A 68,035-nucleotide genomic window follows, 5' to 3' on the forward strand; every position below is an offset into this window, starting at 1 on the left:
GTGTTTTTTAATAAACTAATATTAAAAAAAGAAAGAAGTGTTGTTGCTTCTCTGTTCTCCAATTACCGCGCGTTGGCTCTTATGCTATCTTCTTTTTAATTTTTCAATTATTTTAATTACTCTAAGCCGCCTTTCGCACTATGTTCGGAGTTCGTTACTCCGTACATAGGTCTCATTCGGTTTACACGACGTGTCTACAACTCGCAGCAGCCGTAAGGGTAAGAGAGGAAGAGAGATTCGAGTATTTTGGTGCGCTCTCGCTCTGACGCGTTGAAATTCGCCCGGGTCGCGCGATCTCCGAGCGATCTATTGTATATCAGCTGCTTCTTCAGTTTTTCTGTTCGTTATTTTCGCGAAAAGCTGGCGGCAGATTTCGTTCCGGACCAGAGTCTTGCGACGGCCACTTCGGAGTTCGCACATCAAGTTCTCGCATCGAGTTCTTTGCCTGCAATGCTTACTAGCTTGCCCGCATCTCGAAATTCTCGCTATTAGATTCAAGTGTACTACTCATTGTGCAACGTTTTTCTTTTTTTGTACATTTCGTAGCGTGTTTTTTTTTTGTATTTTTTTGGTGACGTGTCGGCTCGCGGTGCAAATCTGTACGGCGGTACGCGCTCGCGCTCGTCCTCCGGCTTCGCGACAAAGTTTCCGCGAATTCGGGCAAGATCTCCGATCCGATAGAGCGTTCGCCAAACGCTCGGCAAGATTTCCGTCGCGGCGAATTGAGCTGACAATTTGGAGGATAAGAAGATTTCCGCTCGACGCCATTACCGCCAACGGAAACTATGACCTTCACCGCGTATCCATTGTTTTTAAGCTACACGTCAACCGTCATTGTGTTATCGGTCAAAATAAACGGAAGATTCCGTAAAACTCAGTGTGTTTCTTCTTAGGACCTTCTTCCGCTTCCATCTGTCCTACAGCGAATCCGCGGATTCGCATAACGCACATTTCGCGCTCAGCGCTGAGCGGTTCCGGCGTTCGCTCGAGTTTCGCGTCGCAATTTTGCGAGCGCACTCGCAAACATATTGCTGATCCTTCGAGCCGAATCGTGAGTGTGTGTGTGGGACATTGTGATCTCGACCTTGACATTTCAGCGCCGCACCATGAGCGACGTTCTCTCAAAACAAATGCTTTTGCAGCGCTCAATCGAGTGAGCGCTTAAGAACTTTAAGAAGGTGGGAAAAGCAAATCTCATTGCGGCAAAAATCCGCACTCGGACCGCTGCCCTCAAGGACAACTGGATGTAATATAGGACGGGCATGTCCTTCTTCTCAAATCCGTGTCAGCAGCATCCCGATCTACGATGGACTATTTCAAGGAAAACTATTATGAGGCTATCGAGGAGATTTACTAGACGATCTGGGAGCACATGACTGAATGCCTCGAGGAATTGGAACTTGTCGTGAGCCACAATCTATCTTTCGACACAAGTATCGTGCGTTCAGACGCGTCCGCACTTTCTCCTTCGCACCTCCCACAGATCAAATTACTGCCGTTCGACGGGAATTATTCCGATTGGGAGAACTTTCGCGATCGATTCACCGCGCTGATCATTAAAAATAAATCGTTATCGGATTTCACGCGCATGCATTATCTTGTATCATCGCTAAAGAGCCGAGCTCTCGATACAATTAGTAGCATTGCGATCACCGCAGATAATCTTCCGATTGCTTGGAGCACCCTCGTTAAGCGATTCGAAAACAAAATGCGGCTTTTGACCTCTCACTTCTCGACGTTGCTCAGATTGTCGGTGATAAACAAAGAATCTGCTTCTGACCTTCAATCTTTGTTCGATAAGATTAATATTACTGTCTCTTCCCTGAAGAATTTAGATCGCACTCCGAGCGATCTTTGGGATGATTTTCTTGTTCATTTGAGTACACAAAAACTAGATCCCGTTTCCCGGAAGGCGTGGAATCTCAAAACAAGCGACACCGACATTCCGCCAACGTTCAAGGAATTAAATAAATTTATGGCGCATCGAATTCACGCGCTTGAAGAATGTACCTCGAGTTCGACCGCTAAAATTCCAAAATCTCCCGGTTCGTCTCGCATTATTGTTGCGACTGCGTCCGTTACTATGTTGTCGGCCTGCCCATTGTGCAAGGCTCGTCATTTTCTTAATACATGTACAAAATTTGTGGCTCAGAATCCGACTCAACGCCGCGAAACTATCAAGAAATTTAAACGCTGTTTTAATTGTTTGAGCGCTTCTCATACGGTTTAGGACTGCAAAAGCAAGTATTCTTGTCGATCTTGTAGTAAAAGGCATCACTTGATGCTACACGTCGATTCGGATTCTGAATCAAACACCGCGATCTCTCAAGCGAAGGAGACACCGACTCAGACAACTTCAGCCTCCGTTGAAGTTAATTCTTTGCTCGCTTCAGCGGCTTCGCGCTCGCGATCGCAGGTCCTCCTCGCTACCGCTCACGTTAAATTGGAAGCTGCTTCCGGTCGTTCCGTTGTCGTGCGCGCTCTCCTCGATCAGGGCTCGGAGGCTACTTTCATTTCGGAGAGTTTGGCTCAGACTTTGCGAACGAAAAGGATCCGAATGCCTATTTCGGTTTCCGCAGTGGGGGGTACTCAAGTCGGCACGGTACAACATGCCGCACATATCAAAATCTCTCCCGTTAATTCCGCGACTCCGTCATTTTCGACGACCGCTCTAATTCTTCCTTCCTTAACCTTTTACGCTCCCAAAACGAGTGTCCGATGGTTCAATTCTCTCTCATCTCTCTCATTTAGATGGGGCGGACCCTGATCCAACGAGTTTCGAACCCGTTCAAACTCTCATATTAGACGGTGTCCGAAAAGAAAAACCCGGTCACCCCTTTGCTCAACGGTCCATCTTCGGGTAGATTATATCCGGTCTCTTCCCCGCGGAGGCGGACCGATCCTCTCTTCACGTTGCGGTGCATCATAGCACATCTATTCACTCTCTTTCGGAGGCTATTCAGAAATTCTGGAAGTACGAGGACCTCCCATCCTGTCAAATTATCTCGTCTCAAGACGAACAATGCGAAACTCATTTTCGCGTCAGTCACTCTCGTGACGCCAGTGAGCGTTATATTGTTCGCCTGCCCTTCAAATCTCCACCCCCGATTGACATCGGACAATCACGACAATCTGCCGAGCGCATGCTATAATCCCTGTTACATCGTTTTTCTTCACAATCGGAATTAAAGCTCGAATATCAAAAATTTATGAGCGAGTACGAGAGCCTCGGGCATATGCGTTCGGTTTCGCAGCCCGTCAATTCGGAAATTCAAGCGGTGTATCTTCCGCATCATCCGGTGTTTCGCGCAGATAGCGCCACAACTCGCGTCATTTTTAATGCATCGTGTGCTACGTCCAATGGCCCAACGTTAAACGATCACTTGTTAGCCGGGCCTAAGTTACAAACGGAATTGCCTTCGATTCTCTTACAATGGCGACAATTCCGATTCGTGTATACCGCTGATATCGCTAAGATGTTCCGACAAATTTTGATCGATCCGCGTAATCTTGATTATCAGCGGATTCGATGGCAATTGGAGTCAAGTGACGCTCCATGTGACTACCAATTGTTAACCGTTACTTATGGGATAACGTGCGCGCCTTTCTTACAAGGAGAGGCCACGAAGTGCGAACTCTACTTTCAAATGAGCTATAGTGCATTCGAAAGGGGAGGTAAAATTATTAAACCATGTCAGAGGTTTTGGGTGTATGGGCCTTAGTTTCTAAGAAATATGTATCTAAATTTAAGCATTTTCTAACTGTAAGGGAAGTACGATAGATAATGAACATTTAGCATGATGCGCGGTAGCCGTAGTGGTTAAGCGTGCGTCTAATATTTTGTCACATGCCCAAGCTGGGTTCGAGACCGCCTGTGTGAATTTTTTTTTTCAAATGACTATTTAATTTAATTTTTTTAAATTCTTGTACATGATTTATTCTGCTGATTTTTTATGTTTTATTAAATATTTTGCACTTATGTGTTGTAAAAAAATGATAATAGCTTTTACATGTTTTTTATGTCTATTTATTTATTATAAAATTCTGACATCGCTGTACAATGTTGAGGATGAAAATCTATATAAAAGCATTGAAAACATAAATGATTCGCACACCATGAACATTTTATAAATGGAAGCCGTGTTTTACAAATACATTTATTGTTCTGTACATTAGGTGGAAAACATAACTGGTTAACGTTATAAAATATATCGCGTTCATTTGTTAACTTCGACGCGTACCAAGCAAATTCGATCATTTTTCTAAACTTCGAAGCAGATAATAAATAATGGGTTAATGATTGTATTCGTATCGCGTTATATCGCGAATTCAATTCTTTTTTTTCTTCGCTAACTATAATATCCGGACAGTTTTGAATTCTTTTTATAATAATTTTTACTTGTCTATAGAAATAGACGTCACAAGGTTGACAGATCGGAGTGCATTTCGGCGGAATTATTTGTAAATTACATGTTGGTTTGTTATCGTCATTTACAAAAATTTCATTATACATGTGAATATTTTTTTGACCTCCCCACGAGTCTACAATCATCAAGAAGGAATGTTTTCAACATACGGTTTTATGATTGTTTTTAAATATTCTTCATATAAATAAGAGGTCAGTTTGCCCGACTTTGAGCAAACAACAACATTTTTACACAGTTTTAAACGCTCGTCAACTTCTACTTTTACACAGACTCCAAATGTATCTCCCGGTTCTTGTAGGCATACAAATACTTTATCTATTAATTTTCCAGATTTTGTGAGAGTATATTGAGCGGTGTATGAATGAGTTACCTTATTTAAATCACCTATGGAAAGTTCGACTGCTTTTTCTCCCGTATGTGTGTATGTTCTTGAAACATTTACTCGATATTCACAACCAGTTTGATCCGTATTAATAATATAATCGGGATCATAATCGCCAGAAATTGATTGTATTAAATCTTGAAATTGTTTCGCAGATTTCGAAATTTCTTCCGGTGATTTAATTTCTTTTTTTGATATATAGCGTACAACGCGACGATTAGAAATTCTATAACTTGTAAGAAAATTAGTTAACCACGATGCCGATGCTGTAAATTGAAAAACGCTCTTCTCTTCATTGTCTTCATCTCGAAATTGTGTTGCAGCAGCTATAGCCCACTGCTGTATTTGCCTCCTTGTTACCAATTGTTTCTGTTCACGCGCTTCAGAAAATCGATCGTAGACATTTTTCTTTATAATGTCCAATTTATCTACATATGTACCATCTTTTATGATAACTTTTTTAAAACGTGCTATATCACTTTTGTTCCGTAAGTGTTGTTTAAAACGCTTTTATAAACCTTGAAAGCTCCACGTTGGATGTCCATTCGCGGTCATAACAATTTTCAATTTTATATCGAGGGGTACTCTATCTACAGGGTGTATCAGAGCGACCGTATCAGGCTGGTATTTCGAAAAATACGCATTTACTTGAAAAATGTTCCGAACAAAAGTTGTAGGACTTTAAGGGGCGCATTACATAGTATGGTTAGTGTGACCTTGGATAGTGTTGTTAAGGACACGGAAAAATCAATTAAAAGTTTTTAAATGGAAACCTCTATTTTTGATTGTATATTCTTATAGCTGACCTCGAGAGCTTTCCAAAACACTATAATAAAGTATTTCTTCATTGCGTACTTTTCGAGTTATGAGGCTTGAAATCATTTCTTAATTTTACATAAACCGTAAAATATCTTGTGAAATATTCATTTTTCGATTATCTTACCTTAATAATTCATTTTTCGATTATCTTACCTTAATAATTTTATGTACAAAATAATGAGAGAAATCAATTGATGTAAAGAAAAAACATAGTTGTTTTTAAGAAAAAAGTATGTAATTTGCAATTAACAATTACATTTTTTTTTTAAAAACAACTATGTGTTTTTTACACCAATTGATTCCTCTCATTATTTTGTACATAAAAGTATGAAGGTAAGATAATCGAAAAATGAATGGTTTACTAGATATTTTATGGTTTATGTAAAATTAAGAAATTATTTCAAGCCTTATAACTCAAAAAGTACTTAATAAAAAGGTACTTAATTATAGTGTTTTGGAAAGCTCTCGAGATAAGCTACAAGAATATGCAATGAAAAATAGGGGGTTCCATTTAAGAAATTGAAGGTAATCTTTATGTGACCTTCAAATGACTATCCAAGGTCAAATCTAAGATCACCGTCGGATTGCCCGGGAAAAATCCTACAACTTTTGTCTAGGTCATTTTCCTCTGTGATGCGTATTTTTCAAATTATCCAGCCGTCCCGGAACTTTTGACACACGCTGTATATATTACTTATATATATATATATATATATATTACATACATATATACATTTATATATATATATATATATATATATATACATATATACATATATATACATTTAATGCTTTTGACGTTTTTATTTAAATTCTGTAGAGAAATATCAACAAAATTATCATAAATAATTAGCATAAATAATTTTACACCAAAATTTCACATAATTTCAATAAGGCATAGCTTCTTTAAAAGTCGTAACTGAATAATGTTTTTCTTTTCTTAAGAGAATTAATCCTCTATTTTAAGAAATATTTGTTAGATTTTTTAAATTTATGCTTCCCTCTTCCACCATCTTCTTAAAAGTAAGAGCATGTATTACATGCAAAAAATTGCATAATTTGATGCACTCTATAAGATAGAATTATATTTTCTCACAAGTTTCATGATAATTATCATAAAATATAGACTTTTCTTTTTTATAAATAAAAAAGTGAGTAATTTTGTACGATTCTTTTTCGGGGAGTAATGGCATACTAAATAACATTTTTGTTCAATTCTCGTCAACATTAACATTACTCGGTGTCTATCACAAGAAGATTTCTGGATTAAGCGCATTACATGATGGATTAAGCGCATTACATACGTGCGTGAATACGTGTGTGCGTACACGCACATATGTGAGAATGTTTATCACAGCAAAGATATGTTAAGAACTCTCTGATTCACGCGATATTTGATGAATAATCTCATTAAATATCACAAGAGGATAAACCTTATTTCTGCTATGACAAATGCGCGCGCGCGAACACATGCACACGCACGCACATATACGATGCACTAAATCCGACCAGTAACTTCCTCGTGATGGGTCTCGGATAGTGCTAATTAGACGGTAATTAGACAAAGTTGTATGGATACTTTACTACGCCATTACTCCGCGAAAAAGAATCGTACAAAATTACTGATCTTTTTAATTTATAAGGATGAAAAGTATTTCGCGAAAAGAATCAAATCTTATTTTTGGTAAAACTGTATATTAGTGACGACCTCACCAATTTCGATGACCTTGACATATGTTGTCAAAGACATATCCCTAATTAATTTGCAAAAAGCCGTCGATCGTTATTTATTACAAAGTTATTTACAAAATAAGTTCAATGTTGCTGTAAATTCTTATTCTGGATAAATCTGCACTCTCAGCAAGCTCTTATGGGAGGGCTCCACCAGTTCCGAAAGATACAACCTAACCCAAATCTATTTCTGTTAAATTAAATTTATTTTAGAGAGTAGAGCCCACTGGGGGGGGGGGGGAGCGGAATCCACTGTATCCATTCATATACTTTGTAAAATAAAGGAAAGTTCATTCTACATTTTATTTCTTGTTGAGAGTGCAGTTTATACAGTTTTACTCAAAATAAGTTCAATGGTCACGCATAGTTTCAATTTTTTACATTAAACAACGTTTACTCTATATTTTGTGTGTGTGTGCTTCCTGTTTTCAATGCAAAATTATACAATCTATTATTATACAGGGTTTACCAAAAGTGTGGAAACCTCTTAATATTTCGAAAAATACGCATTTTAAAAAAAATATTTCAGACAAAAGTTATATGGCTTGAAGGGGAACATAAGATGGTATCATTAGTTTGACCTTGAAGAGTCACCTAAAGGTCACGTGAAGGTCACATCCAACTTTTTAAACGGGACACTCTATATGCTTTTACATATATATATATATATATATATATATATATATATATATATATTCTTATAGTTCATCTCGAGAGCTTTCCAAAATACTATAATTAAGTTAGTTTTCATTAAGTATTTTCCGAGTTATGAGGCTTGAAATCATTTCTTAATTTTACATAAACTGTAAAATATCTAGTAAAATATTCATTTTTCGATTATCCTATCTTAATACTTTTATGTATAAAATAATAAGAGGAATCACATAATTGTTTCAAAGAAAAAATATGTAATTTGCGATTAACAATCAAATAACAATATAAACACAGGCTTATTTTAAGGACCAACCAAATAAGAAGAAATTTCTTATTTGGTTGGTCCTTAAAATAAGCGTGTGTTTATATTGTTATTTGATTATTATCTTTCGACCACCTTTGCTTGTTAGTCTTTTTTATTGCGATTAACAATTCCATATTTTTTCTTCGAAACAATTATGTGTTTTCTTTACACCAATTGATTCCTCTCATTATTTTGTACATAGAAGTATTAAGGTAGGATGATCGAAAAATGAATATTTTACTAAATATTTTACGGTTTATGTAAAATTAAGAAATGATTTCAAGCCTAATAACTCGGAAAGTACTTAATGAAAGCTAACTTAATTATAGTGTTTTGGAAAGCTCTCGAAATGAACTATAAGAATATGCAAAAGCATATAGGGTGTCCCGTTTAAAAAGTTGAATGTGACCTTCACGTGGGTCACCTTCAGGTGACTCTTCAATGTCAAACTAATGACACCATCTTATGTTCCCGCCATACGACTTTTGTCTGAAACATTATTTTTTAGAATGCGTATTTTTCGAAATAAAGGGTTTCGAAATAAGGGGTTTCCACACTTTTGGTAAATCCTGTATAATTTCATATAGATTTTCAGTATTCCACGCAAAATAAGGTTTACTATTATACCATCGGTTAGTCAATATCTTTAGTTATTTTATCTTTGTTATATAAATAGCGAGTGACGGTTAAAATATTTTGAATGTCACTCAGGAACATGTTTTCGATAACATATATCGAGGTCATCAATATTGATGAGGTCGTCGCTAATATGCAGTTTTATCTTATTTTTTTTAATTGATAAAGAAATGTCCTCATTTTACGATAGTTAGCTTAAAATTTGCGAGAAAAATTGATTTCACCCCGTAGAGTGCATTAAATTATGCAATACAATACACGCCAATTATTTTTGAAAAGATAATGGAAGAAAAGATAAAAATTTAACAAATGCTTTTTAAAGGCTTCATTTTTGAAAAGGAAGGAAGAGTATTCGAATGTGGCATTCTTCCGATTGAGATGAAACTTTGCACATAGCCTTGATAGATCATATTAAGGTCAACTGTTAAGGTCGTACATCTGGATTTTCAATTGTTTAAAAGTTATAAATATAAATGTTACTTAAATTAGTAAAAATCCAGAAAAAAACAAGAAGCTCCAATGAACTTGACTTTAATATATATTCTTAAGTAATGACTCTAAGAGACATTTAAAAGATTTTAGCTGTCCTTCATCCTTATTCATAATTATTAACTAAAAAAGTTTTGTAAATAATATATATATATATATAATATATATATATATATATATTTTAGGCATCATATGCGTATTGACTATGTTACTTAGAGCATAAGGTGTGGAATGAATCTCGCTTCGCGTGGAAAGTTGCAAACCCATATGGAACCAAACAATAGTAGAAATTAGAAATTTCAACATCTATTACACATTATAACTTTCTACGCGAAGCGAGATTCATCATCTTTTGCTCTAAGTGCGTAACATGATCAATGCATATGATATCCGAAAAATATATATTATTTACAAAACTCTTTTGTCAGTATATGAAATTATTTATACGATAATTTTGTTGATCAGTATTTGCAAAAATGCAAAGAATTAAATTCTCTCTTTAAAAAAATTTTTTCATCTCTAAAGAAAGAACAAAAAAGAAAAAGAAAGAGAAGAAAAGAGAGATAGAGAAAGCGTGAAAATGAGAGAGAGTGAAAGAGAGAGGGCAAGGAAAGAAGAGAATTGTTTTTCTAAATAAAATATGGTTGATTATGTATTATATTTCTGCAAAGACTCATTTTCTGGATTTTTGCATTGCTTAGTCTTTCTTTGCTTTTCTTTTGTCAGTATTTAATTATTTGAAATGCATATTAATTTAGCTTCCATATATTTTTATGTAAGCAGTTTTATTGGAAAAACGCAACGAGCTATTCGATATATACTTTTTAAAACTACGCTTACAATGGGATTTACCGTAATCAGCGGCTGCTTTCCCATTCTATACGTAAGTATTTATTATTGCAAACCCATATGGAACCAAGCAATAGTAGAAATTAGAAATTTCAACATCTATTTCACATTATAACTTTCTACGCGAAGCGAGAAAAGTATAATGTGAAATTATTGTAAACTGAAGAATTTTTAAATTTAATTGCAAATAATTTGACAGATACAATCTCATATCCTGATCCCTCAATTCTTATCTATGATAATAGCAGCTTTGCAACGAATGTATATCACAGCGTTGGCAGCCAATGATTTGAAAGAAGCTGTAAGTTTTTTGAAAAAATTATTTAATAAAATAATAAAAAGCTTATAAACGCGAATTTAATTTGTTATATCACATTATTGTTTACATAGTGATTCAACATAACCTATCATCCTTAAAATGACATATTTCTGAGATGATTTAATTCTGAGACAATTTTTACTTTTGTAAAATTTTTTCGAAACTTAATTTTAAAATTATAAAAGGAAATAATTAAGAGGATGCTGGAGCCGCGACCAAATTCCGACGGATTAGCGCCCTCATCTAAACGGAACTAAAATTGTCGACATTATCGACAAAATTATCGATAATATCAATAATTTTAGTTCTGTCATTACCGATACTAATATTTATTACTTACAAGGGAAGCGTCACAACTGTCCGATTTGATTCTGCTTCAAATATGTTGTTAAACATATACACAAATCTAGAAGACACATATTTTTTTATATGTGCGGATTTGAGTTTTAAGGGGTGAAACACCCCTTAAAACCTTTGAAGAAAAACGGTATTTTTCTTTAGAATCGAATATCTGCTAAACTATAAGAGTTAAAGAAAAAAAACGTGCAACAAATTTTAATGGCTTGAAGAGTTTAAAGTTATATGAACAAAATTTTTTTATTTTTTATTTTTTTTTTTCAGAAACCTCCACCACTTAATTTTTTTTTCAAAATTAAAACTTTTGTACTTAATTTAAAGCTTATTTTTTTCTAAATTCAACCATGTGTAATAAAGTTATGTTACGAAATATCATTTTCGAAAATTAGTTATAAACGTTCCCGTATATACCCTCATCCGTGCTATGTACATAAGTAATTACCGTCGAACAATGAGATATATAAAAAATGTTTATGTATAATTTTTATTTATGTATGTTTTTTTCTATGTATTTATAACTATATATTGTACATATTTATATTTAAAAAAAATATATTTGTATTTTATATTATCCACTCATTATATACATTACAATAATGATATTCGACAAAAAAATGTTTCAAGCATAATGACTTCTTGCACCAAGAACATCTTACTACAGCTATATTATTGCAATCTTCAATATCACATTTTGTTGAAGTTTCGTCGAAACTAAAGTGTACTGGATTTTCAAATTCGTCTGGTCTTTCATTCGTATAACCACTTTTAAACCACGGATATTTAAATAAGTTTTGACATCGTGGGGATGACAATTGATTATGTACCAAAGATTGTAGTAGTAAAAGTAGTAGTAATAATTTATTTGCTCTCCTCAGAGTTACAAACTATATAATACAATACAGTCAACTTATTACAAAACATCGCGCTACAAAAATATCCGCCATACATTAACTCTTATACTAAAACTTAACTTATTGTCTTAACCTAAGCCTTATTCTAACTCAGTGGGGGAGCTCGGGTGGCGATGTCCCCCCCGATTACTTCCGGCTATCCACCGCCCCCTCCCTCCCCCCTCCTCCCTCACACGCTCTCGCAAAAATGTGGATTTCCGCTTCCTTTTGCTTATATCACATCCTTTCTCTCCCTTCATTTTCGCCCCCACCACCAACATCCATACTCCATCCATCCATCCACTCTTTCTCATCCTTGACCTCCTCTCCTTGACCCCATCTCCCTCCCTCCACCTCCTTTCCTCCTGCTCTAAATTCTCCGCCCCTCTATCCCTCTCCCTCCCTCCCCCTTTTCCTCCCCAGATCCCTCATCCATTCTTCACCCTCTCCCTCCTCCCCCAGTATCTTACCTACATTCTCCTGCCAGCTCCCCCTTCTTCCTTCCCACTCCCTACAATTCTCCCATACATGTTCCCACGTTTCTTCATCTTCTCATAGCCTACATAACTTCCTCTCCTCCTCCTCCCAGTATCTGCTTTCCCTTACTTCCTCATCCAATCTAAATTTCGCTACCTTCCTCCATCTACTCTCTCCCCATCCTTTTTTTAGGTATCTCGGTATGCCCCTTTACCTTCTTATACCACCTATTATACCTCGCCCCCTCTATTCTTTCCCTCCTCTGCATTTCTCTGTCCCTTTCCTCCATTTCTCCATACCAGTTCTCCCCCTCCTCCTCCCTCCTCTCTAGTAATTCTATCTCCATCTCCCTCTCCCCGAAGAAGTTCCTCCTTTCCTTCTCCCAGCCCGAACTCACCCCCCCCTTTCGCATCTCTCCCTCATCTCTTCCATACATCTTCTCGCTATTTCACTCCCTTTCACCTCCCTTAACCTCTTCTCCCAACCCCATGCCCTCCTGCCTGCCCCTGTCTTCAGCTTCTCCGTCTGCAATTCTTCTCTGATCAAATATCCTGGCGTCCTCCCCTCTACCTACAACAGCAATCTTAAATATCTCTCCTCCACCCTTTCTATCCTATCCCTTTCCCTCCATCCCCATACTTCTACCACATATCCCAACACCGTTCATACTAACCTATCAAATATCCATAATCTCCTAGCCCAATCTCTCCTAAACCTTCTCTTCCCTATTCCCCATACCTGCCCCATTACCGCCATTGCCCTTTTTGCCCTATCCCTTACCTGCGCCTCCTGCTCCCCGTTTCTTTGTATTACATACCCCAAATATTTGAACTCCTTCACTTCCTCCAACTCTCTTCCTTTCCATCTCCTTTCCTCATCATTCTACCCCCCCCCCCCCTAAACCTCATTATCTTTGTCTTTTCTGTGTTCACTTCCAGTCTTTTCCTCTCCATATACCCCTCCAGCCTCTCAATCATGCTCCTCATCCCTTCCTCATCCTCCGCTAATAACACAATATCATCTGCGTACGCCAGTGTGTACACTCTCCCTCCCCCAAGCCTTACCCCTCCCCATTTCATCCTTCCCATTTCCTCCTCCAGATCCGCCGTTAACAAATTAAACATTATAGGACTCAGTGGACATCCTTGCCTTAATCTCCTCGCCATCCAGAAGCTTTCACTCTTTATGTTTTCCTTTAATTCCACTTCTGCTTCAAATACTGGCATTTCTGTCAAATCTAACAACATTAAGTGAATTGATAATCATATTCAAAGATGTTAAATTTTGCTTTCTATTGCAATAGAAAAACAGTTTACACAGATATTATTACAACGAAAAGACTACATTGATTGTGAGAATTATGCTGCTACATGAACAATTTATATTAACTTATTTTTTACTAGTTTTTAATTTTTATAGAAGAAATTAAATATAAATTTAAATATAAATTTAAATATAAATTTAATTTTTATAGAAGAAATTAAATATTAAAGAAATAATAAGAGACCTGAGAGTATATTTAAAAAATTCTTATTAATAATATTTAAAAATTTTTTTAAAAATTTAAATATACACAATACATAGTTATAAATACATAGAAAACATAAATAAAAATTATACATAAACATTTTTTATTTATCTTATTGTACGATGGTAATTACTTACGCACATAGCACGGATGAGTATATATAGGAGCGTATATAGGAGGGAGCATTTATAACTAATTTTTGAAAATGATATTTCGTAACATAACTTTATTACACATGGTTGAATTTGGAAAAAAATAAGCTTTAAATTAGGTACAAAAATTTTAATTTTGAAAAAAAAATTTAAGTGGTGGGGGTTTCTAAAAAAAAAATAAAAAATAAAAAAATTTTGTTCATATAACTTTAAACTACTCTTCAAGCCATTAAAATTTGTTGCACGTTTTTTTTTCCTTAACTCTTATAGTTCTTAACTCTTTAGCAGATATTCGATTCTAAAGAAAAATACCGTTTTTCTTCAAAAGGGTGTTTCATCCTTTAAATCTCAAAATCCGCACATATAAAAAAATACGTGTCTTTTAGATTTGTGTATTTAACAACATATTTGAAAGAGAATCAAATCGGTTCCGGACACTTCCCTTGTAAGAAGAAGATGTTATTTAAAAAAAAATATTACTTCCCCTGTAATGGCGTTTTAATCTACACATTCTTGGTTTATTACTGCTATTCATTTTCTCTTTCCTTGTGCTCTTCTTACTGTTGAGAAATCTAGATTAACTCAGATGTTTTTGAAAATGCTCTAGATTAACTCAGATGTTTTTGAAAACGCTATTAGCGCGATTTAGTGGCATTCTTTTGAACGGGCTCTTGATATGACCTATTGAATATTTAGCGAAAATGCTAATTGTTAATTGTTGCGTTGAAGAAAAGTAAATTTTTAAAAAGATATTATAGAGCGGATTGCGTTTATACATTGCGTTAAAAATCTCTATTGTTGCGATATTACCATTGAATTTTGTCCTTGCTATATATCGAATTTATCTATATCATACATTTTTACTTTTCCGATCTATATAGTAATCTATTTTTATTTATATATTTTTCTTATTGTATTTGATTTTAGCAATCTTATTAATATTTATTTATATTATTTCAATATTAATATAATTTATATCGTACACTGAAGAGAGTCCGAATTGAATTAATACGTTTATAATTATATCTTTTATTGAAAATTATATTTTTATCATATTTTTATTACAGTACTGTGTTTTTTAGTCTTAGGCTCTCATTTATGTGATTTTATCTTATGGAACTATACGGACGTAGATATATTTAATTTTTAATTTTGTTTGAAAATTCTAATTCTACATTATTTATTGTTAATTTACTGTTATCTTTATGAAATTGCAAAGAAAAAAACATCATCATGAGTAGCAAACACCATGATACGAAAGGCGCATGCATAGAGATATTTTTAGCTTATTTCTAAAAAATATGTTTTCGGAATACATTTATCATATATATGATTAAATTTGGCGTTAAATATGCTTATGTTTTGCTATAAAAGAAATTTCAAAATTTTAGAGGAAATTGGGAAAGGAAGAGGATTTCGATTGTGACATTTTTATAAAATCTGATTACACTATTATGAAGTACACTTTTATAACATTTTTATTGAGAACTTTTTAAAAAATTTTTCATCATTTCAATGATACTTGCTCAGAAATATAAAAACTGATTTTTTTAAAGATGTTTTGTCTCCTTAACGGTCGTATAAAAAAAATATGTTATTTGAATCTAGATATATTCGAAGCTCATCAAAATCAGTGGGTGAATTGTATATTTCAATCCTTTTTTGTCAGAACCACATTAAACTAAAAGATTTTCAAGACCATTTTGTCGACAAGAGCTATTGGATAGGATGTTTGAGGTGGCTCTCGATTATCCGATTAGTTAATCAATCCGGTCAATCGATAATTGATATGTATATTGCGCGATTTATTAATTGGTAGAAAATTGTGAGATCATATGGACAGCGCAATTGTAGCGCAGTGCATTCTTGTAGAGTAATGTAGAGGTACAGTACGAAAAAGAACAAATTCTAATGATGGCACTATCGATTAGAGATGGAAATTAAGGTTAATATAATAATCATAATTGATTATTCCCTAATCCTAGATTATTTAGCGATGTTTGATTTCAATTAATCGATTATTATGATTTATACCTGTACTATTTCAATAGTGGCAACAGGAATTACTTGTATAAAGTAGTTTTCTCAATCCACATAACACATACACAAAATTATAAAATAATAAACATAATAATTGCTTTCCATTTATCCATACATCAAAACTCATTGTTAGATAATTCTCACTTGTGACGTCATTTACGTCATAATTCAGTGGGATGTTTAGTTGGATTCTTTTTGATATTGTGACAAGTAAGATTCAACGAAGACTTACCATTAATTTGAACATGCTCGAGACCGTGTGCTTGAGTGAGTTTGATAAATTAACATTAAAAATGAGTTATAAACCTCATTTGCCTGTATTTGCCTCTATTTATTTATTTTCTTATATTCACTGAATAAACGTCACTAATCTGACATGAGTATAAAATACTTACATAACTTACAATACTTATATTAGTTGTTTTCCATTTATACTCAAGTGATACTGAGTATAAATGGAAAACAACTAATAAAATATAGATTTATAATAATTATAATCATTCGCATAATTTCTAATACATAATATATTACGCAGAGTGTCCAGTAATAATCCTATCACTTCTCGTGTGCAAGTTAAGTAGAGAAATCTTCTACCAATAATTAAAAATTAAATTGAAATTGGCAAATAAAGCCACAGCGCAGTAGTTGGAGCATAGAGAAGAAATAATACTTCTTTCTGATTAACAATATATTTTAACATTAGTTACATTAAGAAATAAATGTTTCGGATCATATTTGACTTCTTTTCAGCACAATGTCAACAAATCGAATAAAATGTATTCATATTTTTATTTGATTTGTTAGATTTGTTATGACTAACATATTGGTACCATCACATTAATTTAAAGAACTACTGGAAACAATGTGCTTACCGGATCCCCGTGTGATACAATTTGACGTCATCTGAGTGCCAATAATAGATATTTTTGTAATTTATTGCGTTACGTTAACACTTTGTAATATATTTTGTTGACATTGCGCTAAAGAGAGATTAAATATGATCCGAAACGTTTATTTCTTGTTACTGTAACTATTTTTAACTTGAAATATAAGATTAATCAAAAATATAAGATTAATCAAAAAGAAGGAAATGTTATTTCTTCTCTGCGCTCCAACTACCGCGCTATGGTTTTATTTGTCAATTTCGATTTAATTTTTAAATATTCTACCATTTTACAATTTCCGTAATAATTAATGAGGAATTAATTAAAAGAGATCGACTAATTCGCATGAATATTAATGAGCAGCGAAAAGAAACAACCGCTGTTTTGCAGTCGTTACGAGGATCCGGCATTACACGCAATTCGTAGTTGTCATTTGTATAATGCTCCGTCCAAAGTTTCTAGTCACGTAATAGTAGGCTCTTTTCTGATTGTCCTTTTTAATTAATTTGTTATTAATTGTTGCGAAAATTATAAAATAATAAAGGATTTTTCTATTCAGTTTAACCTATTTTACTTGCATACGCGAGATGATATTGTTATTACTGTACACTATGTAGATATAAACATAAATGAGATATGCAAATTAATAGTATTTTCCTTTATTTACAGAGCATACAATTTGCTTGGTCAGTTTATAGCGCATCATGGATTGGTAAATCACAAAAAATGAAAAATAATATTTTCATAATGCTTCAAAAAAGCCAGAAACCACTTCTGATATCTATGAATGGTTTATTACCTGCTCTTACTTTAGAATATTATGCAGGAGTAAGATATATATTTTTAGTAAAAATGTTATCTTCTTTTTTATTTTTGATACATTTCAAAAAGTTTATATGTTTATATGTTTGCAGTTTCTAACATCGGTCTTATCATATTTTATGACAATGAGAGCAGCAATTATTAAATGAACTGTATTAATTAGATGTGTAACTTGCTTTTGTATCATATCGCAGATTACATTAACTGCAACTGATATCTATGTACATACAAAGAATTAAAATTATTATATAGATATTCATATAAAAATACAAGTATCTATGTTCGAAACTCATAATCGTCATTTCGATATAGAAATTCGCGTAGCTAAAATCCGCATCTTTAGATTTAATAAAATCGAAAATTCAAAATTAACAGGCGTCGAGAAACTTCTCGAAATACCTATTTTCTACAAAAACTCAATCGATCGATTTATCTCTTATTTTTTCAACGCCTAAGAAACGCTTATCATGCTCGTTGACAATAACATTGTTAACCGTCGACGAAATCTAAGCAACATACGGGCATGCGCGGCTATACGTCACGATCAGCTGATCGCCAATCAGCTGATCGAAAAAGATCGTGTGCATGGCAAGTATAAAAATCTTAACTCCTGACCTCATCGGCGGCCAATAATGCGCGGCGCCCTGAGGTCACCGCTAAAATATAAAAGTTATTGGCCCACGTCGCAACGGGCTCAAAATTCTGCCCGCTATATAACGAACACTGCCCGTGGGCACTGAGAAGTCTTGCACTTTTCGCTATTAGTACCGCTTATTCAACCGCTCTGTTAAAACCGCTAAATTCTTATACGACCGCTTATTCTCTCGGACCTCCGTTACCTCTTCATCAAAATTCACTGATCAAACCGCAACGACCGCTATTTCTCTCAGACTTTGTTTATCCGCACAGCTTCAACCGATCAATTCGCTATTCCGCTCGCGATATCTCGCACGGTAACCGCCTCGCTTCGTTGCGCCGCTCGTTTTACTGTGAATCGTCATCACTGAACACTTGTCACTTTTATTTCTGACTTTAATAAAGTTTTTGTCCTTCTGTAAATCAGAGGCGAATATCTTTTCACTGAACAATCTTCTCGCAATTCACTGCCGGACTCGCTCGCGAACAATCTATTTATAAATTATCTTCTAATTGTAATTAAAATTGTGTTTATGTAACTTTATTTATATATATTGCGAAAAATATTTGAAATGTCAAAAAATGTTTAATACAAAAGTTTCAGAATAGGAAGATAAGGATATCTCTATTTAATCATATAAATAATTTTTTTAATTTTTGAAAAAAAATTTCAAAATCTAATAGTTTTTCAAAAATATAATAATTTTCGAAATATATAAAAAAAAGTAAAATATTGTTCTGTGTATAAAGGATGATTTCGGGGACGGTGCACTTGGACACAGTAAAATTGGACGCGTTGCAAATAGACACGTTACAATTAGACACAAAACTTTGCACACGGTTCAATTGGGCACCGTTTATTTGCGCACCGTTCGTTTGTGCACCGTTCAATTGCGCAACATTCGTTTGCACACCATTCAGTTGCGCATCGTTCGTTTGCACACCGTTCAGTTGTACATGGTTTGCTTTGATATGTTAGTGGCCTTCGGCCCTCTTCCCGCCACCCATCCCGCCGGTAGGGGACGCATTGCGAAGAATTCAATCACAATAAATATATGCTGTAAGTTATAAAGCGAGGTCCACCTTGCCTACTGGCGGGGTGGTTGCGGGAGGGGGGGGGCGAAAACCCCCCTTGCACACCCCGCGAGCGCGCGCGCGCGTGTGGTACACATACATTTGTGATATATCATTTGTGTTTAAAGTATCAAGATATACAGGGTGGGGCATCTAAAACAGGCCACTTGAATAACTCGGCTGCTTTCGGTGATAGAAAAAAAATGCTTCAGACCACTTTGCTTGGTTTTACGAGAACTATAACCTGAGATCAATGGTTTTTTTGTAGGTGAAAGGGTGGAGGAACTACGAAGGTCAACTTCGATTCTTTAAATGAAACCGCCTTTTTATTGTATATTTTTGCAGCTCACCTCGAGAGCTATAATTAAGTTAGTTTTCATCAAGTACTTTCTGAATTATGAGGCTTTAAATCATTTCTTAATTTTACATAAACCGTAAAATATTTTGTAAAATATTCATTTTCCGATTATCTTATCTTAAAATACTTTTCTGTATAAAATAATGAGAGGAATCAATTGGTATAAAGAAAACACATAGTTATTTTTAAGAAAAAATATGTAATTGTTAATTGCAAATTACATATTTTTTCTTCGAAACAACTATGTGTGTTCTCTACGCTATGTGTTTTCTTTACACAATTGATTATTCTAATTAGTAAAACTGCTGTTTAGGGAACGCAAACCCCAAAGTCCTTGACCTTGACATATGTTGTCAAGATCACTGTCCTGAGTAACGTGGAGTAGGTTTTAGCCGTCGCTCGTTGTTTATTAAAAAGTTATTAGCAAAAGAAGTTTTATGAACTTAATTTTCGGACACCATGTACAATAGCAGACCTCTTATCGCTATTTTCAATACAACTTACTTAACAAGAAAAGATTTTCTAATTGATATCTCGAAGCAACAACTGAAAGTAACATAAAATTAAATTACCTGTAAATAATTTTGTCCAAAATTATTGTTCCAACGTTTTAAAAATGTGTTTTACTAATACGAATTCTGGTACACCCTATATATATGTATATATTTTGAAATTACACATCGTTGCATATACATATATATACAAGGTGGGCCATTTTAAGTGATCCACTCAAATATTTTGGAAAATAATGAAAAATCAAAAAAATGTTTCAGATAAAAGTTGTATGGCTTGAAGGGGCCATCAGATAGTGGCAATGATTTGACCTTGGAGAGTCATTTGAAGATGACGTAAAGGTAACCTTCAATTTCTTAAATGGAACTCCCTATTTTTTATTACATATTCGTGTAGCTTATCTCGAGAGCTTTCCAAAACACTATAATAAAGTATTTCTTCATTGAGTACTTTTCGAGTTATGAGGCTTGAAATCATTTCTTAATTTTGTATAAACCGTAAAATATCTAGTAAAATATTCATTTTTCGATTATCTTGCTTTAATACTTTTATGTACAAAATAATGAGAGAAATCAATTGGTGTAAAAAAAACACATAGTTGTTTCAAAGAAAAGATATGTAATTGTTAATTGCAAATTACATATTTTTTCTTAAAAATAACTATGTCTTTTCTTTACACCAATTGATTCCTCTCATTATTTTGTACATAAAAGTATTAAGGTAAAATAATCGAAAAATGAATATTTTACAAGATATTTTACGGTTTATGTAAAATTAAAAAATGATTTCAAGCCTCATAACTTGGAAAGTACTTAATGAAAACTAACTTAATTATAGTGTTTTGGAAAGCTCTTGAGATGAGCTACAAGAATATGCAAAAGCATATAGGGTGTCTCATTTAAAAAGTTGGAGCTGATCTTCGCGTGTCCTTCAGGTGGCTCTTCAAGATCAAACTAATGACACCATTTTATGTCCCCCTTGAAACCATACAACTTTTGTCTAAAACTTTTTTCAAAATAATCGATTCCAATCGAGATATTATCTTGTCTCAAGATAAATGCCCCACCCTGTATATATATATATATATATATATATATATATATATATATATATATATATATTGCGACGTTTCTTCAATCAATTTAAATTATTCGCAACACTCCTCGAGGTGTTGGAGGGAAGCGTGCGCGGGGGAGCAAAAACGCCGTCAAAAGAAAATAGCGAAATTAATGTAATCGCGCTCTGAAGAACAGGGATGGAGGCATTCTCGCGCGAGCCGCGGCGGAGCGGAGGCCGTTTCGATATCTCGATAAGTTTGGCACCAGATGCGGTCTCTCACGCATCAGTTTTCCACGAAACGTCAAAGAACGCGAAAAATGATAGCCTGCTTCGCCACGGGCCGACTAGCTCGCCTAACGGTAGAGGGGAGGGGTTTCAGAGAAAGCCAATTGATTATGCGAGATTTTACTAATTCAAAATGCGACAAACGCAAAGACGGATATCGACAACTACGAGAGACTAACACTCAAATAAATTACGCGAGTTTAACAAAGAAATATAACAAATTTATTAATAGAGAAATAATATAAAAGAAAAATGTAAAAATAAACTTGAATAACAAATCAGATTGAAAACGACGGTTCACAATAAATTCAAAAAAAATAAGAAAGCGAAATACACAATCAAATTAATCCTGGCACGAATAATAAGACGTTATTCAAAGCAAATGTCCGCTCGAAATCGATAACCAAAACGAGAGCGCTAAGACAATTCTGTTGTTTATCCGAGCCCGTTTTTTGTGGCCGGAGTTCGCTGGACTGAACGATACTTCTCAGAAGACAAAGGATTTTCGGCACGGAAATATTCGCGGATAATATTCACCCAAGACGTATCGTAATTTCGGCAACCAAATCGACGATTTATCGCTACGGACTTTTCTTCACAATTTCCCAATTCGCAATTCTAAACGACAGCTTAATAGTTCGACAGCATAATTAACCAGAGATCGACAATAATTAATAGTTGTGCGAAGACGGATCTCGTACGCGACAGGCGAGCGATATGTTCGATATTCGATAGTCGATGGCGGCCGAAGATTTTTCCCGGCGTTTCGCCTCTTTCTTCCGCGCAAGCAGCTCAGATTTCACTCTCGGTCGTACTTTGGCGATTATTTCGCACCGCGACAAATTCGACAAAAGCAAATTATTACTTACTACGCTCTATTCGCCGGTGTAATAAGCGCGACAAAGACGCAAATACTCTAACGCACACAATACGATAAAATACAATAACGCACGCACACTTAACAATCGACGACGACATCCACGCAATCGGACATCCACAAAAATCGCCCTGAGATAATGTACGGGAATATTCCACGCGGCCACAACAGCAATACGACAACACGGGCGGTGTACGCTTTTCGCAATCCTTCGCGCACGCGGTCGATATTCGGCGGTCGATAGCTACGCGTAATGAACACCCCGAAACCCGGAGAGAGACAAATGTTGCCTTATCAATTAATGCCTACAATACGATTGTCCGCTTTTCCTCGGTCGCTTGCCTCCGATCGCCTGCAAATTCACAAAATATTAACGGCTCGGCACCGAGCCTGAGCGGTCGCGAAACACGAAAATGGCGAAGGCGGCAGAACGGCCGGCCGGCGGACCGAATCGTGTATGTAGCGCACAATAAAAGATGGGCAACCTCACCGATATGAATCCTCGTGTTGGGGATGGTCCTCGGCCTCGTCCTCCGCAGATATCTCTACAACGGCTTTCACACTTACACAGCTTCACAACGCTTACACAGAACGACAACGAATATAACAAAGCGACTAATTAGGTCGAGCTCCCGCACCAGAATGATCCCTGGATCTCTACATCCAGGGTCGATAGCGGCGTCAATGACCGCGTAGAGGGGTGCGCAGCCCTGCGACCAATCAGGTCGCGGCACGCAATCGATCCCGGCGTCTCGCGAGGCACGAGGTATTTCGGCGCCCGGCGCGAAACGGCCTCAAATCCAAATTGCTATCGCGGGCCCTTTCGTAATTGTTCGGTGGAGGTTCTGCCATTGCTCTCTCTCCTCTCGGAGGGTAGTCTAGATCGGGCCTCCGTCCTTACTACCGAAGGAGGGGTGATGTTACCCTCCTGGTCCTCCAGTGCTTCAATTTCACGGGCGCTATTTCCTCCGCTGTCGTTTGCTGTATAGCGCCACATCGTCGGTTGCCAGTAATCCCTCGTTGCTCCCCTTGCTTTCCGAATCTTCTCCGGCGGGTTGCCCGAAATTTGCTCGTTACAAAAAATTACAAACAAAATTAATAAGCGCGAAAAACATAATAGTCTTGCTCGTCTCTCCGGGGAGCTCGATAATGTTCTCTCGATGAGGATTCTGGCGCGGCCGCTCGGCCCGCGTCCCGTTAAAAATATCGGGGCGGATGGACGCGCTACAGGACGGCAACGTCACACCATATATATATATACGAGGTGTGATCAAAAAGTAAGGTGACTTTTTGAATTTCGCGCGCTCTGTACACTCTAATTTCAAAATTTTGTTGTTGTTGTGTTGGTACACTCGTCACGCTCATATGTTCACAGTTTTGACTATATAGCATGTGTTGTTTTTATGTGAGAGGCATAAAAGTTAGACTCGTGTTTGCGTGCTCGGCGATTTTTTGCTGTTGAAAATAATGGAGCAGAGAGTTTGTATTAATTTTTATGTAAAAAATGGTATTAAGTGTTCAAAAACTCTTGAAATGTTGACAGTGGCGTACGGTGAGTCAACTTTGAGCAAAAAAAGTGTTTATAAATGGTATAAGTTATTCCAAGAGGGCCGAGAAAATGTTAACGATGAACCTCGCTCTGGACGCCCCAGCACGTCAAAAACCGACGAAAATGTTCAGGAAGTGAAAGAAATTGTGTTGAAAAATCGTCGAATCACGATTAGAGAAATAGCTGATGATCTTAACATATCGTTTGGCTCATGCCAATCAATTTTAACGGATGTTTTGGGTATGACACGTGTGTCAGCGAAATTCGTTCCAAAACTGCTTAATTTTGATCAGAAGCAGCGTCGCATGAACATCGCCCAAGACATGTTGAACGACGTCAATGATGATCCTGATCTGCTCAAAAGGGTTATAACTGGTGACGAAACATGGGTATATGGTTATGACGTCGAAACCAAAGCCCAATCATCCCAGTGGAAGAGCCCAGGCTGCATCGCTGGAGGAGCTCAAGGCAATACCCAAAAGTGCATTTCAGAAATGTTTTGACGACTGGAAAAAGCGCTGGCACAAGTGCATTGTATCAGAGGGGGATTATTTTGAAGGGGATAACATAATTTTGGATGAATAAATGAATATTTTTTTATAAAAATGAAAAGTCACCTTACTTTTTGATCACACCTCGTATATATATATATATATATATATATATATATATATATATATATATATATATATATATATACAGATATTACATCGCAGAATTCTTATTTAAAAGAACATACAATTTTGATGAGCGGATTAGTGTTTTTTTTTTCGATATTATGAATTTGATATATCCATTAGATAATTTGAATATTCAATAAATTTCTAATTTATATAGACTTTAATACAATTTAATACAATTAAAAAATATCAAATGTGTACACACACACACGCGCGCGCGTGCGCACGGAGGTACAAGGAGGGCCTTTGGTCCTCCTCCCGCAACCATCCCGCCGGTAGACAAGGTGGACCTCGCTTTACAACTTACAACATATATCCATTGTGATTGAACTCTTCGCAGTGCGTCCCCTACCGGCGGGATAGTTGCGGGAGGCCCCCCTTGTACACCCCGCGTGTATGTGTGTGTGCGCGTGCGTGCGTGTGTGTGTGTGTGTGCGCGCGCGCGCATGTGTGTGTGTGTGAGTGTGTTGATTTTCACTCAAAAAGTACAAATTTAACATAGATGGTGTTCGAAAATTAATTAATTAATTAATTAATCCATTTATAAAACTTCTTTTGTTAATAACTTTTTAATAAACAACGAGCAACGGCTAAAACCTCCTGCACGTTACTTAGGATAGTGACCTTGACAACATATGTCAAGGTCAAGGTCATTGGGGCTGGGTCCCTTATGAGAAGATAAAACAGCAGTTTTATCTTCTCATTATTTTGTACATAAAAATATTAAGGTAAGATAAGTTAAAAGTATTAAGGTAAAATAATCGAAAAATAAATATTTTACAAGATATTTTACGGTTTATGTAAAATTAAGAAATAATTTCATGCCTCATAACTCGGAAAGTACTTAATGAAAACTAACTTAATTAAGGGATCTACAATAGGTGTAGTAAGCCTTTAGACTTAAGTTTTAAGCTTGCTTTGAGCCATAAGCTTTAATAAATGTTCTTACAACAAGACGGTCTGCAATGTGCTCTAATCATAAGGCATAACAACCAATGAAATAATTGCAGATTTTTTACTGTGAAAATAGCAGTGTTTATATTTAGTATCACTTATATATTCATTATTAAAAATGAATAATTCAATATTATCCATTTTGACATTAGGTCACTTCCAAAATGTGCTTTTGTACACATATTTAAAGAAAAAGAATCGACTAAGTGGTGGGTAAGCTAAGGTATGTTAACCAACAAAGAGCGTAACAAGAAGTATATAATATGTTCAAAGAATTATATTTTACAGATGAAGAACAATTTGTTGAATACCTTAGAATGAATATAACACAATTTGATTTTCTACTCTCCTTGGTTGGTCCAATGGTACAAAAGAAGTTTAAGAAAGCCTCTTTCTGCAAGACTTCGTTTGGCTGTGATTTTAAGGTTAATATACTCTATCAATATTAACATAATTTCAGTGAATATTCTATTTTATCTTGTATATTTTTCATGACTACAGCTACCTGGTATCTGTTGACAGTCCTAAATATTTATTAAAATATTATAGAATTGATGCATCAATTATTTATAAAGTTATACAGGAGACATGTGTCTTGCAGCACCTTCAGTTGAAAAGTGGAATGAAATAGCTAAACATTTATATACTCGTTGGAATATGTCTAACTGTGTCGGTTCTCTTGATGGAAAGCATGTCCGTATTCAATGTCCTCCTCTCAGTGATTCAGAAAACTTCAAATATAAAAATATTTTAGTATAGTGTTGATGGCATGTTGTGATTCCAACTATTGCTTCACATGGGTGGAAATTAGTGATTATGGTAAGATCAATCCTGAAATTATATAACATTGGTTAAAGTTTTGAGATAAGTTTTATTTTTTTTTTTAATTTTTTTGCTGTTTTAGGCTCTCTACCAGATAGTAGTATTTTTGCCAATTCAAGATTGGGAAAAGCCTTAGAAACATATAACAGTCCGATTTTCCGGTAATAAGCTCGCGAATAGTTCATCGGGTAACGCAGGGAAGATAAAATAAAATAAGATAAAGTAAACCTGCAATGTGAATTTATTGTGCGTGAAAAAGTATGTACACGCATCGGCAGGAATGGTGTCCTGCTATGCTTGTGTTGACGCTCACTGACGTCACACTCACACAAGCGAAGCGCATGTACGCGAGCCGGACAGCGGGAGAGAAAGTGGGGGGCATTCCGATGTTCCGTCCTTCACGCACGGCATAAGAGCCAGAGAGCAAGGACTATGTGACGTGATACCCAGTTAGTGGTTCAATACTAAATAAGTCCGATAGCCGTCTCTCTCTCGCTCGGCACTCGAACGAGAGAGTACAAGCGAGACAGCTATATACCGCGTGGGACACCGCGCTATCTCTATACGCGTTTTAATATCGATATCGATATATTTTTCATTTCCTTCTTTAACGGAATTAAAATGCGGTTGAAACCGCGTGCACCAACGTATTCATTCTATTAAATTAAATAATAATTACTGTCGGCGCTTAACCGGGAGAGAGGGCACTTACTTTAAGAAGAGCTCGAACAAAGTCTTTCGGCCGGCCGTCTAACTCAAACACGTAATTCTCGGCATCACACGGGACATTTCAATAAAAGTTTAAACACGGCAGCAACACGGCACTGACATTGTTCGAGCTGATTCTACCTGTACTCTAAACACGAAGCGGCACGCTCGTCTCTCCGGTGACTCCTGGTGTGTCCCCGTTCCCTTGGCATCGGAAGATTACGGATCGATACTTTAGGGCCGTCGTCCTCTTCGCCGGTCTGCCGAACAGTGACGAGCGCGAGGCCCGCCGGAACTACGCCGGCGAGTTAATCTCGATTTAGGCCACCTGTGGCGCTTCCGCTGCTCTCAGGATCGTCGCGTGGCTTAATTAATCCTGCGGGCTTCCGGGCCGTATCCATTTCCGTCGCGCCCTGTCTCTCCTCCGAGTTTCTTTTAATTTAGACTTATCGAGGCCTAGTGCGAGGGATTTCTTCGGCAGTTGCTCCCCGTCGATATCTCGTTGGATCTGTAGCGCTTTTCCGGCCGATGCGACTTCGACTCGGGGCCCAGGGTTTAACGTTTTCTTCTGGGATTACCCTTCCCCTCAGTTATTCCTCATACCTGTTGGGCATTCAAAATCTTACAGAAGTGGCAACAAGGATTTTCTGGCGACTTCTCTATCAGGAGCATGGTTGAATTATGCAATAATACTTAGCTCAGCGCATTCCGGTAGTTCGGCACCCCCGTCTCGCTTCCTTCCTGTCGGGACGTCTTCCTCGTCTGAGTCACCGGATGAAATCACGCCTTCTATCACTTCGCTTATACAGAATCGCAAAATCTTTACATATCCAAAAAAAATTCAACGCATGGAGGACGAGTCTAATCTCGCCTCCAGTAGCCGCTCTCTCTCCCCAAATTACAGGAAGACGAGAGCCCGATATTTCCTCCCGGTCGGATATCACAATCCTTGTGACGGACTAACGATGTCACGTCACAGTATGTATGTATGAATGTATGTATGTATGTACACGTGTGTGTATGCGCCGTTGTATTTTGACGCGCCGGTTATCGGTTGTTGACCGCGCGTATACGTTGTCGCTAGTTTTTGCGTGAGTTTCTTTGCCGAGGAATCCCTGCGTTTTGGGAATCCCGCTGTAACGTTCCGATTTTCCGGAGATTAGATTGCGGATAGACTCGTCGGATTCTGGGTAATAAGCGGTGAGCGAATTGTAGGTAAAAACTGATTTATTCAGATAGTATGCGTGTGTACAAGCGATTGACGGTGAGTGTACAAAACGTGTGTATCTCGGTGTGAGTATATAAGTGTGAGCGCGTGTAAGAAATTGCGTATAAACGTGAGCGTGTTCGTATGTATAAATGTCTGAATGCGCGTGCAAAATGCAGTTGGTTAAATGTACCGGTATAAATGCGGTTCGTAAATCGAATGAATGCGCTAGTATAATTTGCGTGTATAAAAACGTTGTTTTGACGCGCGCGGATATGCGCTCGGAATCGGTCGAAGACCCCGCGTTGTTTTGACGGTGTTTTTGCCGCGTTTCTTGCGCGGAGAATCCCGTCGTTCCGGGAATCCCGTATACGGAGAAAAAGCTGGTGGATTCCGTGAAATAATATTCTATTTCCTTGAACGGAAAATCGCGCTGATAATTTAGGATCGCGTTTTGACACAGCTGGCCTCGAGAACTCTCGATCGGGGCGGCTCTGAACTCCACCTTCCGTGGGTTTTGCCAGCCGGGATGTGGAGGAGCGGATGGAGGCAGTACCCCACGCGATAGCGAGAACTCTCGGTTCAGGCTGAGTACTCTCGACCTGCTTGATCGGGGCGGTAGTGCCGGTTTTCAGGTGCTTGGTAATCCTCTCGAGCGTACGGCTTAAGAGCGGAACAGGAGAATGTGATTATAAGCCGAAATACGGCCTTTTTATACCGGCTAATTACCCGCGTCGGCGCGCGGCGGTGTTACCCCTTCCGAACGGGTTAATTGCGGTACGGTACGGTCGGGCCCGTTCGGAGGGATTCGGGTTTGCGCCGAACGCGGGTTTTCGCCGGCCGGTCGGTCGGGCTGCGTCGGCTTCGCTCGGCAATTCTCGGCCGTTTAATCGCTTCGATTTCAACGGCCCTGGTCTTTGAAAAAGTATTAAAAATGTGGGCACACCGCGCCCCTGCCTCTGCCCGGCGGGTGTTCTGCCGGGCGGCAACTTCCGGTTGATGTTGTTGCTGGGAATTCGGAACGGTGCATCGGAGTGCACCGTTACACCGCTATACGCGGACCGATGGTTATCGGAGAAGCGCGTATTGCTCGATTTTTTACGAACGCGGGTGTAAATACCGCGATATAATTTTACTCTCAATGCACGGGTGTGTGCGGCGGCGGTACAAAATCAAATAATGTAAAATAAAATGAAATAAAATCCGCGTAGCGAATACAAACGCGATACAAGGCTGCGGCGCGGTATCGTTTTTGTTGTTCGGTTGCGTTATTCGGCGCGAAAGGAAAGGAAAACGCGAAGGAAATCGTGCGTACAGCAGCTGGCTCGAGAGCTCTCGATCGAGGCAGCTCAAACTCCATCTTCCGAGTATTATCCAGCTGAGGATGTGGAGGAGAAGTAAGGAACATTACTCCGCGCGGTAATCGAGATCTCTCGGCTAAGGAGGAACTCTCTCCACCTTTCGTCCGGTGCAGTAGTGCTGTCTAGGTTCTTTCAGATTTCGGCGCGCGACGATAATATCCCTTCCGAACGGTTTTTTCGAACGATGCGGTTGGGTCCGTTCGGAGGGGTTCGGGTGTGCGCCAAGCGCGGATTTTCGCCAGTCGGCGGGCTACAATCGGCGGTGTTCGGCCGTTTTTGAGCTCAACGGCTCAGGGCTGTTTTTCGGACGTTTAAAAAAAGATGGGCGCGCCCTTGCCCGGCGGGTGTTCTGCTGGGCGGCAGCTTCCGGCGGATGTCGTTGCCCGGAAATCGGAAGTCGGAACGATGCCGGGATGTATCGTCACAAACAAAATCTCTAAATCTTTCTCCATCTAAAGAATTACCAAATATAAACGAGAAAATATCATTTCTTTGTAGGAAATGAGGCACTTCCTCTACGAACTAATTTAATGTGTCCTTATTCAAGAAAAGGCATTAAAAGCAACAGAGAAAAGATATTTAATTATAGATTGTCTCGTGCTCGAAGAATAATAGAAAATGCTTTTGGTATTCTTTTATCAAGGTAAATAATATTTTTATTTGAACAATGCAATTTTTCTGATTGGAATATTTATTCTCATTAACAGATGGAGAGTTTTTCATGTATTTGCATGAAAGAGAAAAATGTAGAAAAAAATAGTATTCGCTACAATATGTCTTCGTAACTTTTTAATGATGCAAGAGGACCGTGAAGTTGAAAGGAAGATTTATTGCCCTACAACTTATATTGATTACGAAAATGATGATGGATCAGTAACTCCAAGATTGTGATGTAATGCAGTTTCAACAGATTCAAGTCTCAATGATATTGATCGTTTAGATTGCAATAGTGCAACAAAAAAGGCTGTAGCTCAAAGAGAGGCTTTAGCTTTGGATGATTGCGGAAGGACAAATACCCTGGCAATCACAAATAAATTTTTATGTCCATCATGTTAATTTTCCTCTATTGATACAATGATAAATAAAAATATTTTATTCTTTTTACAAGAAAAATTATTGATTATTACTTTAATTATTAACTATATTATTAACTACAAACATAAACTATATTTATGACAAAAAATGCTACTAATTTTACTTTACTAAATAACATAATTTAAAATTATTATAAATATCTATATTTACTCCAATATGTTTCTATATTCTAGCTAATAAGCAAGGATGTGCTAAGAATTCTTGAGGAATCAATTTAATAGTAGTTAGTAGTAAGCCGAGGCAACAGGAAAATCACTCGTCAGATTTTGGAATATGATCAAAATAATCTCTCGTCATACATATATTGTAATATGTTATATATAATATTTTATAATGTTGTTATATCTTGTTTTTCAATAAGAAAGAAATATTAAACAAGCATTTCCATTTGCTTAATATTGTTTTATTATTTACGAATGATACAAACTATTCCAACTATTCCAACTATTAGAACATATAATTTCTTATTCCAACTATTAGAATATATAATTTCTTAAAAAATATTTGATAACATATGTGGAAGACAAATTATATATGGTAAAAAATATGCTACTATAACTACAAACAAAAACATAAACTATGTGCGAAACATAAACTATATATGACAAAAATATGCTATACTATACACAAAAAACAAACTATATTTATGACAAAAAAATGCTACTAATTTTACTTTGCTAAGTAACAATTTAAAATTATATTTGGTAATTAGCAATATAATTTGAAATTATAAAATCTATATTTTGATATAAAAAAAAAATATTTTATTATATCACATATTCACATATTTGTTAAAAAATTATAGAATTTTAATATCACATTAAACATCACATGTGATACAATTATAGCATCACATTTAACATTAAAGAAATACATTAAATATTTATTTCTTGAATTTTTCAATTGGTTGCAACACAGCTATCAGACAGGATAATTGATTTTTTGGCATCACTGTTTTTAAAGCTTGTGAAATCACAATTGCATTTGCATTAGCTTTTTCTTCAATTTGTTTATTATTCTTGTATGTTGTTGTCAGATTACTTGTGATGATTTATTAAGCAGATCTTCCAAACGTTCATTATCGGCTTTCTTTTTTTTTGCAAAATTATTAAGAGAAGGTACCAAAATTCGGTTTGCAGATTTTTTGGAAGTCTATGGAGTGGAAATATGTGAAATAGAAGTCTGCAAAGTGGATCCAATGTTCTCTTTCTCTATAGTAAAAACTCCACTTAATTCAGATTGCGCTGTATCTTCTGTCGAAGTATTCGAATTCTCTAAAATCAGAAAATAATTTAATTATTAAATAAGAAAAATTTAAGATTAATATAATACTAAAAAAAGATAATATCCTATCAACGATTAATGATGCATTGCAATCATCATTCCAGTCAGAAAATCTAGCAGAGTGAATGGAAGATGCTGGAAATTGACAGTGAATTGTAATGACATTGATAGGTGACCGAGGAACAGATGAGTTTATTGAGCAACTGCTTAGAGGTTTTACTACATCTAGATGCAATAAGCCTCTTGTTCTACATATACAAAAGAGAAAACATTTATTATAAATGAATGTATTATATTTTGTAACAGACAAACCAAAAAATAAAATTATGTGAATATTTTTATTATTATATTTGTGTTGCTTAATTGTAAATGTTTCAAACTGAAAGAAAAGAGTGTAATATATTTTATACATATTTATAGGAAAAAGTAAACCTAAATATACTTTCTGTTTTGAATGTGCAGTTTGAGAAATGACATATATGACATAAGAGGCCATTCTGATGTTAGTCCAGAACCAACCTGATGGTTTTTCTGAGCTCTCAACTTTCTACTAAATTGATTCCTTAAGCAATTCCAACGTTTTTTTGCTTTACTGGCTGTAAAACAGAAATACTGGGATACATATTCAAAAGTTTTGAAGGGAAATAAAATATGCTAATCTGTGCAATTCGCAAAGACTCGACAATCGATTCCCACTTTATTTCTTTCAGTTTATTATCTTTATAAGATCACTTTTGGCATCATTTTTGGCGTATAAAGGATTCGCTTGCGCAATAGCAATTAATATTTCATCATCGATGAAATTATTATCAATATCTTCAATATCTTCAATGTCCGACATCGTGATAATAACTAAAATAATAACTATAATTACTTTTCTTTCATTGGCTGAGAGGAATTATATCGGTCGGAAGTTTTAAGTTTTAAGCTTTAAGAACTGGGATTTGGCCAGCTCGCTTAAAGCTTAAAAATTAAATCTTCAGGCAGCGCGGGAAACATTTTTGGCCAGAAACTACATCACACTTCAGCGCTTAGAGCAGAAGGCTAAAGGCTTACTACACCTATTGTAGACCCGGCCTTATAATGTTTTGGAAAGCTCTCGAGATGAGCTGCAAGAATATGCAATAAAAAGTAGGCAGTTCCATTTAAAAAATCAAAGTTAACCTTCATAGCTCCTCCCTTTCACATACAAAAAAACCATTGATCTCAGGTTATAGTTCTCTAAAACCAAGCAAATGTAGTCTGAAGCATTTTTATCTATCACTGAAAGCAGCCGAGTTATTCAGGTGGCTTGTTTTAGATGCCCCACCCTGTATATGTATTACTCATAAAACGTTTAAATAAAAAAATTATAAAAAATACAAGCTCGGCGGTTCCGAGAATTTATATTGATTTTTCTGGGCTACCCCACACCCCGTGCCGCTTCCGGCACAACATCTTGGTGGCAACGGTGGGATAGCCGAGATTAAAAACCGCCGAAGAAAAATCCTCTTGGACATCTAACGCCTGCAACAAAAAGAAAATATAACATTAATAAAGTGGACAGAGCATGCTATATTCAAGCAGACCACAGTACGTAATACATAAAGCCAACAACGATAAGGGATTACGATCAAGCTGTAAACAGAAAGGAGCACCAGCGCCCAAGGACCAACGTCGATCCACGACGTTCGCATAGGCTTCGCCGACGGACAGAGCGTCACTGATGGACCACGATCCGCATCTACTAGCAGTATCAGTAGTCGAACGAACCGATAAACAACCGATTCACCGTACTACTTACTATAAGTCGAAATTTAATTTAAATGTCGTAACCGTTAAACCGAGTTCGATTTAATAGCCCGCGTTTTTTGAATGTGCCAGCGCGATTGGCAAATAAATTAGATCTTGTAACACCGCTCCAAGTTGCGAAAGAAGCTACTCGCGATATACAAAATAGTGAAGAAATTTAGAGAATCAAGAGTATTCAAGTTCCGAATCTTCCGAAGCGCACAAACAAGACATTAACAATAATTTAGAAGAGGACCGACAAAGCATAAGTGGAGTTACTGTCAGGAGAAATTATTTGCCGATATTCGTTGATATTAATCTCTTTGAGCCAAAGCAAGAAATATGGATAACAAAGCCGATAAAGAAATTGAACGCTTGCGAGCGCAACAAGCCGGACAAAATCTAGCCGCGAATTACGAAGACACCGGTCGCCCGGTCAAAAACATTAGTAATATATTATTAGTCGAACTCGTACATAGTTTTCGAAAAATGCAAGACGAAATAAGAGATTTACGCGAATAAGTGCGAAATGTATATATCAAGGAAGCTTTAATGAGCCACGAGCGAATCTAAACGATGTCCCACACGATGTGACATACAGATGTACCGAACGCGATATTAGAAACGGACGAATTTCCTTAACACGTTGACTGCCACGTCACCCGTATTCGGGTGACAGTAAAGTTTCTGATCGGGCCGCGTCACCCGTGTTGGGGTGACGCTTATTTGACTACTTGCGCAGAACATTCGTATGTGTTTGAAAAGATATTTCGCAGAAGAAGTAACAAAACTATTGAATATTAATTAATATAAACTATATTTATTAATATAACTTAAATTTATAATAGAATATTCATTAGTATAAACTATTGTTATAAAATTCATTAGTATAAACTATTGTTATAAAAGTAATACGAAAATGGTTTATTAAGAAAATTATGTAGAATGCAAAACTTTAAAACATTCTATACAAAACTAGGGTTGGTCGGGACAACTTGGACAATAAGTTGTTGTTTTCTTTAAATTCTCTCATGTCTTTGATCTGCCCATTCGACGACTTTTATCTGCATAACATTGTTTGCATGCGCGTCTAATGCTTCCTCCGGAATCATTTTTTCGAACGGCGATATTATGCTGACTCCGACGAAGACAAGGATTTGTTGTATTTTCAGTCAACCCAAATAATTTTGCAGCTAATATTTCCCTAAATCTTCTAATATTTACATCCTTCTTTGTTGCAATTTTGTAAACCGTCAAAGCGTTTACAACAGAAATTCCCAGAAGTAGTTGAATGCCAAGCTTTCGGTACCACTTGATTCCTTTTCTAATTGTGGTGGCATAAGAAACCATTTGGTCGGAATAATCTATACCACACTTTCCTGCATTATATTCAACAACAGCTAGTGGTTTGAGTATTGCAGGTGTCTGTTGACTTGGAGAAACAATACGAATGCTACGATTTTTTTTTGTACTTGGTACCATGATAGGAGCGTGTTTTGTTGATAAAATTCTTACGTCCCGTGTATCTCTCCATTTGAGTACCACAATCCCGTTATCATCTTCTTTGGATACCATCTCCCCTTTTCTGAGTGATCTTTGCAATGAAGAATATCTTTTGGGAGGAATTTTTTGTTATTCCTAAGTGTTCCCCCTACATGGGTTTTGCGGTTTAGGCATGATATTGCTAACTCATAACTCGTGTAAAAATTATCAATATACAATGTGCGTCCTTGGTGGAAAAGTTTTTCTGCAAGCTGAAGACATACATTATGTGCCAATCCCATTTCTCTAATACCATCAGCTGATTTACCAGAGTAAATTTTCATCGCCCATGTATATCCCGTGCTTGAGCATAATTTAAATAATTTGATTCCGTACTTGTGCACTTTATTTGGTATATATTGTTTGAAAATGAGTCTTCCGCGCCATGGAATCAACGTTTCATCAATAACAATGTGTTCTCCAGGCGTGAATATTTTTTGATACTTTCCCTCCAGTTTGTCGAAAAGTGGACGTATTTTTCCAAGTCGATCGTTACGGGCAATGGACACATTATTGGCAAAATGAAAATTACTCAATAGTAACTCGAATCTATTTCGTGACATTATAGTACGCGGTAATTGAAAATTATACAATGGGCTTTTCCAATAATTGGCAATGGGATTTACTTTTACAACTCCCATATATAAAATCAGTCCCAAGAATTTTTTTATTTCTTCGGGATTAGTGGGTTTCCACTTATGCATCCGTGAACACGGTGTTAGGTCAGATTTATTTAACTTTTGTTCCGCGTATCTATTTGTTTCTGATACAAATAAGTCTATTATTTCGTCATCAACGAACAGCGCAAACACATCATATGGATGAACATCATCTGGTAATTGCCTAATGAGGCCGCCCGTCTCAGAAAAAGAAAATGACTTCTGCCGACCACTAAATTCATTCCATTCACCAAATTCAATTGTATTTTCCTCGGTATCATCAGTTCTTCTGTCTTCATCAGTGACCAATTCTTGCAAAATCTCGTCAATGGAATCTTCATTACATTCAGTATCACTACCATTGCACTGATCAATATCCGAATCGGAATCAGATGATGTAATTCTATTTACATTTCTATTTCTAGGAAATCTGATTTCTTCCTCATCGCTGCTATTTGAATTTGTGTAAGCCTCGTAAAAGCTTTCTTGTTCACTGCTATTTGACTCTCTAACAAATAAGTTTTCCCTTTTTCTTTTCGACATTTCAACGAATTAGGGTAGAGATTTTAAGTTATATCGCTCGTTACTCGGCAAAGAGTCAAACTGATCCTGTACAGTGGCGAGATGAGAAACAAATGCGAAGTAACGAAAATAAATGACCGAGCATGATACCATGGAAACAAACGGGGCGGGAGGTTATTCTTGCGACAATCAGCGATTCGCATTTTTAAAATATCGATGGGAATACCCAGCAGGATACGCTTCGTACAGCGGTACGCGTGGCCTGAAGGAGATTTCACTGTAAACGCGCGCGGCAGTCAACGTGTTAATAAATCCTTAACAAAATTAACACAACCGAAATAATCATAATAAAATCGAGGACAAATATTAAAATCAACGTTCCACGAGTTCAGCACATCTGACAATTATTGCGAACTCAACATTTAAATACAGAAGAGAAGCAGACACTCTTAAAAATCTGCGAAAAATTCAGCGATATATTCCATTTAGAAGGAGAATCACTGATTTGCACCGCGACGGTAGAGCATGAGATAAACACGCGTGCCGACACTGTGCCTATGAATGTGAAACCGTATCGTTTACCCGAGAAACACAAGACAGAGGTAAATAGAAAATTTAAGAAATGTTAAAGGACGAAATTATTCGAACTAGAACAAGTCAATGGAACGCACTGTTATTAGTAGTGTGAAAAAAGCAGACGCATCTGGGAAACCGAAGCTCCGAGTAGTAATAGATTTTCGGAAGCTAAATGAATTAACGATAGGCGATTCATTTTCATTGGCTTAATGTAATCGATATTCTGGATCAGTTGAGAAATGCGAAATATTTCACCACGTTAGATTTAGCATCAGAATATCAACAAATTCCAATGGCTGAGAGTGATAAAAATAAAACAGCTTTTCCAACTCTCTACGGAATTTAATCGAATGCCATTTGGATTAAAAAATGCGCCATTCCAACGACTGATGAATTCGGTCTTAACAGGAATACAAGGACTTAGATGCCTATCTCGATATCGTAATATACGGATCGAGTTTAGAAGATCATAATAAACATCTACAGGAAATACTACAAAGCGACTGCGAAAAATTAATTTAAAATTGCAGCCGGACAAATGCGAATTTCTACGCAAAAAAGTAATTTAGGTAAATATGCATAATAATGGACTCAGCCCCAATGACCCTGATCTTGATATATGTTGTCAAGGTCACTGACCTGAGTAACATTCAAAAAATTTTATACTATCATAAACCGTAATATATCTAGTAAAATATTCATTTTTCGATTATCTTGCCTTAATAATTTTATGTACAAAATAATGAGAGAAATCAATTGGTGTAAAAAAAACACATAGTTATTTTTAAGAAAAAATATGTAATTTGCAATTAACAATTACATTAAAATGTAAAATTAAGAAATGATTTCAAGCTTCATAACTCAAAAAGTACTCAATGAAAAAATATTTTATTATAGTGTTTTGGAAAATTCTCGAGATAAGCTACAAGAATATGTAAGAGAAAATGTAAATTCCATTTAAGAAATTGAAGGTGACCTTCCTGTGACCTTCAAATAACTCTTCAAGGTCAACCAATGGTATCATTTTATGTCCCCCTAGAAACCATACAACTTTTGTCTGGAACATTTTTTCGATTTTTCATTATTTTTCGAAATATTTGCCTGGGAAAATTAAAATGAGATACCTGTATATAATAAAAATAATTTCTCAAATCAATATTTTCAGAGATAAAAAGCATTAAAATTATAAAATTGTTTTGTTAATAACTTTTTAATAAACAACGAGCGAGGGCTAAAATCTTTTAAATGTTACTCAGCACAGTGACCTTGACAACATATGTTAAGATCAAGGTCATTGGGGCTGGGTCCGTTATTATGCATATTTATCATAATTTATTGTATTTAAGGCATATTATTTCAAAAAACGGAATATCGTCAGACTCGACAAAATTAACTCAACCTTAGTGTTAAAGAACTTTTAGTTTTACAGAAAAACGAAATATCATTTATTCAAAAAAAAAAATAAGTACAGAATTTCGATGTGTGTGTGTGTGTGTGTGTGTGTGTGTGTATGTGTGTGCGTGTATGTGTACACGCACAGTGTAAATTTTGTATGCGTGTGCGATAAAAGAATTTCCAAAAAGGTAAAGGATATCCAATTCTTCATAGAACTCGCAGGATATTATAGGAAATTTATTGAAAACTTTTTAAGAATTGTTAAACCGTGTCACGGATGACTTCCGCGAGATGTTCGGGTAGTCGTAGTCGGATGCGGGATTCGGTTTTCTGTGTAGGCAAGCTAGTAATTACACTAGCAGTTTTAGTTTTAAAGAAAAACGAAATATTATTTATTCAAAAAAAAAATAAGTACAGAGTTTCGATGTGTGCGTGCGTGCGTGCGTGCGTGCGTGCGTGCGTGCGTGCGTGGCGTGCGTGCGTGCGTGCGTGCGTGCGTGCGTGCGTGCGGTGGCGTGCGTGGGCGTGCGTGCGTGCGGTGCGTGCGTGCGTGCGGGTGGCGTGCGTGCGTGCGTGCGTGCGTGCGTGCGTGCGTGCGTGCGTGCGGTGGCGTGCGTGCGGTGCGTGCGTGCGTGGCGTGCCGTGCGTGCGTGCGTGCGTGCGTGCGTGCGTGGCGTGCGTGCGTGCGGTGCGTGCGTGCGTGCGTGCGGGTGCGTGCGTGCGTGGTGCGTGCGTGCGTGCGTGCGTGCGTGCGTGCGTGCGTGCGTGCGTGCGTGCGTGCGTGGCGTGCGTGCGTGCGTGCGTGCGTGCGTGCGTGCGTGCGTGCGTGCGTGCGTGCGTGCGTGGGCGTGCGTGGCGTGCGTGGGCGTGCGTGGGCGTGCGTGCGTGCGTGCGTGCGTGCGTGCGTGCGTGCGTGCGTGCGTGCGTGCGTGCGTGCGTGCGTGCGTGCGTGCGTGCGTGCGTGCGTGCGTGCGTGCGTGCGTGCGTGCGTGCGTGCGTGCGTGCGTGCGTGCGTGCGTGCGTGCGTGCGTGCGTGCGTGCGTGCGTGCGTGCGTGCGTGCGTGCGTGCGTGCGTGCGTGCGTGCGTGCGTGCGTGCGTGCGTGCGTGCGTGCGTGCGTGCGTGCGTGCGTGCGTGCGTGCGTGCGTGCGTGCGTGCGTGCGTGCGTGCGTGCGTGCGTGCGTGCGTGCGTGCGTGCGTGCGTGCGTGCGTGCGTGCGTGCGTGCGTGCGTGCGTGCGTGCGTGCGTGCGTGCGTGCGTGCGTGCGTGCGTGCGTGCGTGCGTGCGTGCGTGCGTGCGTGCGTGCGTGCGTGCGTGCGTGCGTGCGTGCGTGCGTGCGTGCGTGTGTGCGTGCGTGCGTGCGTGCGTGCGTGCGTGCGTGCGTGCGTGCGTGCGTGCGTGCGTGCGTGCGTGCGTGCGTGCGTGGCGTGCGTGCGTGCGTGCGTGCGTGCGTGCGTGCGTGCGTGGGCGTGCGTGCGTGCGTGCGTGCGTGCGTGCGTGCGTGCGTGGCGTGCGTGCGTGCGTGCGTGCGTGCGTGCGTGCGTGCGTGCGTGCGTGCGGTGCGTGGCGTGCGTGCGTGCGTGCGTGCGTGCGTGGCGTGCGTGCGTGCGTGGCGTGCGTGCGGTGCGTGCGTGCGTGCGTGCGTGCGTGGGCGTGCGTGCGTGCGTGGCGTGCGTGCGTGCGTGCGTGCGTGCGTGCGTGCGTGCGTGCGTGGCGTGCGTGCGTGCGTGCGTGCGTGCGTGCGGTGCGTGCGTGCGTGCGTGCGTGCGTGGCGTGCGTGCGTGCGTGCGTGCGTGCGTGCGTGGCGTGCGTGCGTGCGTGGCGTGCGTGCGTGCGTGCGTGCGTGGCGGTGCGTGCGTGGGCGTGGCGTGCGTGCGTGCGTGCGTGCGTGCGTGCGTGCGTGCGTGCGTGGCGTGCGTGCGTGCGTGCGTGCGTGCGTGCGTGCGTGCGTGCGTGCGTGCGTGCGTGCGTGCGTGCGTGCGTGCGTGGGCGTGCGTGCGTGCGTGGCGTGCGTGCGGGGGCGTGCGTGCGTGCGTGGGCGTGCGTGCGTGCGTGCGTGCGTGCGTGCGTGCGTGCGTGCGTGCGTGCGTGGCGTGCGTGCGTGCGTGCGTGCGTGGCGTGCGTGCGTGCGTGCGTGCGTGCGTGCGTGGGGCGTGCGTGCGTGCGTGCGTGCGTGCGTGCGTGGGGGGGGCGTGCGTGCGTGCGTGCGGGGGGGGGTGCGTGCGTGGGCGTGCGTGCGTGCGTGCGTGCGTGCGTGCGGGTGCGTGCGTGGGCGTGCGTGCGTGCGTGCGTGGCGTGCGTGCGTGCGTGCGTGCGTGCGTGGCGTGCGTGCGTGCGTGCGTGCGTGGGCGTGCGTGCGGTGCGTGCGTGCGTGCGTGCGTGCGTGCGGTGCGTGCGTGGCGTGCGTGCGTGGGCGTGGGCGTGGCGTGCGTGCGTGGCGTGCGTGGGCGTGCGTGCGTGGCGTGCGTGCGTGCGTGCGTGCGTGCGTGCGTGCGTGCGTGCGTGCGTGCGTGCGTGCGTGCGTGCGGTGCGTGCGTGCGTGGCGTGCGTGCGTGCGGGTGCGTGCGTGCGTGGGCGTGCGTGGTGCGTGCGTGGGCGTGCGTGCGTGCGTGCGTTGCGTGCGTGCGTGCGTGCGTGCGTGTGTAAATGTGATTGACTGCTGATAAATAATTAGATGAAGTAAAATTATGTTTATATTTTCGTCGAAAGTTATTACATCTTTGTCGTAAAAGTCAGAATCCCGATTTCTTCAACGATGAACAGTTGATTCATGTAGCTCGTAATTTAAAAAATTTTAATTTAAAAAAACTCGACGCTGCCAAATTTATTTGTATATTATTCTGCAACTTGTCATCTGAACTAAAATAATGTAGGCATCTGTAAAAGAAAAAATTTTTCTTTAATTAAGATTTGAACAATTTGTTATATAAATTATAATTATTTGAATTATATAAATTAAACTTACCGGTCACAGATATATTTCTTGTGATCTTTTTTGCTCAACTGTGAACCGACAAATCGCAATAGATTCTTGATCCACGCAAAATGTCCGACGCTGTTGTTACCATCTTCCACGTATAGCAAGTTGATGTGCTTATCTCGCTTCTGCTCCGAAAGACGTACCGGGGCAATGTTGTTCTCTTTCTCGATGTTGTACACGTTGATCGAGATACTGTTTGCGAGTTCAAATTTTTTAATTTGATTTACAGTCACTGGAAACTCTATATCTCGGAGATTCACTGTCGCGTAAGGCGGGTACGATGATTCTCGTTTCACCTTTCTTTCTGCGGGATATAGAGCGGCGACCACTGCCCACGCGAAACATGTGCATTGTCTTTAGACTGTACGTTAACCACCGCTCTCTTCGTCGCAATCTCTCACGGCAATTTAATATTAGATCCCGCACGCATTGGATTATATTTATTAATATTACTAGTACTTTTACACTGTTGTGTTTTTTTATGACGTCTTGGATTTGCTCGAGCACGATGTTTTCGGCATCCTCGAGAAATTGACGAGGTTCGATATAATTTGTGTTAATCACAGCACCGGTCAGAATACGGCTATTGATCGCGGTATCGATCTCTCGCCAAACAAGTCTTTCCGCGTTATTGTCATCGCTGTAATCACTACCACTGGGAATAAATCGTCTCTGCAATCGAGTTTTTGCACCTTTGAGTCGCGCGATTTTAGCTACCAGAGATTGTCTATTTCCGATCGAGAGTCGCGGACGCTTAACACGACTGCGTTCTTCAAGCTCTTTGATCAATTCCTCGCAACGTTGCAGCCATGCAAAATACTCGCCCAAGGTGGCAATTTGGCGAGATCGCTCCACCAGATCGCGTTCAGTCTGCTGGATGTTTTCCATTTCTTCCTGTCTTTTTTTTACACTATGTCACAGTTTTCTACGGAGCACTTGCACGTGACTTTTGCATACGCACGATAAACAATACCGTTCGCTATCTTGAACGTGAAATCGCGCAAAAATCTTTCTAACAGGACACCACTATATTCTCTTACAACCAGTGTCAATGCGCTTAAATCACAATGACTTGATGCGCTTCAATCCTCCCTGTATTTCGTCTAAATCTTTTTATCTTTGTCTTGTAAAATAAATAAGTATGGTGTATCGTAATAATCATTTTTTATTTACATCTCAGAAAAAATTCGTTCTCTCTCACACACGCGGCAAGGGCACAAAGCAGTCAAACATCGGCTAATACGTTGCAATTCTTCCAAGAAAAATATGAAAAATAATTTTGAATCGGCCCTAATATCCAATCCTCTTCAAATACCGCTATTTACCAGTCGGACATCGGCTTATGTAATATTATACTTTTATTTTATACTTGTGATAAAAAACATCCAACACGTCCCCAAGCGTCCCCCACGCCTTCGTACTATGATTTGATATGTTTCAATCCTCCTTCTTCTCCTTATATATATTTCGTTCAATCCTTTCTCATCTTTTGAATGTGGGAAGCGAAGGTACAACGCAGAAAGAGTATGAACATCGGTAAAAAAAAGAAAGAAAAAAGAAACAAAAAAAGAAAAGAAAAAAGAAAAGAAAAAAAGGTTGGGTCCTAAGATGCAATCCTCTTCCAAGGAATACCGCTATATATTATTTATGTTAAAAATATATAAAAAGGAGTCTGCTGCACTAGAGTATCATTTCTTTCGTTGCTCTTTTGTTTCGGTAATCTTGTGCAATGGCTGAAGAAAACGTAATTTTCATCGATGATGATTACGATATGGATCCAGTTGTGGCTGAGAGGATGGAGATAGAGAGAGAAGAGAGAGAGGAGAGAGAGATGGATATTAGTGATCTCCATGAATTATCAGACGAGGATGGGTCTGATATAGAAATAGAACCCTTGACAGACAGTGACTACGATAGTGACGATAGTGACGATGGTGATGAATTATTGCAAAAGAAACAACGGCATTTAGACTTACCCTAAATATTAACATTAAACGAAGCAATAAAAATATGTTGTATATCATGCTATTATGAGGAAAATGGATCGAAACATTGCGTCGAATGCTTTCTCAGACTATCGTTTCTATTCGTAGAAGCTACTTATGTTCGGATACATCAATGTATATATTATCAACATTTGACCAATATGTCCTGCAAAGAGTGCAGGAAATCTTTGCATCAAATAATGTCGTGCGACATGTGCCCTCTTTGCAAACATTAAAATAGATGAGTCATGGATAACATTGTAAGTATCTTTTAATTTATTATATATCAAAAATATCTTAAAATAAATTATTAAATAATTTAAACTAATGAAATGTATATGTTTTCTTCTGTTTCAGGAGCGGTCCCCTCTATCTCCCTGCGACCTCCATATTGGATATTTTTATATACTTTTATATTGGATACTTTTTTATTAAACTCACACATTTAAATAAATTATACTATATATTTTTAATTGTAACAAAAAATGCAATTATTTACACGCCTTTCCCTTGCGCTCCAATCCTTTGTGCGCTCTTGCATTAATTTTAAGTCTCGTTGTTATAAGTATCGTTCTCTCTCTCGTATGCGTTCTTTTCGCACTATCATTGTTCTTTCTCACACGCGCGGCAAGGGAGCAAAGCAGTTGAACATCGACGCTGTTAAATTTTTTTCTTAAAAATAATTTTCTTAAAAATAAAATAATAAAAAAAGGGGGAATTTCCGTTTCCGGTACTGTAGATAGTACACGTGTCTTTTGAGTGTGGTGAGATAAGACCGGTTTTTTGGTGGTATATTGAGAGGTGAAGAAGGTGAGGAAGTTTGAGAGAGTAAGAGTGGAGTGTGTGAAGGAAATAAAAGCAAAAGGTTAGCGAAGGGATAAGGAAAAAGGAGAAAGGAGATAGATAAAGAGGCGAGAATGCGAACTGATAGGTATGGACTACGAAGTAGATAGATACCGGTATAGCAAGAGAGGTGAACGAGGAGTATATAGGACATAGATAGGTAAGTCGATAGATAGGAAGAAAAGCATAGAAAACAGGATGGATACTAGAAAGGCGATAGAGATAGGAAAAAGTGGGGGAGACGGAAGAGATAGATGTGCTAGTGCAGGGAATTTGGAGGATTTGATGAAAAGGAAAAGGGAGGGTAGAATAAGTAGGGAGAAAGAAGAAGATGATATTTTTAGGAAGTGTAGGAAAACAGCGAGATCGTCAGAGGCAGATATAAAGGAGGAAAGGGAGGAGATGTTAAAATGGTGGAGAGGGGAGATGGAAGAGATATTGAAGGGATGGAGAAATGAGGTTAAGAAAACCATGGAGAGAGTGATGGAGGTGATTAAAGAACAGAGTAGAGGGTTGAGGGAGGAGATGGAGGGGATGAGAAGAGATATGAAGGAGCAGGTTGTGAGATGGAAGGAGGAGAGAATAGAGATGATGGAAATCATTAAGGAGTTGGAGAAGAGGGTCAAAAAGCTGGAGAAGGAGGAAAAGGGTGGAAAGGGGGTGAGAGGGGATAAGGGAGGATAAGGGAGGAGAAAAAATATATGAAAGGGTAAAGGACATTGAGAGGAAGATGGAATTAAAGGAGAGAGAGGATAGGAACATATTAATAAGAGGGTTAAGAGGGTTAGAGGTGAAGGGAGGGAAAAGAAGGGAGACGGTGGAAGAAATATTTGAGAGGATAGAAGTGAGGACAGAGATAGAGGATGTAAAAAGATTGGGACGGGACAAGGTCAAGGGGAAGGAACTGGTATGGAGATATAACTATGATAAGACTAGGAAATGAAGCACAAAAAAGAAAAGTTATGGAGATGAAGAAGAATTTAAGAAGGAGAAAGGAGAAAATTTTAGAGGATTGGACGTGGAAGGAGAGGAAAATGAGCTGGAGGTTGGAGGAGATAGCAAGGAAGGAAATGGGAAAAAGAAGAAGAATATGGGTGGGATATGGGGTTATTAGAATAGAGCAATGGTGGAGATGGGATGAGATAGAGGAGGTATTGGTGGATGGGAGAGGAAAGATCCGGGAGAAGGAAGGGGGGAAGTCAATGGGGAGAGCAAGGAAGAAAGAAGATAGAGAGGGAGGTGGATGTGGAAAGAGAGGGAGGGAAGGAAAAGGGGAAGGGAAGCAAGGAGTGGAAGGTAGCCTTTTGGAATGTAGCGAGACTGGGGAATAAGAACAAGGATTTCTGGAAGAGATTGAAAGAATGGGATGTCATGATGTTAATAGAAACATGGGTAGAGGAGAAGGGTTAGAGTAAAATAAGGAGAAAGCTACCTGAGGGTTATAAATGGGGAATGCAAGGGACAACAAGGATTGGGAAGAGGGGAAGAGCGATAGGGGGGATGTTAATGAGTATAAGAAGGGATTTGATAGAAAAAGGGAAGGAAATCAATGTGGAGGACGAGAGTGTGGTAGTGGGGAAGGTAAAAAGAGAGTCTGAGAAATGGAAGATAATTGGAGTGTATGTGAGCAAGGGTGTAGATGTAACAAGAAAAAGCTTGGAAAAATGGGTAGACAAAAGGGAGAAGGAAATAATATTAATAGGGGGGCATTTTAATGCAAGAACAGGGAAAGAGGGGGGAGGATATGAGGGAGAAGAAGGTGGGATAAGAATAAGAAGGTCGAAGGATACGAGAATTAACGGGGAAGGGAAAAAGTTGATTAAGTTTGTGGAAGAGAATGGTTGGGGCATACTAAATGGATGTACAAGAGGGGACGAGGAAGGTGAGTACTCGTTCACAGGGGGGAAAGGGAATACAGTGATAGACTATGTGATAGGGGATCTGGAGGTAAGAGAAAGGATACAGAGTATGAGGATAGGTGATAGGGTAGATTCAGACCATCATTCCGTAGAGGTATGGATTGAGGATAGAAGAGACAGGAAGATAAGAAAGAGGAAGGAAAAGAGGGAATGGAGGGGAGTTTGAGACGTGGAAGGTAGGAAAGAGTTTAAGCATTAGGCTGAGTAAAAATAGAAATAGGGAATTGTAGTTTGGAGGAACAATGGAGGGAGATGGAGAAAAGGATTAAAGAGACGTTAGAGGATGTGGAGAGTTAGAGAGATGAGGGAAATAGGAGAAAGGTAGGGGATGGAGAGTGCAAAGAGGTGAAAGGGAAAGTTAGAACGAAACTAAGAGAATGGAGGAAGAGAGGGGAGGGGGAAGAGGAGTACAGAAGGAGGAAGAAGGAGTATAGGGAGATATGTGAGAAAAAGAAGAGAGAATGGAATGAGGAATGGGAAAGGAAAATAAAAGAAGTGAGAAGGAAGCAAGAGATGTGGAAAATAGTGAATAGGGAAAGGAAAGGAGGGAAAAGGATGAATGAGGATATTGAGATGGAAGAGTGGAAGGAGTATTTTACGAGATAGTTGGGAGGAGTAGAGGTTAGGATGGTAAAAGGAGGAGGAGGAGTAGAGGGGAGAGAAGAGAAAGACGAAATAGGAAGAGTGGAATTTAGAAAAGTAATTAGGAAGTTGAAGGGAAGGCGGTGGGACTAGACGGGATACCAGGGGAGGTATGGAAATATGAGGGGGTGGAGTTAGAGGATTGGATAAGAGAATTTTGTAATGGGATATGGAGGGGAGAGGGATGGCCGAAAGAATGGAAGGAAGGGGTAATAGTACCGAGGGGTAATAAACCGATTGTTAAAAAAGGTGAAGGAGAGAGAGTGGAAGAATACAGAAGAGTGACACTGATGTCGTCAGTGTATAAGCTGTATGCTGCAGTACTGGCGGAGAGGATAAGGGAGGAGATAGAAGGGAAAGAGTTGATACCACATAACCAGACAGGGTTTAGGAAAGGGATGAGGACGGTGGACAACATTTATACGCTGAATTTTTTGGTGAACAGGCAGTTAGGACAGAAAGGGGGGAAGCTAGTCGCTTGTTTGTGAATATGAAAGCGGCATTTGATTCGGTGGATAGGGAGGTGTTGATAGGGGTAATGAGAGAGCGGGGAATTAGGGAGGGATTGACGGTAAGGGCAGAATAGGTGGTCAGAGAGACGAGGAGTAGGGTGAGAGTAGGGAAGGAGGTGGGAGAGAGTTTTTGGACGGCAAGGGGAGTGAGGCAGAGATATTCGCTGAGCCCGATTTTGTTTAACATGTTATTGGCAGATATAGAGGAGGATGGAAGAGATGGGAAAGATAAAGTGGGGGGGAGTTAAGTTGGGGAAAGGGAGGATATACACGCTCTCGTATGCGGATGATATGGTACTATTGGCGGAAAATGAGGAAGAAATGAAGAGTATGATGGGGAGATTGGAGGATTTTTTGGATAGGAAAAGAATGGATCTGAATACAGGGAAAATAGTGAGGTTTAGAAGAGGAGGAGGAAGGGAAGTTAAAAAAGACTGGAGGTGGAAAGGAAAAAGAATAAAAGAGGTAAAGGAGTATAAGTATCTGGGATATGTATTACAAAAGAATGGAGGGCAAGAGGCGCAGATTAGAGATAGAAAGAGGAAGGCGTCAGCGATCATGGGACAGATATGGGGAATAGGGAAGAGGAGATTTGGGAGGGACTGGGGAAGGAGATTGTTGTTCGATAGGCTGATTTGGATGGTAATGGGATATGGGGTGGAGATATGGGGGTGGAAGGAGAGGGAAGAATTGGAAAAGTTGGAAGAGAAATACTTGAGGTAGGTGCTGGGTGTAGAGGGAGGAACTCCTTGGTACCTAGTAAGGGAGGAATTACAAAGGGATAAATTAAGGGTCAGGGCGGCAAGGAGAGCTTGGGAATTTGAAGATAGACTAAGGGGAGGAAAAGGAAGCGATATAGCGAGAAGATGCTGGGAGAAGATGAGAGAAAGAACGGGAAGAGGAAAGGCACTTGCGGGATGGGAGAGGGAGGAATTTTTCGAGAGGAGGGGGTTGAGTTTGACAGAGGTAGAGAGAAAGAGGATGGAGGGAGAAGGATGGTATGACATAATGGAAAGAGAGGAGAGGAAAAGACAAAGAGAGAAAAGGTGGATAAAGATAAAAGAATCGAAATATAATAGGTGATACAAGGAGGTGAAAGGGGAGGGTATTCCGGAGTACCTGAAAAAGGGATGGGGAGAGAGCAGATGGGTGAGGGTGGCAAGGTTTAGGATGGGGAACGAAGTAGAGGAAAGAAGGTATTGGGAAGAGGAGGAGAAAACTGTGCAAGTTATGCGGAGGAGAGGTGGAGACATGGGAATATGTATGGGAGAATTGTAAGGAGTGGAAAGAGGGAGGGGGAGGAAGGAGGAGGATGAAAAAGAAAAAGAAAGTGAGGAGGGCGAGAACGAAAGAAAGAGAGAAGGAGAGGGGGGAGAGAGATGATAGAGGGGCGAAAGGGAGGGGATAGAGGGATACAGAGATGAGAAAGAAGGTAAGAGGAAGCGGAAGTCCATGAGGCGGTGTATATGTGCGGCGGGTACTGGTAGGGAGGTAACTCCCTGCCAGGTTAAAATAATTTTCAGATTAGTTTTAGTTTAGATTAAGTTAGGTTAAGTTAGAGTAAGGTTATGTATATAATATATGTAAGAGATATGTAAGAGATATGTAAGAGATAACCCTGAGGGGAACAATAAAGTCCTACAATACAAATAAAAAAAGGGGAAAATGATTTTGGTTAGGCCCAAAATCCTCTTCAAAAGAATACCGTTCTTTTTTTGTTGATGCTTGTCATAAAACATCCAACACGTGCCCCCGCAACCCCCGCGCCACCGAAATCCCGCGTGACGTCATATCCCCGCTCCATTGAGATCCCCTCGCACCTCACCTTCCTGAGAGGACCTGGGTTAGAACCGACCCTGTTATCTTACTAGCAACATTATGTCCTTTATAAATATATTTATATAGATATTTAACTGATTTAATACTTGAAACTACTTCAACATTTACATGACTATTAAATATAATTGATAAAGTAGAACAATATGGAACAACATAACGATTATCAACTACATATCCACCAGGATGTTCAAAATTTGTTCCATTATTTCGTCGGCGATAATAAGGATAAACATCTTCATCCATTTTAATTTCTTCGAGAAAAGGTTTCAAATAATGTTTTGAACAACGTCCATCTACCAAACACCAATCACTACAAGGTCCATGAATTATATGTTTCATAATTACATCATGTAGAATACGATTCTCACATGAATCAGAAATTTCAGCAGAAATATATTTATCATACAATTTATATACAATTTGCGAAGTTGTGATTTTATAATTGTATTTTAAAGTAATTAACATATGAACATGTGGCAAACCGCGTTTTTGAAATTTAATAACGTATACAAATGCTGCTACTTCACAAAAAAATTTTTGTTTAACGATTAAATCAATTAAATAATCTTTTTTTATATTAAAAACACGAGCACAAATATCAGGTCTATTCGAAGCTTGTTAACCAGGTAAAAGATTTTCTTCAATTTCACGCCATTTTGGATTAAAAGTCATAGTAATGAAAAGATCTGGTTTACCAAATTTACTAACTATTGCCATTGCATCTTGATAATTTTGTAATGATTTTATTTATTAAATTGTAAATAATATTGCGTGGCGATAAATGGCCAATAAATGTGGAAGGAAGTACAACCATTTTCCCAATACGCTCATTTATATTATTAGTCGTAGTTTGTAAATAATCTCTTAAACCTTGATTTCACTATGTAATTCATTTTGATGATTTTTACAATAATCAATTCTATCTTTTTTCATTTTTACATAGCTATCTACGAGCCACTGTTGAAATAAGCGACGTCCTGATAAAAAAACATTAAATTCATCACGAATAGCTATACGATATTAAATATACTGTCCTCTAGTTATTCGTCTATCACTATTTAATTTTTTAAGTCACGATGCCATCCTTGAGTACCATATGGATAAAATAATGGATATATCCATGATTCTACATTTGGATCCATAATACTAACTTTTTGTAAAATTTTAGTATTTTTATTACGTATTGTAACATATGATTCTGGAATTTCTCCATCAGCTGTTGTAGATATTACAGCAGCAACTTCATTGGTTCTTTGAATATTATATCAATGTCGATCCATATCTGGTCTTGAAGTAAATATTAATTGTAACTCCGGTAATAATTCACCAGATTCAATTTCTAAACGTCGTTGCTTTTCTAATTCTTAACTCATCATTTGATAAGATTGAGCAAATACATTAAATTCCCGCATTATTTGTTCAAGGTTTTGTACAATTTCAAAATCTATGTATGAATTTTGATTAAGACGATGATTTATTGCTTCATTTGAATCTACGATAAAAAGTAGGACTTTTGTTTTGTGCAGCATATAATGCTTTATTAATTTGATAATAAATCTGTCCTTGTATTTTAAAACAATATGGACCAGGTCGTCTACTTTGAAAGTTAATTAAATTAGCATTAAATGAGGCAAATGAAAATGAATTGTTATAACTATGAATATTTTGAAAAAAATTATTAGATTTTATGTGACTATCATCAAATAAACTACGAATGAATTGATGAAATTCAGGCAATGGTTGCACACATACTGCACCATGATTACAACAATCATGAAATGAATATCCTCTATTAGAAACTTTTTCAGTTGCAAAGTATTTTGCATTACAATGAATACAATACACATCCATAGGACCAATATAATATTCAATTACATCAGTAAGTGATAGTGTAGTAGTATTATTTAAACGAGGTTGTTTTTTCTGCCATGATCGATAACGAGTATGATAGATAAGTTTTTTAATACACTCACCCGCAAAAAAAACGGGCAACCAAATTTTAGCAAAATTTTTTAACATCTTTCAATGGCGACAACTCATTGAAAAATCATCGTATTCAGATGAAACAAAGCTTAAATTAAAACTTGAACATTTCTCTTGAAACTCAAATAAACAACAATTGAATTACAATAAAATTTACAAAATAGCAGACATTGAAAGTAGACATGGAAAAATGAAGAAAAAAAATTTTTTTTAAATTATATTGCATAGCTCAGAAGAGTTGGCTGATTGATATCAAAACGTATGCGTTTTAAAGCTCATTCATTTCCAAACAAATCCATATTTTAAAAACTTTTCTACGATTTTTTTTGAAAAAGTTGTAGCGTTTTGAACAAAATGTTACAAAATGAATAACATTTTTTGTAAATTCTGCATTTGCGTGCGAGTACATATGCATGCATGTGCCCTGCTCTTGGCGTTACCCTGGATCAACGGCGTGGACGTGGCAGGAATCTGATCCCGTGTGTGTGTGTGTGTGTGTGTGTGTGTGTCACAGCAGAGATAAGGACCCCACGGTTCGTCACTTCCGCAGTATTTTATGACTCCAAACCCTCTCTGCTGTGTGTGTGTGTGTGTGTGTGTGTTCAGTAATGCGTATTGCCTCCTCTCACATTTAATAATTCTTGTATGCGTTGGGGCATACTGTTAATTAAATTTCTGATTTCTTCCTGTTTCAAATTGTTCCATTCCTCTTGCAAAGCGTTACGGAGTGCTGCTAACGTTTGAGCATTATGTTTTTGAACTCTGCGTTTCAGTATGTCCCATAAATGCTCTATAGGATTCATATCCGGACTTATAGCAGGCCACACCATTCGTTCAATGTTTATTTCGTTAAGAAAATTAGTCACTACTCGTGCAACGTGTGGTCTCGCGTTATCCTGCATTAATAAAAAGTTTTCTCCAATAAATTCCTTGTAAGGTACGATGTACGGAATGATGATATCTTCAATATAAATATAGGAATCCATATTACGCTCAAAAAAGTGAAGATCTGTGTGAGCATCTGCTGATATTCCGGCCCAAACCATAATGGATCCACTATAAAAATTCTCTCTTGCTTTCACGGTGCATGGAGCAAATCGTTCTCCAGGCCGACGATATACTCGATGACGTCCGTCGGGCACTTTTAAACAAAATCTTGATTCGTCCGTGAATAACACACGACTCCAATCATGCATATGCCAGTTTTGATGTTCTATCGCGAAATTTAATCGAGCTTCGCGATGCCCACGTTTTAAAGCTGGCACTAAAACTGGTCTTCGACATTGAATGTTTTCCTCCGCAAGTCTTCGCCGAATAGTGTCGTCGCTCACCTCCACTTCAAATTGTTGCAAATTGTTTTTTATTTCTATCGACGTTATACGCCGGTTTCTTAATGCTGACACAACAATATATTGGTCATCTTGTGCCGTGGTACATCTTGGACGACCAGATCCAGGTCTTCGATTATAACCACCAGTTTCCGCGTATCTGTTGTAAACTCGTTGTATAGTTGTAAGAGGAACGTTTAAAAAATTTACAACATAACGTTGACTCCTTCCATCATTAATCAGCGCTACAACCTGTGCGACTGTTGCAGAATCTAACATTGTTGCGAAAATGAATATTTTCGAGGAATAAAAACAATACAGATTCTCTGAACTTTTCTACGGAGTGAATATCGATGAGATACGCTCGATGAGAGATGTTCACTCCATAAAAAAGTTCAGAGAATCTGTATTGTTTTTATTCCTCGAGAATATTCATTTTCGCAACAATGTTAGATTCTGCAACAGTCGCACAGGTTGTAGCGCTGATTAATGATGGAAGGAGTCAACGTTATGTTGTAAATTTTTTAAACGTTCCTCTTACAACTATACAACGAGTTTACAACAGATACGCGGAAACTGGTGGTTATAATCGAAGACCTGGATCTGGTCGTCCAAGATGTACCACGGCACAAGATGACCAATATATTGTTGTGTCAGCATTAAGAAACCGGCGTATAACGTCGATAGAAATAAAAAACAATTTGCAACAATTTGAAGTGGAGGTGAGCGACGACACTATTCGGCGAGGACTTGCGGAGGAAAACATTCAATGTCGAAGACCAGTTTTAGTGCCAGCTTTAAAACGTGGGCATCGCGAAGCTCGATTAAATTTCGCGATAGAACATCAAAACTGGGATATGCATGATTGGAGTCGTGTGTTATTCACGGACGAATCAAGATTTTGTTTAAAAGTGCCCGACGGACGTCATCGAGTATATCGTCGGCCTGGAGAACGATTTGCTCCATGCACCGTGAAAGCAAGAGAGAATTTTTATAGTGGATCCATTATGGTTTGGGCCGGAATATCAGCAGATGCTCACACAGATCTTCACTTTTTTGAGCGTAATATGGATTCCTATATTTATATTGAAGATATCATCATTCCGTACATCGTACCTTACAAGGAATTTATTGGAGAAAACTTTTTATTAATGCAGGATAACGCGAGACCACACGTTGCACGAGTAGTGACTAATTTTCTTAACGAAATAAACATTGAACGAATGGTGTGGCCTGCTATAAGTCCGGATATGAATCCTATAGAGCATTTATGGGACATACTGAAACGCAGAGTTCAAAAACATAATGCTCAAACGTTAGCAGCACTCCGTAACGTTTTGCAAGAGGAATAGAACAATTTGAAACAGGAAGAAATCAGAAATTTAATTAACAGTATGCCCCAACGCATACAAGAATTATTAAATGTGAGAGGAGGCAATACGCATTACTGAACACACACACACACACACACACACACACACACACACACAGCAGAGAGGGTTTGGAGTCATGAAATACTGCGGAAGTGACGAACCGTGGGGTCCTTATCTCTGCTGTGACACACACACACACACACACACATACACACACACACACAGGATCAGATTCCTGCCACGTCCACGCCGTTGATCCAGGGTAACGCCAAGAGCAGGGCACATGCATGCATATGTACTCGCACGCAAATGCAGATTTTACAAAAAATGTTATTCATTTTGTAACATTTTGTTCAAAACGCTATAACTTTTTCAAAAAAAATCGTAGAAAAGTTTTTAAAATATGGATTTGTTTGGAAATGAATGAGCTTTAAAACGCATACGTTTTGATATCTTGGACAGCCAACTCTTCTGAGCTATGCAATATAATTTAAAAAAAATTTTTTTTCTTCCTTTTTCCATGTCTACTTTCAATGTCTGCTATTTTGTAAATTTTATTGTAATTCAATTGTTGTTTATTTGAATTTCAAGAGAAATGTTCAAGCTTTAATTTAAGCTTTGTTTCATCGGAATACGATGATTTTTCGATGAGTTGTCGCCATTGAAAGATGTTAAAAAATTTTGCTAAAATTTGGTTACCCGTTTTTTTTGCGGGTGAGTGTAGTTTATGTAATTGAATTTTGAAGTTGTTTATTTTTATTTAAGTATGTTATCTTACTTAAACATTGTCTAAATTATACAGTTACATTTTTTAAAAAATTATGTAGTTGATTTACCTATAGTTCTTATCCAACATTGATTTTTATTTAGACAGTACAAATTGTATGTACTATAATACTTTGTTCAATAATTATTATGATTATATTTTTTCACAAAAACTTTTGCTTTTTTACCCCTAAATAAGTTGAGTGGCATTCAATTGGACACAGTACAATTGGACATGTTGCAAATGGACACGTTTCAAATGGACACGAAATTTTGGACACCGTTCATTTGGACAACGTTTATTTCAACACGAAAAAAATGTGCGCTTGAACACAGTTCATTTGGAGACCATTTATTTGGACACCGTTTAGTTGGACACAGAAAGATACAACCTGTTCAGTTGGACACAGGAATAAGCATCCTGTTTAGTTGGACACAGAAAGATGCAACCTGTTCAGTTAGACACAGAAAGATGCAACTCGTTCAGTTGGACGCAGAAAGATGCAACATGTTCAGTAGGACACAGGAATAAGCATCCTGTTTAGTTGGACACAAAAATAAACAACCTGTTCAGTTGGACACAGAAAGATGCGACCTGTTCAGTTGGACAGAAAAATGCAACCTGTTCAGTTGGACACAGGAATAAGCAACCTGTTCAGTTGGACACAGAAAAATGTAACCTATTCAATTGGACACAGAAAGATGCGACCTATTCAGTTGGACACAGAAAGATACGACCTGTTTAGTTGGACACAGGAATAAGCAACCTGTTCAGTTGGACACAGAAGGATGCAACCTGTTCAGTAGGACACAATTCTCTTGTGCACAGTTCTTTTGCCCACAGTTTTATAAACTCATGTGAAATCCCAGTTTGCGTTGCAAAGTACACGCACAGACTGCACCCGCCCCCACCCCCCGCCTCCACTCCGTTGCAAACCCATGTGAAACCTCCCTTTGCATGGAAAAATATATGTGCGCAATTGAACATGTGGGCAAAAGTAATGTACACAAAAGAACTGTGCGCAAAAAACTGTGCGCAAAAAAACTGTGTCCAACTGAACAGGTTGCATCTTTCTGTGTCCAACTGAACAGGTCGCATTTTTCTGTGTCCGACTGAACAGGTTGCTTATTCCTGTGTCCAACTGAACAGGTTGCATCTTTCTGTGTCCAACTGAACAGGTTGCTTATTCCTGCATCCAACTGAACAGGTTGCATTTTTCTGTGTCCAACTGAACGGTGTCCAAATGAACGGTGTCCAAATGAATTGTATCCAAGTGAACAGCGCGCATTTTTTTCGTGTCCAAATGAACCGTGTCCATTTGCAACGTGTCCAATTGTACTGTGTCCAAGGGCACCGCCCCCAAATATGTTCGAGAGTCACTAATTAATTAAAAATTTTTTTATGCGAAAATTACTAATTAATTAAAAATTTAACTACAATTCTCTAACAACCTATTTTTCAGCCGTCATGTAAAAAATGTAACATTCATTTCGCATCTGGCAACTCTATACGAAACACAGAAGAACAACGAAAAAAAATATTTGGATTCACTTCTTCTTCACTTTTTGATAGATATCTCTCGACTCGCGCACTGCTAAACTCTTTATGACAAGGCAACAAGGTACGAGATTGTATAGTAGAGATGTGGCATTATCACCATATCAAAAAATGCGTCGTAAGACAAAAGTATATGTGATCCCATACATTTATCGCAAGTATAAGCAATATTATATTACATGCTCGGTTGATAAACAATATAAACAAATGGTATTTCAGAATCATCTTCCATGTTTTTCCTAGGAAGAATGCAACGTATCAGCGCCATTCGGTTGCTTTGTACCCTTGGTTCCTCCGCTCATATATCAGCGCCGATGTTCGGCTGCTTTGCGCTTTTGCGGTACACTCCTCATCTCCAATATAAGTATTTCTAGATTTTTTTCTGTTCGACGTATTCTTATCTCTTTCATTGAATTACTCGTCGCGTGAATTTATAAACAATATAAACAAATGACGTTGCAAAATCTACTTCCACATTTTTTTTCTAGGAAGAATTGCAACGTATTAGCGCCGTTCGGCTACTTTGTACTCTTGCTTCCGCCGCTCATATATCAGCGCCGATGTTCGGCTGCTTTGCGCTTTCGCGGTAGACCCCTCATCCCCAATATAAGTAATTCTAAATTTTTTTTCCGTTCGACGTATTCTTATCTCTCTCTCATTGAATTACGCGTCGCGTGAATTTATAAATAATATAAACAAATGGCGTTGCAAAATCATCAACTTCCATATTTTTCTAGGAAGAATTGCGACGTATCAGCGCCGATGTTCGACTGCTTTGCGCTTTTGTTTACTCCTTCATATATAAGAAGGATTGAAGCGCATCAAATCATAGTATGTGATTTGAACGCTCATTGACACATCGGTTGTAAAAGTATAGCGGTGTTCTGTTAAAAAGATTTTTGCGCGATTATGTATAAAGATGGAAGTAGACGAAGATCAAACGTTGTCGACTGACAGTAATTGCATTAGTGATTGCAGTGAAAACTCCACGGAATTCAAAGAAAAAATAGTGTCTGTTGCAGAAATTAATGCTCTAAACGGACGTACAAAATTTTGTACAATATATTTTTATTATTCCACGGGTAATGCTTTAGCCGTATGTCCTTCGTGTATGATTGCGTTGCAAGGTGTAGATAATCAAATGATGTACGCTATTAGAAAACATATAATTGAGACACTCGATGCAACGGATGGACGATACTGTTCAAATTGCAAAGATCCGTTGTATTTAATATTTCCATGTAATATGTGCCCAATTTGCACACTGTGAAAAAAAAACATTGAATAAGACTGAATAAAGTGTGCGAGTAACGTGAGAAAAACATTAATTTTATCATCTTCCGTTATAATGATGATTATTATAATTATACTGTACACGCTGAGCATTTTGTCTGAATATTATGATTGTTATAAAGAGGATATCGTCGATGTTCTGGAGGGCAAAAACAATTTTATGAATGTGCAACGAATATCACCGATGCATTTTCTACGTGATCGCGAGCTCGGTTTACGCGTATCGCAAACTAGTAATCACGTCGTAGGACGAAAGGTCCGTGTCCTCACTGAACCTCCTTGTAACTGGCCTTACCCCATGAGAGAGAAAATATACAGACGGATGTTCGATGAGTGCATGAAAGAAGACGAAGAAGATAAAGAAGAAGAAGAAGAATTTGGCTATAAAAACTATTATGACTATGCATGGAGAATTCTACGGAAGATCCAGTGTTTCGGAACAGCTCTATGCATTAATATTTGTATAGACATTGGAAAATGTGTAGAATGGTGATATTGAACAATTTGTGTCCTTCGCAGTATATGAGTTGGAAATATCCTAGACACATAGGAAATGTCCGAAAAAATTGTGCCGATGATGATGTGAAAGTTTTGCATTGTGCTCATCGAAGTGTCTTAGACTAATGCTTTCAACGTTATAAATGTTTATGCACTCTTACGTTCAAGATAACGAACGGTATTGTTTATCTTGTGCAAAAGTCACGTGCAAATGCTCCGTAGAAAACTGTGACGTAGTGCTTTAAAAGTATGAAAAAGACAGGAAAATGGAAAACATCGAGCCGACTGATCTGGTGGAGCGATCTCACCAAATTGCCACCTTGGGCGAGTATTTTGCATGGCTGCAGCGTTGCGAGGAATTGATCAAAGAGCTCGAAGAACGCTGTCGTTTCAAGCGTCCGCGACTCTCGATCGGAAGTAGACAATCTCTGGTGGCTAAAATCGCGCGACTCGAAGGTGCAAAGATTGTAGAGACGGTTTATACCCAGTGGTGATGATTACAGTGGCGACAATAACGCGGAAAGACTCGTCTGGCGAGAGATCGATACCGCGTTCGATAACCGTATTTTGATCGGTGCTGTGATTAACGCAAACTATATCGAATCTCGTTAATTTCTCGAGAATGCCAAAGACATCGTGCTCGAGCAAGTGCAAGACGTTATAAAAAAACACAACAGTGTAAAAGTGAATACTATATTCAACGGTGAATTTGCGTCGGGTGATAAGCGTGCAAATAAAAATATAAATACGAGAAATTATGAACTCTTTCGCACATTCTATTTACGCGAGTGATACGAGCACCGCGTTACCGAGCCAACCTTAGCATCGTTGGAGGAATTTCAGGAACACGATGTGGCACTGTCGCGAATACAGAATTTGACTGTGAATATAAATAAGTATAATCCTATGCGCGCGGGATGTCACATTAAATTGCCGCGAGAGATTGCGACGAAGAGAGCGGTGATTAACGTGCAATCGAAAGACAATGCGTGTTTCGCGTGGGCAGTGGTCGCCGCTCTATATCCCGCAGAAAGGAACGCGGAACGGGAATCATCATACCCACATTACGCGACAGTGCTGAATCGCCGGGACATTGAATTTCCAGTGACTTTAAATCAAATTAAAAAATTTGAACTCGCAAACAATATCTCGATCAATGTGTACAACATCGAGAAAGAGAACAGCATTGTCCCGATGTCTTTTGGAGCAGAAGCGAGATAAGCATGTGAATCTGCTATACGTGGAAGACGGCACCAATGTCGGGCATTTTTCTTGAATCAAGAATCTGTCGCGACTCGTGAGCACGCAACTGAGCAAACACAAGAATCAAAAATATATCTGTGATTGGTACGTATAATTTATATAATTTATATAATTATAAAATATAATGCATTGCATAAATTTTTAATTTAAAAAAAATTTCTTTTACAGATGCTTGCACTATTTCGGTTCAGAAGACAAGTTACAGTTACATGCTGTTGACTGCGGGGAGATAAACGACTGCGCTATCCGGTTGCCGAGCGATAAGGACAAGTGGCTCGAGTTCAACAACTACAACAGGAAAGAGCGGCTTCCATTCATCGTATACACCGATTTGGAATGCATTTCGACCAAGATGGAGGAGGAGGAAGAAAAGAACGCGTACCAGCATCATTGGGTATTTAGTATCGCTTACTATGTATATTGTTCGTAAAACGATTCCTTATCAGTTTATAATTTCCGCCGTAGCGCCGATTGCATTTCGTGGTTCCTCGAAGAACTTAAAAATTTAGCGATTCGTGTAAAGACTATTTTAACGACCAATGTCTCAATGATAGATTTGACGTCCGAAGAGTGGAAAAAATTTAATAACGCGACACATTGTCATATATGCGAAACACCGTTTACGCAAGAAGACGATACACGCGTATGTGATTATTGTCATTTGACCGGACGGTACAGAGGTCCCGCGCATTCAAATTGCAATTTAAATTACAAAGAATATTTTTGTATTCCCATAGTCTTCCATAATTTATCAGATTACGACGCGCATTTCATTATCGAGGATATAGCTACGGCGTTCGAAGGAAGAGTCGATTTACTTCCGATAACCAAGGAAAAATATATTTTGTTTATGAAAAATGTTAACCTTAAGGAAGGCAATTGGAAAAATTATGTAAAATTACGCTTCATCGATTCGTACAAATTTCTTACATCGAGTCTCGACAAATTGACATCTTATCTAGACAAAGACAAACTCAAAATTTTAAAATCGGAATTTCAAAATTTATCTGCAGTAAATTTCAGTTTATTAACATGGAAAGGCGCCTTTCCGTACGAATACGTCGACTCGGTAGATAGGTTGCAAGATACGTGTTTACCACCGCGCAAATCGTTTTACAGTTCTTTGACCGGTAAAACTATATACGAGAGCGATTACACGCACGCCGAGAACATCTGGACGCAATTCTCCATTCGAACGTTAGGCGAATGTAGCGACATGTATCTCAAAACCGACGTTTTGTTATTAGCCGATATTTTCGAAAACTTTCGCGATAATTGCATCAAAAGTTACGGACTCGACCCCGCGTATTATTATACTCTCCCCGGATACACGTGGGACGCCCATGTTAAAGCATACGAAGATTATGTTCGAGTTACTTACAGATATCGATATGGTCATGTTTATCGAACGCGATATACGCGGTGGTCTGAGCCAATGTCCCAACATTGATACGCGCGCGCTAATAACAAGTACATGCAAGAATCGTACGATCCATCAAAACCATCGTCGTACTTGATGTATTTTGACGTTAATAATTTATACGAATGGGCAATGTGTCAACCGTTGCCTTACGCCGATTTTCGATGGGTCGACGTCGTGTTGAATTTTCACGTAATATCGATCGCGTTAGATTCGCCTACAGGTAATATCCTCGAGATAGATTTAGAGTACCCGCAACATCTTCACGATACGCACACTGACCTACCGTTTTGCCCGACACCCGACAAGCCGCCCGGCAAGCGGCAAGACAAGCTCCTCGCAACGTTATACGATAAGAAGCGTTACGTACATACACTATCATAATCTACAGCAGTGTACGTGACACGGCCTTCATGTAACAAAAATACATCACGTATTACAATTTACGCAATTTCCGTGGCTTCGCAGTTATATCGAATTAAATACACAATTTAGAACACTCGCGAAAAATGATTTCGAGAAAAATTTATACAAATTAATGAACAATGCGGTATTTGGCAAAACGATGGAAAATGTGCGTAATCGTGTCGATGTAAAATTATTGACAAAGTGAGACGGACGATATGGCGCAGAAGCGATGATCGCCAAACCAAATTTCCATAGTCGAAGAATTTTTTCGGAAAATTTAATCGCTGTAGAATTGCGTAAACTTGAGGTTAAATTTTATAAATCAATCTACGTCGGTATGTGCACTCGATATATCGAAAGAGTGTCTGTATGAATTTCACCACAAGTACATGTTTCCTCTGTATCGCGACAAATGTAAGATCATGTACACCGACACAGATAGTTTAATATATTATGTTGAATGCGTCAATGTGTACAAGAACATGAAATATGATATCGCTAGGTTCGACACGAGCAATTGTGCTGCGGACAATGCGTATGATATACTGTTCGTGAATAAAAAAGTGCCGGCTTGATGAAGGATGATAATAATGGCGCGATAATGACCGAATTCGTCGGGCTTAGAGCAAAAATGTACGCGGTCAGAGTGAATGGAAAAAAAGACACGAAGAAGGCAAAAGGCGTCAAAAGTAATGTCGTAGCGCGTAATATAACATTCGACGATTACACGCGGTGTTTGCACGATGAGATCGAAATGACGCGACAACAGTCTTGTATAAGATCTAAATTGCACGAAGTATATATCGTCCGCGAGACGAAAATTGCTCTGAGTCTGAGTCCGTACGACGACAAGCGATATATCGTATCCGAAACCACCGATACGCTACCATGGGGGAATTATAGGATAACTTTATAAAATGTAAAATGTAATGTAAAATGTGTGTTTTTGTATTATATACTATTAAATACTATTAAATACTATTAAATATTGAAAGAATATAATATTGAAAGAAATATTAGTAAAGATTTTTTTATATTTCATATAGTTTTATATAATACACATCTTACAAATTTATATTTCATATATTTTTATGTAACGCATATCTTACACAATTATATTAAGAATATAAATACATATATAGTATTATTGAAAGAAATATTAATAAACATTTTTTTATATTTTATGTATATTTTCATTTCTTGAAAATGAAAAATAAACACTGTATAAATTAAATCACATTGTCCTTATGTACCCAAGAGTTGTGAACATTTTCAAATCCCAGCCATTTCACGTAAACCTTGTCACCCCTCCTGCGCAGTACTTTCTCTATGAAATACACGTCCGGATAATTCGCGCGATGCAACTCGTGCTCATAGAACGCTCCAGCGATAGATTTTTTGCGATAATCCTCAAGTAAATAACTTACGGGATTAGTATGCTGTACTTTTATAATTTTAAACACCTCGGTTGTCCAACTTGGCGTGTAACCCTTCTCGAAAACTGTCTTGTACTTGCTAACGCGTACCGAGTCACTTACTTTGAATTTTGCCGGACCCGCGATATTTACACGGTTGTACACAGTAACCAGTCTTTCAGCGATCGCGGGGGTAACGTCGACGGGTCGCATACCGATCGTTCGATGCTTGCGCGCGTTGTAATCCGATACGAGTCCCGGCAACGCGTTGATTCACTTATAAGATCCGTTTAACGTAAACATCTTCCACATGTCGTTTTTCAGCGTGCGATTGAATCGCTCAACGATCGATGCCTTCAATACCGAATATGTAAAATAGTGATTGATGTCGTGTTTCCGCATTAGCCGTTGCACGTCGGCATTATAAAATTTTTTCTTCATATCGTTCTGTATGTTTTTCGGACATCTATTATTATCTCGAATTATTTCGGCGATAGCGTCAGCTGTCTCGCTTCCACCTTTACTCTTGAGTGGTACGGCCCACGCGTGCTTGCTCAACAGATCGATGACTGTGAGTACGTAGTTGTAATCTCTGTTAAAACGAGAGTACGGACGCATCTCGACGATGTCAGCTTGCCACAGGTCATCGTATCCCCGCACTATAACGTGTTTTCGGGGGAAATATTTTCTCGTCGGTGCGTGCAGTTCATTCACCAACTACCGTTTTTCTAAACTATGTTGTTTCTTCGCTTCCTCAGTTATTCCCAATCGTCGACCAATCGTTATTTCGATTCTTCGACTAAATGATATGTGCCCCGAGTATCATCGTGCGTTTTATTATTCGTTGTCACTCTTTAGCCGTTCGTAGCCGTTTCTGAGCCGTTCGATAGCCGTTCGTTATCGTTCCTTAGCCGTTGCTGACCCGTTCCATTGCCGTTCGTTACCGTTCCTTAGCCGTACCTGCCCGTTCGATAACCATTCGATAGCTGTTCGATAGCCGTTCGTTGTCGTTCGTTGCCGTTCATTACCGTTGCTGACCCGTTCGATTACCGTTTATTACCATTCCCTAGCCGTACCTACCTCGTTCAATAACCGTTCGATAACCGTTCGTTACCGTTCCTTAGCCGTTGCTGTCCCGTTCGATTGCTGTTTGTAGCCATTCGATAGCCGTTCGTTGCCGTTCATTACCGTTCGTTGCCATTCACTGCCGTTCTTGTCCCGTTTGTTGCTGTCCTTGACCTGTTTGTTGCCTTGGTTGATCCTGTTGATAGTCGCTTTTAAGTAGTCCGTCGCCTCGTTCACAGTCGTTTCTGACCTGTTTGCCTCGTTGGCAATCGTTTTTGACTCGTTAGCCATTCCTGAGTTGTATGCCGCCTCGTATGCAGCCGACGTGTTCCTGACGTGTCCGTAGCCTCGTTCGCAGCTGTTCTTGAATTGTTCGTAGCTTCGTTGGAGGCCGTTTCCTCTTCGATCACTGCCACTCCTTGTAGTTTGATAATCGTTCGATAACCATTCGTAACCGTTTTATAACCGTTCATAGTCGTTCGATAAACCTTTGTAGATGTTCAATAATTGTACAATAGCCACTTCTAAGCCGTTCACTACAGCCGCTCATTACAGGTTGATAGTCGTTTCTGAATTAGTGTTAATCGTACGACGAAGCTCGTTTATCGTAGTCTGCAAAGCTCGCATATCTTTCTCGAACGCAGTCAGCTTCTCGTCTGATTCTTTCTGTTGATTCTCAACGTTTTAACACATTCTTCCACGTACAGTTTGTTGACTGCATCGATATCAGCCTCAGGTTGCGTTACACGGCGAATCTTGCGCGACCTCGCGTCCATAGTCCGTAGCGATGCGACACAGAGCGTTTCGACGCAAGTAACTTGTCACCAATTTACCCCAATGATCGCTTGAGCTGATTTCTTCATTTCTCCGGTCGAATAATCCAAATTTGTTGATAGGCATTCTTTTTATGCGCGTGACGTCGATCAATTGATTTGTTTTGTCGAGACACCGTTTAATTTATAATAAGGCCGACTTCGCGAAGTTCCTCTATGATCGAAAAGATCTCATTGTCGTGAGCGTTGTGGTGGGAAACTCAGCGCGAAGCATCGAGCAATCGTAGGCGATCCACTAGCTCATTGGGATCGTCCCAGTGCATGTAATCGATCTTATTGTTGGTTAGCGTCATCGCGCGAGGCGTAAATACTCTCGTTCCAGATTTTTTTCTTTTTCGATTCGATCGACATCAACGGCGATTATTTGTTTATACTTGTATCCCTTGTTGCTCTTTAATTGACCTTGCGCATCATATTGGCGTTTATCCACACTCGTCGCCATCATTATACTCTCATATTTTTGCATCGTCCTCAGTGTATATGACATCATCGGGAATTCTCTTAAAGAGCAACTCGTATAATCCTACCAATGTACCTCATTTTGTCCATGATTATAGAGTCATCTTTGTCAATGTCGAATTGTTTGTTACCGAGACGCATTTCATTCTCGTCAAAATAGACACCGTACACGTGATCGTTCTCGTTTTTTCTTTCGTCGCCGCTAAGAAGAGCGCTCATGTACTTTTGTTTCAGTGGTCCCAAATGCTCTCGTAACACTTCTTGACCTTCCGATGTTTGTAACATGTTTCGAACAGATGTTTCGAGTGGGTTGCCCGTGGTTTCGAACATTTTCGATTGCGAGTGATTCGGGTATCGTGAGTTGTGCGATTCTCGGTGTCGCAGACGGTGTAGAAGTTATCGGCGGTTTGTCTCGTAAAACATCCGATAGATCGGATATACGCGGCGCCGATAAACGCTTCGCCTTCAATCGTTTCCTCTTTTTCGGAGTCGCATCCTCTTCCTCCTCTTCCTCCTTGTATCGCTTGATGGGTAACGTTTTAATCTTCGCGTCGGCGTTAGTCTCCGACTCGTTTTTTACCATGATTGAGCTAGAGTTATCGATGATCTTTTGTAGTGGCTCGATAATAGGTCTAAAATGGGTCTTGAGCGCGATGTCGTTGTCGATTTTACCGGTCTTCAAAGCGCGATGTTCCTTGCGGATCGATTCGCTCGTTTTCTCAATCTCCCTCAATCTTTTCACGCTCGCGAATATTATCGCTTCCAGCCATGTTGACGGAATGTCGAGCGTCATCCCTCTCGACGGAATGTCGACAGCGATTAATCGTTTTGTGGTATCGCGAACACGTTAAATTCTTTTCTGTATCGCCCGTTCGTAAGCGAGCTGTCCTTATTTATCACTAGGAATCCATACGTTTGCTGCCAAAAAGTACGGCATAATTCACTGAAATCCTCGTACGACATGTCGGTATTCACGTGATTGTTGTACACGCGTTTCAAATTGATACCGTCCTCTTTAAACAAGATCAGCAGGTTCGTGTTGTCGCGTATAAGATGTTTTGTTATTCTCGCATACGTCTGACAGAGATAGAAGTCGACGTTCGAGTGACAACCCATTGAGAAATACTCTCTTATCGTATCTTGCTTGTCGTATGCCACGTCATCAAAGACGAAAATCGAGTTTGGACGTGCCTCGCTCGGTCGTCACTGTTATTGGAGAACGTAAAATAGCCGATTTCGTCGATCGGTGTCAACAAATTCTCTAGATATCGATATTTCGGTTGTTGCAGCAACTTCAAGTACACGTACACGTTCTCGAAACGTACTCCGTGTGGACTTTCCAGTAGACTTATCAGAAACGGTTTGGTTTTATCACAATTCAATGGACTGCAAACGATCGCGCGTATAGTAGTTGGTAGCATCATATCGTGTCTGCGCATCTCCGCGTTGTACCTTACGTGCTGTTGAGCGAAATCAAAAAGCTGTCGATGCTGCGTGCTCTGGAAAGCGGACGATATCTCAGCATGGTTTTTCGCTCGTGGGATCTGTACGAGTATCCACTATTGCAACTTACAACCAAGCATTCGTGGACCATTAAGACCACGACTCAGCTGGAGAAACCACGATACATTGTCTTCGCTCTGCAGACAGGTCGGAAGAATGTCATGTCTGCGACTGCGAGTCAATTTGACGATTGCAAATTGAACAACGTGAAACTCTATCTGAACTCGGAATGTTATCCGTATGACGATATGTATCTGGATTTTGATAAAAACAGATATTCCATTCTGTACGACGTACACGCGCTTCTGCAAGAACTATTACGGATACGAGTATTTCCAGCCGAGTCTCACCATTTCACGGTTCGTTCGTGATTATCGATTGTTCTCGACAAAACGAATTGATCAAGAGCGCAACCGTGGATGTAAGATTGGAATTCGAGTAAGGAGAACGTGCTGACGAATACCACTGCGTACTGTCTCATCATACACGATCGCGTGATACAGTACAATTCATTGACCAACGTTGTACGCAAAATCACTTAAGTATTCGCAACAACATCGACACAAGAGAAAAGGACGGAAGAGGAGCATGATATAAATCAAAGTGTTGCGAGATGGTTTTATAATTTTGTCATTCCTCTTGACTGACGTATTGAAGAGAGAGAGAGAGAGAGGGAGAGAGAAAGAGAGAGAGAGAGAGAGAGATCGTCATGTCTGTACTAACGTTTGTGGATTTGCAAGGATTTACCATCGGCAAATTATTCTTCGTGAAGGAAGCGGCAGTCCTGAGAAAGGGATATGTTCTGTCGCATTATTTTTTCGCAAGTCCCATACCGTGGAGCGTGCTTAAAATCTGAGCGATGTCAAGTCTCATGGTTGACTAGAAATCATCACGGATTACAATGGGAAGACGCAAACGTTCAATATGATTTGGCTCAGCGTGCAATTACAACAGCTGTCGTTGGTACGATACACAAAGAAGAAGAAGAAGAAGAATCGTCTGTCGTATACGTTAAAGGACTTGAAAAGCGAAAATGATTGACCGATATACTAGACGATACAGGAAACGGCTGTATTATTGAAAGTTTGGATGCAGATTACGAAGATATTAATGCTCTAAATAAATTAGATGATACAAATAGTATGCGATGGAAAACATGTTAAGAATTGTGCATTACAAAATGTATTCAAAATATTTAACTGGTGGTCGCAACGCTAGAAAGAATTGCGAGAAAAATAAAATATGTAAACATTAATATATGTTATCTTTTATTTCTCCACCTTTGCTTGCATTTCTAAGAATTTTTTTTGTTTGAATGCCGTCTCCCCCTTCTCCTAAATTTCTGTGCATTAGAAGCATTGATCCCCCACCATATTATACTTTTAGAAGATGAGCGTCACGTATATCCGATTAATTCCTATCAGTGTCGCGTTAACCGCTCGTGGTTCACTTTTCATAACCCCAGA

General features: G+C 38.9%; 2 protein-coding genes and 1 pseudogene across 2 annotated transcripts; all 3 read left to right on the top strand.

Annotated features, from left to right (window-relative positions):
* Positions 1-10,230: 10,230 nt before the first annotated feature.
* LOC109610412 (odorant receptor Or2-like) lies at positions 10,231-17,909 on the top strand. The gene is made up of 4 exons (XM_020029335.1): positions 10,231-10,325; positions 10,491-10,592; positions 17,608-17,766; positions 17,853-17,909. The coding sequence occupies exons 1-4, from the start codon at positions 10,284-10,286 to the stop codon at positions 17,907-17,909; spliced, it is 360 nt and encodes a 119-aa protein (XP_019884894.1). The 5' UTR covers positions 10,231-10,283.
* Positions 17,910-24,095: 6,186 nt separating this feature from the next.
* Positions 24,096-24,614, top strand: LOC105257341 (protein GVQW3). The gene has a single exon (XM_011267903.2). The coding sequence runs from the start codon at positions 24,096-24,098 to the stop codon at positions 24,612-24,614; it is 519 nt and encodes a 172-aa protein (XP_011266205.2).
* Positions 24,615-59,109: 34,495 nt separating this feature from the next.
* Positions 59,110-59,896, top strand: LOC112638356 (annotated as a pseudogene).
* Positions 59,897-68,035: the final 8,139 nt, after the last annotated feature.

The sequence above is a fragment of the Camponotus floridanus genome, unplaced genomic scaffold, assembly GCF_003227725.1.
Source record: "Camponotus floridanus strain SB8 unplaced genomic scaffold, Cflo_v7.5 scaffold292, whole genome shotgun sequence".
In the NCBI taxonomy this organism is placed as follows: Eukaryota; Metazoa; Arthropoda; class Insecta; order Hymenoptera; family Formicidae; genus Camponotus; species Camponotus floridanus.

What these genes read in the sequence shown, in the direction of transcription:
- LOC109610412 (XM_020029335.1), top strand. Translation starts at nt 10,284, where the DNA reads ATGGGATTTACCGTAATCAGCGGCTGCTTTCCCATTCTATAC. An exon ending in GCTGCTTTCCCATTCTATAC is followed by an intron (nt 10,326 to 10,490) that starts GTAAGTATTTAT and finishes ATAATTTGACAG; the next exon opens with ATACAATCTCATATCCTGAT. An exon ending in CCAATGATTTGAAAGAAGCT is followed by an intron (nt 10,593 to 17,607) that starts GTAAGTTTTTTG and finishes CTTTATTTACAG; the next exon opens with AGCATACAATTTGCTTGGTC.
- LOC105257341 (XM_011267903.2), top strand. Translation starts at nt 24,096, where the DNA reads ATGTTGACAGTGGCGTACGGTGAGTCAACTTTGAGCAAAAAAAGTGTT.